General features: G+C 34.2%; 2 protein-coding genes across 2 annotated transcripts; one reads left to right on the top strand and one right to left on the bottom strand.

Moving 5' to 3' along the window:
• Positions 1 to 28,841: 28,841 nt before the first annotated feature.
• LOC106708591 (ankyrin repeat, SAM and basic leucine zipper domain-containing protein 1) lies at positions 28,842 to 34,362 on the top strand. The gene is made up of 8 exons (XM_045678193.1): positions 28,842 to 29,060; positions 29,385 to 29,493; positions 31,439 to 31,567; positions 31,864 to 32,090; positions 32,573 to 32,826; positions 32,940 to 33,191; positions 33,726 to 33,954; positions 34,177 to 34,362. The coding sequence occupies exons 1-8, from the start codon at positions 28,986 to 28,988 to the stop codon at positions 34,330 to 34,332; spliced, it is 1,431 nt and encodes a 476-aa protein (XP_045534149.1). The 5' UTR covers positions 28,842 to 28,985; the 3' UTR covers positions 34,333 to 34,362.
• A 2,961-nt stretch (positions 34,363 to 37,323) lies between these two features.
• Positions 37,324 to 42,131, bottom strand: LOC106708872 (heat shock protein beta-1). Its single transcript, XM_014500457.2, has 3 exons — positions 41,791 to 42,131; positions 38,360 to 38,540; positions 37,324 to 37,776 (listed from the first exon to the last, which is right to left on the bottom strand). The coding sequence occupies exons 1-3, from the start codon at positions 41,976 to 41,978 to the stop codon at positions 37,582 to 37,584; spliced, it is 564 nt and encodes a 187-aa protein (XP_014355943.1). The 5' UTR covers positions 41,979 to 42,131; the 3' UTR covers positions 37,324 to 37,581.
• Positions 42,132 to 55,784: the final 13,653 nt, after the last annotated feature.

The following is a 55,784-nucleotide window of genomic DNA, read 5'->3' as shown; positions in this document are numbered from 1 at the left end:
GTTATGAGTCAAGCTGTTTTGTAGGCTTCCTGCAAACGGCAGGCTAAGCCACGTTGCTGCAAACTGCCGCTTGCAAAGTTTATAAGGAAGCTACAATAGCGCTGGAACTTTGTCAGTTACACATTTCGCATTGCGACAAGTTAAATTAACATTGCTCTGAAAACCATCGCGATGTAATAGTTTTATACTTTGTAAGCGAAATGATGAAAACTTTTTACGAAATATAGTTATGGATAGATTGCTTGCGATGTTTTCCTCATCGAATAGTTATTATTATACATATGTATTTAGTACCTAAAATGCATATAAGGATCATTTTTTAGCGTTGTGTATATTTGTATGCGTTTTAATGGATCTCTATCGCTAGATATCTGTTAAAAAAGTATAACCGTAACTCATTAGAAGAAATGTATCCCAGCCAAATGATATTCCCGAAAATTAGTTTCCTAACAATTTCTCGTCCATAAATATAATTGCGTTCCACTTATAGGCCGTAAAAGGCCAGGAACGTGCGAACGGCGTTGTAACAAAATTGTACAAAAGGAAAGCATTATTAGGTAGAAGTGTGTAGGCAGAGTTACCCCGGCGTTGGGTGACTGGAACGGTCTTGCAGATAAATTATTTATCAACTGTATCGCAATTTTCTTTACGACTCCTCCGACGGTGCGGAGCAATTTGTTCGCGAAAGAGATGCGTAAAGTTGCAAGGATGTTTAAAGAATGTAACAATCACTTAAAGGATGATTCCTAAAAGACAATTATTCTACACTTAAATATGTGAAAAAAACGATTTTTGATGAAATGTTACACTTAAGGATTTGTTAAATGTCTCTATAATTCATTTACAATTCATCAAAACTCATCAGAAGTATTTCAAATTATTATCAAACAGACAACAAATATCCACCGTTTGTTGAAGAAATATTGGTACCCCTTTAAAAATCGACACGTCGAATTACTCCAGCACATGACAGTCCATTTGAAAATTAAAAAGATTACCGCGAGTGATACAGTGGCGGTGCGATGCACATGCGTCTCATTAGTGCCACTTTTGAAATGGAAACCTAGTCGTATGGAGTTAATTGACTACCACTCGCTCGAGCGTCACTAACCTTAATTAAATTTGGTTTAAATGTTATTAGCTCATAACCTATTTTGTTATGAATAAATTTATTATAAAACGCGACGTTTTAATGGATTTTTCGGAGTATTATGGTAATGAGAAATAACTTCTGTTAATTAGTAGCAGCTAATTAACTAAGCTGAATTTTATTTAAGTTATGAAATATTTAATAACCTTTTTTTAAAAGATTATGCGTGGAAATAGTAAATAAATAATTGTAATTTATTTTGTCGTTAAATATTACTGAATTTTGACATGTGCAAGTTTGGATGGATGGATGGATGGAGTACAAGCTAAGACTTTCGCTTCCGTTGGGGAACATATGGCATTCGCGTTCCTCGCAAACCGGCGATACATATTTTTATCAAGTCTCATTATAATTATGTAGATAAAGCAATATTTTAATAACAAATCGTCAAGACAAAGCTTCACATAACTTTGTTAATACATCTTAAGTTGATATAATGTTTTCATGCTTTATTATCCACACCTTAGTCATAAGTAATGATCGAAGTTAACTAATTTTTAAGACAATTAGTATACCCACAAATAAATAACTGTGAAAGTAAAATCCTTCAAAAATCACGTACACTAATAACGTAAGCTAGGGTATTGGAAAGTCGACGTTTGCAGGTTCTGCTTCCAATTTCCGTAATTGTAGTTCATCAGGGAAATTGACTGGCAGACAAGGTAAAGTAATCCACTCTTTACTTATATGCATCACACACGATACTGGCAACTGCTTTTATTTTTTTTGTAAACCAAGTGCTGTTTTGAATCTTTTTTTTTTTTTATAAGAGAAGGGGGCAAACGAGCAGCGGGAACACCAAGGTGTTCATCGACGCCCATGGACATCTGCAATACCAGAGGAATCGCAAATGCGTTGCCGGCCTTTAAGATGGTGATACGCTCGCTTCTTGAAGGACCCTAAGTCGTACTGGTTTGGAAATACCGCCGAGGACAGACCATTCCACAAACGCGGCCGTGCGCGGCAAGAAATTTCGCGAGAACCGCACTGTTGTGGAATGCCAGCCGTCCAGATGGTATGGATGGTATCTGGCGGTCTGTCGGGTCGTCCGATGACGAAACTCGGCGGCAGGAATCGTTCCAAACAGTTCTTCGGAACACTCCCCGTGGTATAAACGATAAAAAATGCAGAGGGAACTGACGTCCCTCCGCAAGGCCAGAGTATCAAGCCGATCGGTAAGACCTCGGTCGTTGACGATTCGAGTCGCTCTCCGTTGTATGCGGTCAAATGGAAGAAGCTGGTATTGGGGTGCTCCAGCCCAGAGGTGCGAGCAGTATTCCATGTGGGGCCGAACTTGCGCCTTGTACAGTTGTAGGCGGTGGCCCGGCTGGAAATACTGCTTCGCCCTACTGAGCACACCCAGCTTTTTGGAGGCCAGCTTGGCCTTGTCTTCCAAGTGACCGCGAAACTGAACGTCACTCGATATGTCAACGCCGAGAATACCGATACTGGCTGAGGCAACCAGGGGAGTGCCCTCAAAACGAAGATTTACGACAAAGGGTTGTTTTTTATCTAAATTATAAATCTATTTTCGAATAAACTTTGTAACTTTGTTTTGATGTAGGTATGTGCTAGATTTTAATGCTGGTTACACTTTAGAGATTACCATTCTGTTAAATTTAACTTTTGTTAATTTTTAGTTTCTTTGCATATTTAATTTCATGTCATTACTGTTACCTATCATATTTTGTGTAGTAAGTGCAAAATATTTACATTTACCAAACGCAGGGTAAACATTTATATAAACAGAGAAAGTTAAATACTTCAATCCATTAAAAAATACCCTATAAACTCTAGGTCAAATCCATAAAACAGACATAACAAACTCAAACAGTTAAACAAACATCTATAAAGGAGAAAATGTTTTAGTTTTCAGCACTGGCTAACAAGACCACCTTTGCGTTTGAGAACTGTCGATATACCTATAGTAAACAAAAGGCAGGTGTTGCAAGTTTACAGTCTGTGGGTACATTTTGCCTGTGGATTACAATGTTTAATTGTCTCGTTAAATAAAATCCGTAAGTAAAGAATTTATTTTGAAATTAAAGCTTTCAAGAGTTTAGGTATAGACAAGTTATCGAGAAATATGTAAAAAGTGAAATTAGAAAATTAAATAAATGATATTTTAGCTGTTACTATACTTTCCCACACCTTCATTATTTAGTAACGTAGAGTATTGTAGAGTGAAACTGAACGGTGTTTGAAAATACAGTAAATAGGTGAATTCCAAATCCTAATTGGTTATAAATAATTACAGTTCAGCTTGACATAACTCTAGGTAGAGTATTGCGGGTGACTAATGGGCCGTTTGTTATAACAATCGCTTCTAATTGTTCGACAATGGATTGCCACGTCTTGAACAATGAGCAATCAAATGGAAACAAAGCTAAAGAGGTCACTGGGAACGTGTAAAAATAAATCGACATGCTTGACGTACGTGTAGACTATGAAGTGTATAACTTTATTATCATTACTAGAACTGAGCTATGATCGGTTCAAATGTACAAAAGTAAATAATGTTGTACGATATCCTTCTACGAACGTGACATTAATGCTTTGACTTATTTCTTTACATATATTCTTTAAAGTCACAGACTAGCTATCAAATCTTTTCAGCATAAGTCGCTTAATAAAAAAATCACTTGTGATTTTTCAAACACCGTGATTTTTTTATTTCTGCTTATTGCTCTAGGAGAGATTCTCTTGAAAAATGTTACTCATAAAGTACTTGCTATAATTTAATTATTAAATAGAATAAAACCTTTTTATTCAATAATCCCATGTTTTTATAAAACAGCTAGAAACGAACAAAATTAGCAAGATATCGCGCGTAAACTAAATAAAAAATCCACAGGGTGGAGGTAATTGATGGGCAACAGCAATCAAATTAGGTTCCGCGTCGCGAGTAATCGTCGGAAAGCTGCCCAACATAGCTTTTGCCGGCCTGCGAAGCTTTTACAGACCGACACGGCGGGAGCTTTTAGGGCGGTCGACGGGACACTGGCCCACCGCCCGGCTACAATTTCTACTATACGCTCGTGTCTTACTTAATAAATCCTTTGGCATTTATTGAAATAGTTTTAGCGCTCATTTTGTACGAACAATGTCGAGTTTTACTTGTAATCTAAACTGTAGGTATTGGATTTTACTAAATATATTTTTACCTTTTTTTTTTGCGATTTTAGTAGCTAAGCAACTAACGTAATACTATGTCATAGAGGTTTGTACACAAGCACGCGTCTCAAACAGTTTCTTCTTAAACCGCTAAAAAAAGTCTCTCGCAACTTGTTTGTTAAGATCGTCATGAAAAAAGTTGCTGCGATTTTCAAAATAGAAGAAGAAGAAGAAGCAAATAGACCAAATCGACGATTCAACGTTGTGGGGACGGATCGCGCGCAACTCAACACAGCGCAAGGATAGTATAGTAATTTCGAAGATTTACGTTTCCTTGTGTAAGAGTAAATAATAGCAATTGTCTTGTTTGTTTTTTTTAGTTTTAATTTCTTATTTTGTATAATTTTGCTACATACTAGCATAAAATGGCTAGGTTATTCTATAAATTTAAAGATATATGTCATATTTCTACAAGTTGAAGTCACTATAGACATAAATTGCTTATGCAAAAACCCTAATTAGTGACACCTAATGTTATAAAGATTTCGAGATTTAGTTCTTCATGAATAAAAAAACGTGTACAAACATAGAACAACGAAACAACAAAATATTAAGTAAAAAGTTTTGCTTAAATTTGAGTAAACAGAAACTATAAAACAATTATTTTATTTATTTAGAAATTTTAAAATCTTGTTTTTACTATCATGCGGAAGCCATTGTTGATGGGTAGTTTTTTATTTTAATTTTAAAATGAGAAACATTATACCACATCTAAAGCACTCCCCTAGGTCGTGCATTAAACATTCATTAGTCCAAGAAAGCTGTAGTGGACTTAAAATTACATTTCTGGAGCAAAGCCAATTTAATCCAAGTTGACAGAGAATGGAGTGGTCACCACGTAACTGCCGTCACTAATGGACACATGACGGCAGCGAAAAGATTATATCAATTTACAAAATTAACGGACCGTTTGAGTGGAAATGCTACAGATCCAAATTAGTCGCACTTTAATGTGCTGCTTATAGAAATACTACGAATGGGTTCTTCTTTAATAGAATTTATTATTTCTAATTTAAGTACCGAACTTTAAAAATATGAATTTCATAAAAAGCTAATTTAGGTGGATTTTGATCACCTACATGTTCGACTTTTTCGGAAAATGGTTCGCTCAGCGGTTAACATAACAGAGCTGCTTTATACCATGTCATTGTGTCTACAACTGATATTGAGATAATATCCTAATACCAAGTGACTACCAATTAAGGTAACATCGTCACAGCGGCAGTGAAGTAAAACAACCAATTAGATACATCCATTTGTAGTTTGGAGCATAGCACAGCCCGAGCGCTGCCGGGACGCGTCGAGCATCGGGCACGGAAGACAAGCTCGTCATTAGCGCAGCTCGAGCCGATATGGACACGCAGCGTCCGCCGTACGCCGTCCGCCGGCTTTTATCATAATTTAAGTTTTCCATTAGCCGTAATTGACGGGAACATCGTTCCTCGCTTACTGCCGCCCCGAATCTACAGCGACGATTGTTATTTTTGGATAGATAAATATTTCCTATTTTCAGAAGGTCTTCCCGACCTTATTCCGTCTTAATTGACACTCCTATTAATAATTAATAAGAGTTATCGTGTACAGCTTTTATCTTAATGCCCGCTTTTAACTTCGCATTCGTATTCGAGAGGCCTGTCCGATGTACTCGTAATATCGAGCGAAGCGACCATATCGCTAATGGAGAAATATCGAGTAATCAACGGCTAATGCATTATGCATAATTCAATGCGCGCTATTTAATATTTTACATGGATTACGAGGATTCAATTATAAAATTGTCCGGCATTACAATGAATGGTCGAGATGGGCGGGAAGCGATACGACGCAACACGATCGCCGACGTCCGGGCAAGTTTCAGCGGGACGGTCTGCACAATAACTACACAATACAAATTATTAAGAGTGCTCGGCATCACGGGAACGCTTTCAGAAGTAATGAATTAGAAAAGTTGCGCAGCACTCACTCGGATTGAGGCGCGCGGCGGCGGCAACGGCGTCGGCGCTCCGCTCTCGACATTACTTTAATTAAATCTATTTGAACAACAAACTTTAATTAAATTTCATCCAGCAGTTAGGCGTCGCGGAGGAATAATCGCGCAATTAGAGCGGCCGTGAGCGTCGCCTTACACGCTCCCAGTTAATTAACTCACTTGGGCCGAACCGGCGCGGCGGCGGGCGGCGGGAGTCGGGCGGCGGGCGCTATACATCCTCAAGTTGACACACATGTGGGAACAGGGCAAACGCTATTACGGAACGTGACATGTCATAAGCGATAAACAAGTTGTTGAAAATTTTAAACAGTAAGTACTTATTACGAGCAGATACATACCATAATTTAAAAAAGGCTATTAGAAAAAGTTATTTAATTAAAAAGGAATATTGATCTACGAAGCTACGAAAACAAACAGTTAGGTAGTTATTAAAGATGAACACCAGTCAAAATACTCAAAAAAGATTTCAAATTCGACTTAACATCTATTCGCCTCGGTTGTTGTGAATACGAATGCAATTTTCATTAATTAAATTAGTTTTGAAAGAAATAACTAGGTTTTAACGATACTCAATGCGGCACTAACCGCTCTGTGTTATTCAATTAAAATGTTCAAAGTTGCGAATTGAAACTTAGCAACTTGCTGGATATTCATTATACAACTTTAATTGTTTTTACAGACCCACATATTACTCGCAACACGATTTAATGAATACTCTTACATAGTGTATTGCTTTTATAGAGCGTTTTATTTATTGCGGTGCTTTTGTTATTGCTTGAAATGCTTATCTAATGACCAAATGTACTCTTCTCTCTATAGAATGTTCTAAGTGTTCCTCTGATCCATTATGCGCACATCGTAACGTATAAATAAAGGCAAAAATCCATTAAAAGTATTGCTTCGCGAGGTTGGGAACTGTAGAGATACGACTTGAGAGCTATTTACCAATTCGCTTTATGTTTTTACATTCTGATCTCTAGTGTAATGTTCAGTTACTCTTATTTAATGTAAATATAAATTTTTATGTTATTTAAATCAATTTAAGCGTAAAAATACATAGTTACGAATAAACACAATTTTTTCTATTACTTTAAAATAACAGATTTTGCAATAGTCACATGGATATTTGTAATTTGCTTTGTAAATGAAAAGTCAAACTTTATTGTTCTTAAAAAAAGTTGCAATAATTTGCCACACACAAAAAAGTAAGCTAAATCTTAATGCCTAACTTGTACAAGGAACTACATCTTTTGTCAGATATGATTTAAAAAAACAGAATTATCTATGGACATTCCAGTCTAATCTGTCGATATCAAAGACTTCCGCAAGAGTGAGCGGTGCGAAGGAAACTGAGTGCGCGGTCATCTTGCCCCGGACTTGCTTTGATATAACCAACATTAAACGTATACGTATTTATAGTAGTATAATGTACATTGTACATCACATATTTAAAACTACCCACAGGACCAACTGTCTTTATGTACATCGTTTCATTAATACTGAGGGTCCGAGCCTTCTTTAGCAGTATATTCTAGAAAACCACCAACTAGTTATTCCAAATCAGTAGATCGGCATTTATCAAAGTTTTTAAAAGAATTTTATGGTTTTGTGTTCCCACTTTCGCTCTTTCTATCAAATAGCCTTTCCTCTGTTTAACATAACCTTGAATTTCCAATGCAAAAACCATCTTACAAAAACGTCATGGTAAAGTCTATCATAAACATCTTCTTCTAGTAATTTTCTCTCTGTGACGCGTCGCTTGTGACCAGGTGTGATCGCTTACTATAATTTACCAGCAAAAGATAACAGAACACATTTCAAATATATCTTTAGTAATGTGTTATAAATGTTACATTTGGAGGCTGTAACATAATACCCTTAATGTGCTTTTATAGTTAATTAAATAACTCGTATAATGGCAACAGAAATGCACGCGGAATCGTAAAACCCGAAAAGAGACTTCTCAAAACCATACCATAACTTCTACTGTACTAAAATTTATTAGTCGTAAATATGTTCATTGCGTATGTTACTTTAATGGTTAAGATTGGACTCATTTCAAATTCAGCTCGACTAAATTAAGTAGCTTAAGTACATGCATTTCATAATACATTCGGTACATACCTATAAAATAAAGATTGAGATAATTTACAATCATTTACTTTAGTTGTTTGGGTATATTTTAACTTGAATGAAAGCTATTTGCTTTAGGCTTTGTTATTCAAATTCAAGTTTATCAATAGTATTGCGAATAAAATAAAATAAAAACTGTAACATTAATTTATTGAACGTAACATAATAATGTTAAAAATTCTAATAAAGCTCTGTCCGATGCAAATTACATACAAGAATCAGCTATTACAGGAAGGCTGAGCGTTTTTACTGTGTTTAACTGTTGAATCAGACGAGACGTTTCTAATTAATTCCTAATAAAAAGGAATTACGACATTCTGTGTTAAACGCAGCGCTATCGTGCAGCTGCGCGGATGTTCTGCACAAGGACTTGGCCGTGTAAAAACTTGCCGCGCGATATGTGACTATCTCAATAAAATAAACGGTTCCTAATCTCTTAGGGTTGTGACAATCAAGGTAAGATCAATTTCGTATTGTATAATTTTAGTAAACGAAAGTTTCACTTTTGCTCGATTGGTTGGAATATATTTTTAAAATTAAGTAAAACATTAAAAAAAAATATGCACTCTCCTTGACTTACTTAAATGATTTCTTTTTAGGTTAGGTGGTATTTTATGCCACGGTAAGATTCACTTACCTATTATTATTATTAGTAATTTTTAACGATAGTTACTAATTGAAACAGAATAAAGACCAAAGAAGCCTGTACCTTTACTACTTAAGCAATAAAAAAATTGCGGACACGAAAACATTTTTAAAATTTTTACGGCCACTTTTAAGCGAATCCAAAAAAGATTGCGGCGAAGTTAAACGTATTTTGTTGTAGAAGACGTGATTAAACAAATATTTTGTCGTTCCTCGAAGTAAATTGCGCTTTAAAAGTCGTGTTATTTCAATCTTGTTAGACGGTGTGACGCACAAAAAGCGCGGCATGCGCACTGCGGCCCCGAGCGCAAGCCACGGATGCGAAGCTAACAGCTTTTCCAATGAATTTAGATCAATTGCGTATAAAAAGCTTTGTACTAGCATTTTTTATTGATTATTATCAATATATTATGTAAACACAAAAAATGAGCTCAACTCAAAACAGAGAAGCATTTATCTTTCTGATAATACGTAGTGTTAAAACATTTCAAACAGCCGCATTTCTTCATAAGTTGTCGACATTTTTTTAATTACAGTAATGTCCAAGTGTTAGGAGTATTATTAATTCATTACATAAACAGATGAAATTTTTATTTTTATTAACGCCAAAGCATTCCAGATTGTTGTAGGAGTACCTAGTTATAATTTTTGCAATATTGTGGTCTTATGAGTTGTGGTACCTTCATGTTCTTTTCCTTCCTGTCTATTTTTTTACCTATTATTACAATAATTTTTAGTACATTCCTACTTATTTTATGTGTTGGATTTTAAACAACAACTTGTTTTAATGGTCACATAAATTCAGGTGACAATTAATTGCATTTCCTGTCATTGACAAGTCCTTCAGAATTACGTCATCGTAATATATAGGTTTTTATACATATGTACTTCTTTTTATTTCGATAAAAAGAATGTTTGGAATTGCGTATAAACTGAATGAGTCTAACAAATATGGTGTTTAATATATTAAAACTAATTCTTAATGCCCTTTGAAGTAATGTACAAACAACAAAAAACTTAGATAACAACGCAAATAGAGACGTAAAACAGGACCATTTAAGTACATTTGTATATTTCAAGAGGCTGACCTTTTTTGCTTTTAATACACTTATATGTTGAACCCAATTAAATTGAAGGAAATCAAACTCCATAAGAAACGGTTGAAACGGCCCATGGAATGCTTATGTCACCGTCCGATAATAAACTTAGGCAGTTTCAATCTTACTAGATTTACTATAAACCGTCAGTAAATAGTCACAAGTTGACGTTTCATTTATCGGCGGTTTTTTTTAGTTGTGTTTTGCGTTTAGTTTGATATATACCAATCAATAATTCAGTTAGTTCATAAATTGATAACAATTTATATAGTCGGATTACAAAGTGAGCAAAAGCATAATTTTTTGGTGACATAATATTGCAGGCCAATCAGGTACCACGAGCATGAATGTTGCTCTTTTTTTCACTGCTAGCAATGCTTTGTGTTAGCCGAAAATTTTGGACAATGATGATTTTTGTCAGCGCAAAACAAAAATTTTTCTTAAAATCAAAGATACATTCACACGTTAATTAAAAAGTTTTAATTAATAAAAAGCTTCAAATTTCATTAGAGACTTAGATTTAGTACAACTTTATTAATTTCAAAAATGTTTAGTAATTATGACAATCAAGTAATACTGATTTAAATTATTTCAAACAAGCAAAGCAAAGCAAAGTGTTATAACTTTAAAATTATTCTTTTCGTAGACAAACAGGTTGCTCATAGTATCGATATAAAACGGTGTGTGAGGGCGAGGGCAAGTAGCGGGCATGATTAGCGGTGGCCGGGGAGCGCGGGCGGCTGATTGCCAGCCCAATTGGGCCTTACCCGCCCGCACATGGGAAATATTTTTAATCAACACCTCCATTGAACTTACGAGCGGTCGTACGTGAGCTCGCTGGACAGAGACGTATTTACGAACAGCAAAAAAATGAAAACATATGATTTATTACTTTAATATTTGTTGATCACATGAAAAAATTTAGAAAACGATGAATAACAAATTGAAAAATGAGAACATATAAGAACATAAAAGCAATCGTAACCCAAATTAAGATTGTTTTAAATAAGTTACAGATAACGACTAGTAATATTACTGGTTTCATTGATGGCAAAACAAAATTCAAAATTTTCCAAAAATGTTTTGTTTGTAATAAGAAAACAAGCAGAAACATGGACTCGTTGGTTGCGGAATGATTTCTTCAAATCCGCCCCTGTCCAGGGTGGAGGTACGTTGTAGGGGCGGCGGTGGGTTGTTGCTTGATTGGCGCTATGAATGTGAGCAGATTGCACCGCCGCCCGCGCGCGCGCCCGCTCCCGCTTCCGCGCATGCCCTACCCGCCTTTATTCTTTAATGGTCAAACGCTACTAACTTTTAAATTTATTATTTTAATCAATTTTTTCCGCCGCACTATTCATACTAAAATAACTGAATTCAAAGTTTTTGCTTTCAATTTTCTTTTTATAAAACATCCAGGAATGAAAATGGCGTATTTTAATTCAATCTTATAAAGATACACATATTAGATATTTGCCTGAGAAATTTCATATATGACCCATATAAATGTAAGTCACGTTTTTAATAACCTTCAGTTTTAGCTTCATAATTTTAACCCGAGCTGATATGAGACTTCATTTTGTTATGAAATTCACTACCGTAAAACGTACTACGCTGCGTTGCGCGGGCAGGCGGCGGGCAACAGAAGTTAAACGAATATTACACACAATTCTTTACGGCGGGCGCTGTCTTGTGAGAAATAAAGGTTAGAGAGAACGCGAAATTGTGGGTTTAAAATATTTTTTAAAGATAGGAAATATAAGGAATTGTCGCGATACCAGGATATCATAATCGGCAAGGAGCTGACTCGCAGGCGCCGCACTCGGCCGGTATTATTAACGACGTGTATTGTAATCGCGCGACGGGCGATCGCCTCCGCCGAAGGTAGGGCGGTATTAAATTCCGACAGCTACGTGATAAATCGAAATTGGAAAAGTTTAATAATGTTCGGTTGCTCCGAAAGCAATAAAACCGTTTATAAACGGGCACAAGCGAACTAGACGGGCAGCGGGGACGCCCGCCTTGATGCCTTTTAGGGGCTGTTAAGTGACTTAAACTTTACAAGACTTTTTATTAATTTAAACAACACTATAACGTTATATGTACTACATGCGTTAAGATAAGCGGTGGTTACTTAAGAGTCCATTATACCTGTCATTGTCTTTGACAAGAGGAGTTAACAATTAAGTTTTAAACTGAAATCTTGGTCACAGAAACCCACGGTTAGTGGATTAATTCTCAGTTTTTACTCCTGTTTCACTTTCCTCATTCTTTGGTATAAAATAGTTTTAACAAAGCCGCTTATTTTCTTAAAATTAATAAAATTATAAAATACCTATATACAAAGAACAACAGTGTGTAAGGTTTAAAATCATTGCTCGTAAAAATATAAATTACGCATTAAACAAACGAGTATTCTCCAATCCAATAGTAAGCACTCAACAAACAGTATTAAAAGTATTTTATTTCCCACAATTAAGAAATGTATGCTTTGTTATTATTCTCATCTCGTTAATTAATATAATGTTGCTTAACTTTTATGAATTAATATCATGTAAATTAACGAATTAATTAAATTATAATACGCATCATGAGAAACGTATAGGTATAAATTTCCTTTTTAATTAATGTAGATTTAAAAGTTGAAGTTGTAAAAATAATTTATATATATTTCTATATCAACTTGCATATTAATAATAATACATACAAGTCCCCGTATACCAGTTTATAATAATAACCCACTAGTTCAAAAATATATGTATGTACTATTTTTTTTTTTATTTAATATCTTAATAATATAAAATACTAGCGTCGCCCGCGTTAATCCCATCCCCAGCCCCATATAAACATTCGCATTTATAATACTAGTAAGATTAAATAAATAATCCTCTTCGAACCTCGTTCTTCATTCTTTGTCCTAATCACTATCACTTGTTTTTTGTTAATTTAGTTCGTGACAGTTATATTTTTTTCAAAGTAAATTTTCCTTTAACGCTGTGTAAACTGTGTTTACCTTTTATCTCGTTATCGTTTAAATCTTGTTCATTAGTTGCAGCAACTCGCGTGCAACCGAGATAATTGCAATTTTCTTTAGCAAACGGTTTACAAGCGTTACATTAAAACAAAAATAAATTTCTTTTCTTTTGTTTTTTTTTTATTTAAGTTAAAAAATGACTAAACGTAACTTAGTGCTTAGTTCGTGTCGAAATTAATTTCAAGTTAGTTAAAAGTAGCAACTCCTTGTCTGACAGTCGTAACTTAGAGCTTAACTAATTTATTCTATTGTTCTCGTAAGTTTGTTAAAGTTAAGTACGAAACCAGTTATAGGCTAAATTTATTTAGAATTATTATTTGTCAAGAAACATACATGCTTATAGCAGCCAAGATATGAGAAAATCAGGATCTGAGATACGTTAAATAATTGCTTACGAAGTACTTAAAATTTTATTGAAAAATTTCACCATTAGAAAAATAAAAGATATATCGAATGAGGTTATGTTATTAATAGGATTGAAATATATTATTAAACATAACTGTATTTCAAAGAATAAAAAGATCAGGAGCCGTTTGGTGTTTTACTAGTAAAGCGCTTACATAGTAGCACACAGCAAATTAAAGCAAGAAATCCTTAGTGAACTACATTAATAATAACTTCTTGTACTCATTCTCTGCAATGCAGTTCAGGGAAGAAATAATTTGTCACGATCATATTGCCAGTTAATTTTCGTGATATGGTTAGGCATTCATGGTCATGGGAGAATTAGATGTATCGGTAATATTACGTTTTTTGATATTGTTTTTGTAGTTAAAAACTGTATAACCTAAAATGGCATACAACTGTACGTACTGAGGTAGTGATTTTTTTTTGTAAATCCCACTTGAAGTTTTTTTGCGATGCTTATATTTATGTGAGTCATAAGTTATATTAGTTTCTTGAACCTAGTAAAAATAATCGACTCTTTGTACTTAAATGCCGCTCATTAAAACACAGTGTAAAATATTTCGTATAATGTTACCCACAATTTAAAGTTTTACTTTATACTAAATTTAATTGGACAAAGTGGTAAGTCGATAGCTTTATCATTATTTACCCAGTTAATGGAATAATTACCATCGTCTTGGTTATATCCTTTGTTGTTGGGGGAAGGATAATTGCGGAGGGAACTTGTGCTCATACGCGTTACATAATGAAGCCCAAACAGTTTCCGCCCGAGCGTATTCCTCCGAGATTAAGTTAGTATTAACTCATAAAATAATAACGTCTCAACAAACAATACCAACTGCGTATTTCATTCGCTATAAAAAAATCTAATTTCCTTTCCGGCGAACGACTTTGCCGTGTCCTATCCTTTTCTTTGTCCAACTCTCGAAGACAGAAAAAAGATCATTTCTTATGTTAAGTTACACGTTGAAAATATTATTTACATATTCAAATTAAGTCTATACAAAACTCCTGTTTTTAATTATAAACTTAATTTGGTTATGATAAATCTATGGAAATTTTTACCTCGAGCGCCAACCCTCTGCAGCGGTAAGGGTAGAGTAATTACTTCTTTTCTTTGTAATAAAAACGGATTAAACTTTACTTAGGGTGGCCTATTCAGTTTGTTTACTATTCAAAAAGGTCTGGTAAGAAAAAAAAACTAATTTGCTCGTGCTTATTACAAGTATCCGATTTAACATTTTAATTAAAAATTAAATTAGGAAACATTAATTAAAAAGTTGAGATTACGTTTAAGGAAAGCATCGAAGTGTAAGACCAGACTAGTCGTTTACATTTAGAGGTAGCCATTAGAAGTAAAACTTGCTTACAGGATGGTTCAGCTTAACTTGTGTTGTGGATATAAAATGAAACACAGATAAATGCGGTATTAATCCGTCGCTATTGTACGTGGGACATTGATATCAATTATCAGGAAACCAGAGCTGACTTTCTATACGTGAATTGTTCCATAAAGCCGCTAATCCCGGCCCCGGGCCCGGCGAGCCACAATTTGTCCAAACGGTTATGTTATTGCGGTCTACAACTTGCGACCGCGACTCGCTGTGATTTTTCTAATAAAACTGCCTTTAACGTACAATTCGGGCGTGCTCTACAACATTTTATTATACGTTCTCATCAAATTGTATTGTATCGATATAACATCTTTTACATAATTTTGTTACGAAAATTATTTTTCATCTAGTGTCATCGTTGATAATAAGGCACTTTCCGACTGATATATTATAACTTTGTACATTGTTACATCGTTGTACATTGGCAACTTTCTGTAGTAACTTGTAGCTACAAAGTAAATATTATTTCTTGTGTACTTTATTTTTATGTCTCTATGTTATTCTACATTACGTACAGCTTACTCGAACACACAAGACAACCATGGCCTCCAGTTTTAAATGTGAATTCATAATTACTGTCCTTCGCTATACGTCATGAGCTTGAATGCTTAATTAGGAAAATAGTCCATTCAAAGTAGATGTTTTGGGAAAAATAGTGTTTCAACCCACATGGTGGTTTATATGCATTATGATATTGTTTAAGTATTTACGATTATGTTTTTAATGGTCTCACTTCTTCTAATAACATAGCCAAAATACGAAAAGAATCACACAGGGATTTAGCAATGTTATAATTAATTAGGGCAAAAAAGGTTCTATCACTGCGCCAGTAAATTCGACGGAGTCAATTTATCCAAAGTGTTATTGTGTGGGTCAGGCCACCTTACCAGCAGCCCGCGCAGGATCGGCCATAACTGACGGCTCCGTCGCCTCTAACTCTCCGGAATGGATACTTGATTAAGATACCGGCTCGTGTCACTCTATTTTGAGATTACATCTGACGCGGGCAGCAGTCGCAATTTCTTTTATTGTTAATTTGGTATAAATCCTCTTGATTGTATCACTGACATAGTCTGCCAACGGAGCTCGTTTCGTAACAAATAAAATGGGCGTAAAACTATTTCGCTCACAGATCGTTCTATTTTGACGTAAAATAGCATTTCATTTAGGCTTTAACATGTATAGATGTACCGTTTGTGGCCACTTTAAGCGATTCCATATTTTTTATTTAGAATTTAATTAACTTAAGTAAAGTATATAATAACGTAATATGGATAAATGATATCTTTAATACATTAGTTATCGAATAATTAAAAGCAAATACCTTATAAACTTACTTTAGTTTAAAAAAATATAAATAATTAATCATACCTGCTGTTTCACCAGTAGTGGCCATAGAAGTACTACTTTTGGCCATCGGTTGCACCACTTGTGGCCATAATAAATAAAAGTTTTTGGTGGATGGAATATTATTAATATTTACTCAATTAATTAGCAAAATATCAATTTATTTTTAACGTATTTGAACATAAAATAATAAAACTGTTACAAGTAAAGAACTAAGTTAATTTTTAGACATTTTTCGCGGTTAGACATCTTTAGACGCGAGAGTGAGGCACGATGAAGATTGCAGTTCAATATCAACATTCTTATCATCTTCTACAGCCTTGACCCAAAGATCATACAAAAGCTCATATTTATCATCAGCTTCCCAACCAATGCCTGCGGCTCTTGCGTTCTTGAATCGTTGCAAAACTTCTGCATCAATTTTACTTTCAACGAATTGTCGATGAGATGAAACTTGTGATGATTTTTGTGAATCAGATTTGTTAAAAATATTGTGATTATTTTGAGATTCTTTCATCTCAACGCATTTAGTGTAATCAACCGCGTCAGCATCGAATGGACATATGCCACAAGCTTTAAATCCACTCTTAATAACATTAACAAAATTTTCTTCATTGATGAGCTTTGACAAAAAAGCTGGGACATTGTTTTTGCACATCAGCACCATTATTTTCGATTCGCCAATTACGGACCAAATTCTTCCACCGTTGTTTTAACGGGAAAAAAAAAGATACATCGAGTGGCTGGAGAATATGTGTTGCGTGTGGCGGAAAACAGCATAGGATTATTTGTTTTTCTTTACAGAACTTACTTAGATGGATCGACATGTGAGAGACATGACCATCTAAGAATACAATCACTGGAAGTTCAATTTCGCTCTCTTGAAGAAATGGATAAAAAACATTTGTAAAGTATTCATAAAAAGCTTCACTAGTCATCCATCCGTTTTCCGACTTCCCTATCCCCCAATTCTTTGGAGCAGAATCAACACAAATCTTCGGTAATCGTTCGTATTTAAATATTGTTAATGGGGGTGCAAACTCTCCAGCAGCATTAACATTAAACAACGTCGTTACGTTTTCTTTCTCATTACCAGCTACGTCGTAGACAGCCTTTCCTCTTTCGGCCAAAACAAGACCACCCTTTGGCGCAAGATGTATTGCTGTTTCATCCATATCAAAAACCCGTCTAGGATCTTCAAGAATTTTAATATCTTCACCAAGCTCTTCGGCCACATGCGAAAACCAAGAACGTATACCACTCTCAGTGACAACTGCCCGAACCTTGCAAAGATGTTCAGCTCTTTTTTGTCCAACGCGTGGATGACGTTTAAGGAAACCTTCAAACCACTTTCTTCCAGGGATATTGTTTTTAAACGGATTTTTCATCCCTTCTGCTTCCACTAATTGTTTCACAGAGTGTATCAAAAAATCCTTATTTATCGGAAAACCCATCTTACTAGTCCCTAACAACCATTCTTCCAATTTTTCTTCGATATGATGACCAAGTACAGATTCCGGACCCACGCGACCTGAAGATTCTGGAGCTCTTCCTTTCATCTTATTACGCAATGTCGTTCTAGGAATATTATATTGTTTAGATGCCGATGCAATAGCAGTTCCACTTTTGATTAACTCTAAAGCCTTTTTTAAATCAGCTTCAGAATACTTAAAAAACGTCCTTTTAGGTTTGCTGATTGTCGCTTGAGAAGACTTTGGAATTTTCTCCACGGTCTTCTTTTTTATTTTCGATGGCATTTTAATATCTAAAATAGAAAAAATTAAAGAATTAATTATTAGTTTAATGATTAACATCTTTTATTAATTATTTTAAAATTAATAACCACATAATATACACGCGAGTAACTCAAGTTGTCAAGCAAATAAATATGATGGCCAAAACTGGAAAATACATGCACCACTTGTGGTCATGGCATGACTAAAAGTAGCGCTTGTATGTTTTTGTTGTACCAGTTGTGGCCATGGGTTATTTTATTAATATTTTAGGTTATTTTTAGTAAATTAATGTTTTTTTATCTAATTTTAAGCTATTTCAATAGTATAAATAAAAAATATTCAAAGAATATTAAGATTTTCGACAAATATCACTAATTTACTTACCAGGGTCGTTATGCAGATTCTTATTAGAAATCGATGAAATTTCTCAGATACACCACACGTCCAGAAATGTTTTGAATTATTTTTTACACAATACGCGTAACGGCTAAAGAGAAGAGTTCACAGCGTTGCCAACATATCAAAAAATCCTAAAGTAAACTACGTGATACAATAAAAATAACTAAACAGTTAATATTTAGTTATAAATGTCAAAATGGCCACAAACGGAACAGTGGCCACAAACGGTACATCTACCCTATGTAATTATTTTCAGGGATGTATTCCATTTGTTTTCATAAGACATTGTTGGCATTATTGTTTGTCGAAATATTCGGGTCATGGCAATCATTTTTAAATTCAATTTCAACTGACAGATTTGACGGGTTGGTTTTATATTCTGTGCATACATTTTGGTGCCCTGAAAAACACATTGGTTCTGATTAAAGCCATAAAATATTACCGATTACCACATCCACATACCAACCATCGTCTTTTTAATATTGGTGTAAATACTTAAGCTATAACAAAATAGAAATTACCTTGTGAAGAGAATTTGTTAGCAGCAATAATTTTCAAGGATGCGATTAAATGAACTGATGTTAACTTGTAAACCTTATTAGATAGCATTACAATAATAACAACATTAAGTTAATATATTCTTAAAGCTTTACTCGTTGTCATTATTCAAAAAACTTCGTAAGAAATAACATATTATTTACTGATTGGGAACGTTGTGAAGATAATTATCCTTGGTCTCGTAACCCGTCCGTCATCGGATACGATACATCTCAAGCAACAACAGACGTATGGGTATTCGAAATTGGATCGAAGATTGTAAGAGGGATTGAAGGACAAAGGCGGCCGGGTGGAGAGGGCAGGGTGGTCCTGTGGGGGGGCTGCCCACGCACCACGTCCGAACCGTAATGAGTTGAAAGCGGATACTTGTAGCGCACTCAGAGCGCGCGTGTCCGGTTACCCGCCTAATGTTAGCCGGATAAACAATGACGTCCAGCTTTTAGCGACATTTGTGAAGCCACTCAACACTAGACGTAAGCCTAAAAAGATGTCGCATTTTTACCATTCGGGATTCTTTCGGATTCCCGTGTCAAGGAAATGCGAACATAATAATGTTGTTAGCAAATAGTGTTTTGATAGTGAAGATAAAGATGTATTTTGAACATTGACATACATTTTTTACCTCCGTAGATTACGGTAACATAAACGTTCCTATATGTTTATTTCATTTATAATTTTTGTTTGTGTCTTGTTCTAAACTAAATACTACTTATTACTCCATTAGTACCTACACACAGTAACGTCCTGAAAATCACATTTATCAGTTACTAGCAGTATAGCCTGCGACCTCATCTAGTACTAAATATAGTAATATCTAGTAATAAATATAGCCTATGATAAAGCAGTTTCCCAGCAGTAAAATAATTTCAAATCGGTTTAGTGTTTTCGAAGCCTATTCAATGCAAACAAACAATAAAATCTTTATAATATTAGTATAGTAGTAAGTACAGGAGCACTCAGCCGCCGATGTCTTCAGTAATTGAACGCGATATGATCGGGGATGCGAAGTGTCCGCCCGACACAGCAGCTGATCCGCCCGCATCGCAATCTTAAATCCCGAAATCAAATTCCCTATCGGCTATTTCAATGCAAGGTTCACGGAAGCCTGAAGAAGTAGAATTTTACATTTGTCAAAATATTTTAAATCCGTGTACCTCAGACAGTCTGTGTTTGCCAATTTTATGAATGTCGGTGGAGTCGGCGTTATGTAAAAAATTTTGTTATTACGGTGTAAAATGTTAAATTTGACTAGACAATTAAAAGTGAATAAAAAATCCATCGTTGTAGCTAATGGTTTTTCAATTAAAAAAGAGCATCACCAACCCGTACATTTGCAAGCGCATCTGTCAGTTTAGGCGATAAAAGCTACGAAGCGTGCGTTTTTATTTGGGCAGATATAGTGCGAGAGTGTATTACGTAAGTGGCGATGTAAAAGCCGCCTAGTCAAATGTGAAGTGACGGAACATCAACGTTAGTCCATTAGGCGAGAGAGGAGTCCGGGGCGGGGCGCAGTGGAGCGGGCGGTTTGATACGCCATTAGTTCATTAGCAGCCTTATGTGCCTGTCATAAGCCGATTACCAACCGGTAACTTACGCCGATCGACCTCACAAAAGATAATACATTAATAAAACTTGAAGTTGTTCTCGTTTGAATGCTTTCAATTCAAAACAATGTGACATTAGATTAAAAATAAACATAATTAGCATATTTATAGGCAAGATAAGAAAACAATGTAAAATAGAAATCGACAGTTTGTAGTTGATTTGACCATATTATTGTTTAAATTAGTTGAACGTTTGTATGTTATAAAAAACTATGCATTTAGTTAAAGGAATGATCTACGAACCTCTTATCGCTTTATTCCTACGTCTCATGTTGTAAATTCAATAACATTGGACTGTAAGAACAAATAAAAGAAAGGAATAATTCAATATTCCATAATCGAGTTCAAAAGTAAAGCATTAAGATGTGAGTGAAGTTTTTTATTACTTTGAAAGGGTTCTTAGTGGCGCAAAAGGCTTACTTTTAAAATCCATTCTCAAACACAACATTGCATTTAGACTGGTGTCAGCGTCGGTATACATTTTGCAAATTGTCTTTGTTGCAAGGCGGGCAGAGGTACCGGGGTTGAGTGCGGGGTGGGGGTACAGTCCATTATCCCGGGGCTGGGGTAGCCGAAGACGTTAGTCCGGCGCTCTGCATCGGCGACTTTATGACGTTATCTCTAACAGGTTCCGTCTCGGGATGGGCCAGCTACACTGGCGAAAGCACGGGATCCTCTGTTGTGACTGATAATTGCCACTAATGGAAAAGTCTAGTCACTCCAAAGTGCATTCCGAGTTTCCGTCGCTACAAGATATAAGTTATTAAATCTTGGAGATTTAATGCGAGGAGTACATTTGGAAGGCTTGGTTTTTAAGAGATAAACATACTTACTGTAATCCATAAAATGAAGATAGTTAATTAATTGTCGTTAAACTTGATCGTTGGAATCACTAGTGATGTACTTTTATATTTTACAAAATAAAGTATTTTTGAATTAGAAAATGGTTTATTTATCTGAAATGCTGTCTACATCTATGTAATTTGTCCCACATAATAACTTCCAGTAACTAAAAAAATAAGAAAGAATTTGGTTCAACCATTTGGGTAAGCCAAATGCATCGAATTCAATGGATAACAAAAGCCCGAAGTAACTTGGCTTAGTAATACACTAGTTTTGATTCTAGATCACATTACATTCATTCCAAGATCACGCGAGATAAATCTTGATACGCAAATACTTCATATTTATCCTTCGTCATCTGATCAATTCAATATAAATGCAATTTAAATAGTTAATCTCGATAAAGGTGTTCACACACTCTCGTAGATTAGTTGGTTACTTGACAGAATGAAATAGCAAGCGAAATCTAATACACTTACAAGGTTCTTACGGCGCATACATATTTAACACGCATATTTACCGATTGGCGTGGATCAGCAAGGGGTGGAGGGGGTTACTATCTGATGGGGTGCGGGTGGAAGGGAGACGGTCATTCAATGAGATTGCTTCTTGCCGCCACTTTGAAGTAATGGATCTCGCCGAAATAGACTGTACGGAGGAAGCGCGGCTATTGCGTTAGGACACGCCTCGATTTTGCGCTTAAAAAATTACATACAATATATAATAATATTCTTTAAACTTATTTAAAACGCTTTAAGTGGTAATATATACGGCTTATTTCATCTCGAACAACTTCTATCATTTTCAATTCTATGCGCAACTGCAACTCACGATGTTTGCTCAATTCAGATTCTTTGGTAGGAAACATCAAAATCAAAAATGTACCCTAAAATATAGTAGCATTGTAATTGAATAACCCACATTACATTTTAAAAATCATTTTATCCTAATTATGTATATCTTCATCGATCATTTTTGGGTCATTGTTTAGAAAAAATCGGTTTCAGTGATTGACACGGTGCGGATTACGACGACTGCAAAATGTTAACATTGGTCCACGGAAAATAGATAGAGACTGACACAAGTCTCCAGAGTACATCTACTATAACAATGCACTGTACAATATTTCATACGAAGTGATCCCTTTGTACTCGGATTTAGACATTAAAGTTACGTAACAAGTATCGAAGTATAGTTTGAAACATAGAACAAACAGTATCGTGATATATCGTACCAAGACGTGTAGTTGCCGCGAGAGAATATCGTTCACAATAGATTCGGTATGTATTTAATTATTTGTAGAGGCGACCTGAGCCTGCGCAAGAATAAGGGGAGAAATGGAAGATGTGCGTCACCAAGTTTAAAACCGGATCAAACATCTATAGTAAACCCATTCATTAATAAATAAATATGATGATTAATTAAACAATAATTATGTGTGTCAACTATGTTATTTAAATATATTCAATTCAAATATATAGTCCATATAATAAAATGAATTAAATCAGTGAGTGAAGCTCCGGTCGCGAGTTCATTATCCAAATGGACTGAAGCTATTTGATCCACTTATGTGATTGCCTGCGAGCATTATCTCTCTTCCACTGAATGGAAGCCATAAGTCTACCTCGTAACTCTCTCGCTCCTTACAATATTGGTACATGCATTAAAATACGAATGCAAACGGATATTAAATTTATAAGTGTTGCTATTTGCGATATTCTTGAACAGTTTTATACGAGGAAACTTTACGATTTATCATAAATATGAATATTAATATAATAAATGGAATCCTAAGAAACGTATCATAGATTAGAATTTAAATTTAAATCCGTCTTTATATCTACAGAAGCTTTAAAAACAATTGAAGTCTTAAACTATTTATGTTACTAATTGAATAACATGTTATTTTTTAATATTGTAAAATACATCACGACGCATTTAAATTGTAAATTTTTTAAATATTTTATCAAGCATTAGTTAGTGTTTTCCACTTTATCTTTAAAATACAAACATATGGTACACAAATTTCTGCAAATACAAGATTTAACATAATTTAATTTATATTTGGGATGTTATGGAACACTTTTGATTTCATTTAAGATTTTTAACCGAATTACCTGTTAGTGGAATTATTACAGAGTTTTATTTCATAAAACATTTTTAAATTACACCTCTTTACATATTTGTAAATTGTTCGTGATTGATTAAAAAATATATTCAAGCACTAAATTTTAACTTAAAAGATATAAAATATAACTAGTCCTCTGGACGATAAACAGATTAATTTATTATTCCATTTATTCAATAAATGAAATTTATTATCCTATTTAAATAATAAAACAAATATACAGAGAAATGACTAACGTTAAATATACTGTATAGATACTGTAAACATGGCGGTCAAATATTTTTTAAGACTGTATTTATATTCATTGTCTTGAATGATTCAAAGGAGTTGGATATCAGCAGATACAAAATAATGGTCCGATCCAATCACTTAGCGTTGTTACTCCAGCTCGATAACTTATATAAAGACATTTGTAAAGCTACTCACTTATTTGTATATGCTACTATACTTTGCTATGTGAATTCGACCGGGAACATAAACCTTCGTGAATGTTATTCGGCCAAAAGCATAAAAAAATAAATGATCGGCAAAAATTGCACTTGTCATGTCAGACAACATTTTTTAAACACTCACTAGAAAACTTACGATGCTCTCTCTCATTCTATGTAGAGTAGATAACTGTGATAACAATATTTGTATGCAGGTTTCGGCAAAATCCTCAGTCATAAAAAATCATATCTATACAATTAATAATATTGGATGGCATGTCCGCGTTTTTCCGGATAATTAACGAATGGACTAGGCCGAGCTATTGTCTGCGGGAATATTTTAGGCTATTATTTTTTTAATCTATAAAATTTTTATAACGTAAATTTTAAATTATCTCAATCTACAAAAAGTAGTTCCCTCATTTATAATGGTCTTAAATAAAAAAAACAATAGATCATATTATCAGCGATTAAAGTATTTTAAATTATTGTACATGTTAATTATGCAAAAAAATATTTAGAATTGAATATTTAAGTGAATTCTTAAACATTTAATACGGTAATTAATGTTGGTTTACTACTCGCTATTTTCTTTAATTAAAAGTTAACAAAGCCGACATCTAATTGGATGGTTTATCTACACGTTCCTACAGAGGGTTCACAAAAAAAACCGTACAATTATTAAAACAGTACCCTTAAAGTGTAATTAATTGGCTGTCAGATGTTGTCTACACGATCTGTAATAACAAAAACTTTCATTTACTTATTATTTTTCAACAAATAGTACTATTATATGTCAAATAAATTACTCTACTGAAACTTTTATTGAATGAATTTTTAATAAAAATATCGTGCATAAAGATTCCAGGAACAAAATACTTTACATACCAATTATACATATTTCAAAAGAATACGTATCCTCGTAATTATTCTCACTACAACGATATTTGTATTAAACAAGTAAATGAAGTGAATTTCATATTATTCTTCAAAATGAGCAATAATCACAAGAACATGTCATCAGAATTTATGTATCAAAAAGGAGAAAGTAATTTTCATATCAGTAGGCCTGTGGAGCCGACTGTATGCATTCTACACCACCCATTATATTTAACCTCATAATTTTATAAAAGCTCACGACTTACAATGTTAAATTACGAACTAATTGCACAGTTTTCTTTCACAACATATTGCATACAATAACGTCGACAGGGCTGCGGGCTTGTGATGGCTATTACTTACAACGCAATATCAAATTGCTTTCAATTTATTTCGCAATTGCCGTCTTTGAGTTTCGCTTTGTAGGGGCCTCTGACGTCGGTCCGAGCCAACAATAAAATGTATTCGTCTCCGGAATGTTTAATATGGGGAAAAGTTTAATAACGCGCCCAGGCCGGCCGGGCGGCGGTCAGCGCCTTGTCGGCCCACTGCTATAAATCAAATCTCTTACCTTCAGCGCTATGAGAAAAATCCTTATTACATTCGTATACATTTTATTTGATCATTAGTGGAAATGAGCAAATCCCTACTTATACAATCAGCAACATACAATAAGACTTGTAATTAGGACTATTTGTTAATTTAATTACAGTTTGATATTGAATGTATTCTACTGCTACTTTTCGAACGCAATTCTTTTGTGAATTCAAAAAAATGAAACACAGATAAGAGCAGCTTTAAGAAAAAAAAATTAAAGGTGTCTGTAAAACATGAAACTGTAAGGACAGTTGAAGAAGTACGAATAAGGGTTCCCGTGCCAACGGCGTAGAAGCCCTACGGCATCACATCATTAGCAAACGGCACCTGCTAGGACTGCAGGGTTGGCTTCTACTCTCATATTCTTGCAGAGCCTTACCTCAAATGTCTTCATAATACATTGATGCCTATGTTCCATTTTAAAATATGCGAACTTAAAATAACCAGCAATGTATACGGAACAAAGCAATTACTTTAGATTGTCACACCAAGAGTTCTGTTGTAATAGGAAACGGTATGAGTTGTGGGCTCATCAAGACGCAACAGACGAAGCTCGCCGGCCCTGGAGCCCGACGCCGACACAATAGCTCCCTGACGTTAATTAAATGTTAACAAACGCCCTCGTCGTCGCTTAATTGGAACTGTTGCCTATTATCCTTACCTTCCGACGCGGAGAATGACTTCTAAGCTTTAGAACAGTACTACACAGTTTTTTACTTGGAAATCTTCAAACTAAGTGGGAGTGCTTCTTTGTTTCAAGTGATGTTCCCTGATTAATTTGTAAGCATTTCTTGGCTTAAAATATATATATATATATATATATATATATATATATATATATATATATATATATATAAAAACAATAACAACTTAACTTATGCCCGTCACCCAGAGGGGTGGGCAGAGACCACGGACCTCCATTTGACACGGTCATTACAAACCTCTCTAACTAATTCTATATCTGCAAGTACGAGTCTGGATTTGTTTGTCTATATACTAGCTGTCACCCGCGACTCCGTTCGCGCGGAGTAATAAAAAAACTTAATAAGTAGCCTATGTGTTCTTCCAGATCACGTTCTACATCTGTACCAAATTTCATCAAGATTCGTTGAGCCGTTCTAGAGATCCCTTCAAACAAACATCCATCCATCCATCCATCCATCCATCCATCCATCCATCCATCCATCCATCCATCCATCCATCCATCCATCCATCCATCCATCCATCTATCCATCCATCCATCCATTTAAACATTCGCATTTATAATATTAGTATGATTAGTATGTTAAGTAAGAAGTAACATGTCAATTCCACTATGCACTCCTGTAATCTAATAGTCCAGTCATTTAAGCTTAAATTAGGTAAGAATCTCGGAATTCGAGATACCCAGCTGTAAGTCTGTAAATACTTGTATATTGACACCCTAAAAGTTGTCTCAAAACCTACATATGGTAGGGTGTAAGCAACTATTAAATTTCAAGGTCAAAGGTTACAAAAATCGTTTTTTTGCGCTTTTTTTGGAAATATCTCATTTCCTATGGGTTTTTTGCTATTTGTATTTCATACCAATATTGTAGAATACAAAATTCTCTACAAATTTTGTTTAAAAATTTTTTTTATACGGTGAACCGTTTTCGAGAGAGGGCGGAGAGCGCGCGGTCACAGCATCACTTCAGCCTCCGGTCGAAAACGCGCCATATATAGTTGATGAACTATCGATAAATCAATGATTATAAATATTTGTCAAATTAATTAATTACTGACAAATTTGTATGAACTAGCTGCAGCATTTGAGGAAGAAAATTGTTCGGCCCAGAGATTATTAGAGAGTGGAACTCAAACCTTATTGGCAGTCTATAATGCTCCGAAATCTGTGAAAAGTCTCGATCATCTTCGTTATATGCATTACGTCAAGTCTACAAAACTTAATAAACCTGTGCAGCTTTCAAATATTCCACCAACAAGTGCAGCTGCTCATCAACATTTCAACCGTGTATATTATCAAATTCAAACTTGGTTAGGACATGATTTGGAACCCCAGGTATGGGGTTGGGCAATGCGAAACGATTTTCTGGAGCCTATCATGACAATTTTACCACCTGCTCCAGAAGATTTGCTAAATACAATTTTCTGCAACTGCAAGAGTGGTTGTGGTTCGCGATGCGGATGCAGGAAAGCGGGCTTGCAATGCTCTTTAGCTTGTGGCCAATGTAATGGGCAAGCTTGTCTCAATGCTCTACCATATCAGAAGACATTAACGAGGAACCTTTGACCCCGAAATCATGGAAGAACTTGAGAAAAATGTCGTTGAAGACGATAATGAAGACCAGTTTGAAATTTACCAGCAGCCAGAAGACGACGATGAAGAGGAAAAAGATTATTAAAATTATAAATTGTAGTTTTTGTACCCTTTTTTCCATTTTTTTACTTTCAATAAAAATTATTGTATTCAATTATATTTTATAATAACAAGATTAATTCGTAACTTATTTGTTTTTTTTCATCATGTAAGAAGTTATTAATATTAATTAGGTTAAAATTCAAATATAATTCCTATATTTTCATTAACAATTCTGTAATTACATGGGCAGGTAAGTGTTGTTAAATAAATTAATACTGAATAAAAAGTGGATAAGTTAGGATAAAAATCATAAAATATAATATAAAAGTTAATAAAAATTGATAAATATTTATAATCATTGATTTAGCGATAGTTCATCAACTATATATGGCGCGTTTTCGGCCGGAGGGAAGTGATGCTGTGACCGCGCGCTCTCCGCCCTCTATCTCGAAAACGGTTCACCGTATAAAATTTTTTTTTGAACAAAATTTGTAGAGAATTTTGTATTCTACAATATTGATCAGAAATACAAATAGCAAAAAACCCATAGGAAATGAGATATTTCCAAAAAAAGCGCAAAAAACCGATTTTAGTGACCTTTGACCTTGTAATTTAATAGTTGCTTACACCCTACCATATGTAGGTTTTGAGACAACTTTTAGGGTATCAATATACAAGTATTTACAGACTTACAGCTGGGTATCTCGAATTCCGAGGTGAACTTACTAAAATGACTGGACTATAAGCGGATGAACCGATAATGACGAGTGAGTCTTCATTCGATTCGTGCTCTTTCTCAACTGGAAGTAGATAGTTTGTTTTTAGTTTAACTTTATTACACTTTTTAACTTTTTAATTGTTGTGAGATTTATTTTTCTATTTAATCTGTAAATTTCTTTGAAACTCTGTGCTCAAAAAATTTGAACCATAGACACAAACTTCATTTGACATTTGCTTGTGTCAATGTCAAATATCAATTTTATTCTTTTATTGTTTTATTACTTGACAAGAAACAAATAGAGAACGCTTAAAAAATTTGAAAATAGAGAAAACGGGAGGAACTTAGTAAAATCGTTTTTTAAATGAAAATACTGAAATGAAAAATGGCACAATTTAGGCCAGCTGGATTTTCTGATGAGGACACAGACAGTGACGATTATGGGTTTTTTGAAAAGCCGGTAAGTTAAAACTAAAATTATACAACCACTTCATATTTTTTAAGATAACTAAATGATTTCCATTATATGATAATGAGCAGCTTATATATATGATGATGTTGGAATATATTATAGTACATATCATTGTGATATTACCAAAACAACAAATTCAAATGAACAATATAAAAGTTTGATCTAAGAAGGAATTGAGATCCATATTCCCATACCATATTCAAATTTAAGTGATATTAAGTGATATTAGTCATTTTATATCAGTGTCCAAGTACGTATTTAGATTTTTGATATAACATATTTCTGTTTTTCAAACTAAAATGTATTTTATAGATAAGAACCTATATTCCTGTACAAAATGAAAAGAAAAAAATAGAAAACAGACTTCAAGATGCCATATTGAATGGTAATTTGAAAGAAGTAGAGGACATAATTACATATGGTATGTTATTTTTATATATTACCCATGTTTATTAGTGAAAGCAATGTCATTTATATCAACTGCTGCTGATTAGACATTTTTCATTGTGCTACAGAGTAATTATATAAATATAAACAAAACCTATCTCTTGGGAACAGTACATTTTTGCAATATTAATTGTAGTCTATATGTTAGTTCTGAGTGTAATTTACTGTAAAATTTTATCAAGATTCCGGAAGATCTTTAGCCGGTTTTGAGATATGCTGTAACAAATATCTATGCGTGCATCCAAACTTTCACTTTCATGGTTATGATTAAATTATTGTGGAAGAAGGTGATGTGAAAAAAAAACTCTCTATTAATGTGAAGTTAGTACCTGAACCATAAACATCAACAATAAATAAAAAAACAAATACAAAGTTTAGATTATTAGGCAGCGGCAGTTTGGATAGGATAAGGAAGTAGCCTTTTTACTATACACATGGGCAATTTATCTGCAACACATTACTTCGGGCAGTTTTTAAATATTCCCCACTATCTTACTAATATTATAAATGCGAAAGATTAGATGGTTGGATGGATAGATGTTTGTTTGAAGGTATCTCCGGTACGTCTCAACGGATCTTGGTGAAATTTGGCACAGATGTGCAACATAGTCTAGAAAAACACATTACCTAGTTGTTACTTTTCTTTAACTGGGGTAAAAGCGAGTATGTCTATAAATAAATAGCTCTTCAGATACTCAATAAATTGATGTAATTACGCTTTAATTTATTAATAACAATTATAATAGTGTGATATGTTAAATAATTATTATCATCATTCGGAAATTTTCTGTTGAATATCTTAAATTATCAAAGTACCATTATTTGTAGGATACCTTAAATATTACATTTGCTTATTACAATTTTCAAAATGGAATATGGTCTAATAATAAAAGGATATATTTCTCATCAATAAAAATAAAAAAAACTCATTCTTTATCCAATGAGGATGGAATGACTTTAATGAAATTATTTGCGTGGAGACAAAAAGTTAACGATGCCAACCGGTACAAGGTGGTACGTTTGTTGGCACAGCGGCGTGCATTCACACGAATATTTTCACGCTCACACGACTAACGTGCGTCCTCAACCAATCACACGTAATTAAATCAATTACCATAACACAAAACCAAATAGCTTGGCAATTGTATCAAGTATTTCACTGAACACTTCTTTACATTAAAAAAGATTCTGATCTTGATTAATACGGACGTTTAAATTACTTGTACAATAAAATAAAAATAAATGTTGCAGATTTAAATGTTGTACAGCTTAAAAATTAGGATGCTATACATGTTTTCATCAAATTAAAATTCTCAAAACTCATTTGCCACCTTTTCATATAAAAAAAAGTTGAGTTGCAGTTAAAAGGATTTGTTTCTAGGCAACTGCAAAGCTTCTGTATCAAATGCACGAAAAAAATGATATTAATAAAAATCAATTCAATAAAAGTAATTTATAATGGCACGGAAGAAGCACAAGAAGTACTTCCGAAATGTCTATTGGCTTTGGTGACAGAGAATAAATTTCTGTATCGTGCATTATCACTACATTGTTGGCGGCATGAAATACTTATCCTATTAACACGGAAAAGCACTTAATGTGTTGCTAGAACTTTCCATTATGCTTGCAACGCAATTAACAATAGGAACCAATATTAGCTGTTCAAATATAATTCTGACCATTAGTTGGGATGACGAATGACTAAACGTGGGTTTTCGATACCCCAGTTTTAAACATATTGCTACAACTGTTTTGTTAAATATAATGATAAGGATATCAATTTTATACAGAGATTTTGGTCTCAGAAATCAACGGTCAGCCCATTCTTTATCTTTACTATCTACAATTATTAAAGGCAAATCCATTGATTTTACTTTTATGAATACATTAATCGTAATATGAATCAATATTCTTTTCAGATTTGCATAATGGAGTAAATGTGAAATTGGATAGCGGTTGGACACCTTTAATGCACGCTTCCTTCCACGCTCAAGAAGATATTGTAAAATTTTTACTAAATAAAGGCGCTGATCCCAATTTACATGCGGGTTCGTATAAATGATGACACACATTCTTTCATAAACATTTTAAATAACTACGGACAATTCGTTAAAAACTCACGAAACACGGCGAATAGTTCGCCAAACAGATTAATTAGAACTCCGCTACAAGAGATCCTCTCCAAGATAACAATTAGTGTAAAGATATTTCATTATCAGCTCACTATACATCCCCACTGAGAGGCTTGGAGCCTACCCCAAGTTAGGGATGACTAGGACATACTCAACCACGCTAGCCCAGTGTAGTTTGGTAAAGATATTTATCATTATGAATATCTTTACAGATTCAATGACATCAGCAATGGCTGCGTGTTCAAACAGTAGTGCTGACGATAGTACTATTTATAACATCATATCATTACTGATTGAAAAAGGCTGCCTATTAAATATCGGGGATAAATTTGGACAGACGCCGCTCATGCGAGCTATAAGTAATGGACGCACCGCTGTCGTCCAGCTATTGTTGGACAAGAATGTTAATGTTGAAATGAGGGATCAACAAGGATGGACGGTAAGACAACAAATTTTACATCGTCTAATATAATGTTAAATCAGAGATTCCAAAACTTCCTCTTCGTAATTATTTTTTCATTTATATTTCGATGGACCAGCAGTTATATTTCTTCCACTAAACTTTAATTCTCTTCATTGTATACCGCGGATTTTTGGTTTTCGCTTTGTAAGATTATTACTTACGTATAACGTGCTTGAATTTCATGTTTGTTTTTTAAACGTCATGCGTCATTACCCTTAATGCAATATGTAACTTGCTTATCAGGTAGAAGTTATGTATTCATTTCATTATTTGTACTGGACTATATATATACAGTGTATTAGCAAGCTAATAAATGTTATATATTGTCTAGGTTATATAAATAGCTCATAAAACCTTTGTAACTTTGTAAACAATGTAAGATATTCTGAGCGTACTGTAGTAGACTGAAGTCTATCCCTTTATCAGGGCAGTATAATGCTTGATACAAAAATTTCCAGGCGATGTTTTGGGCCGTACATCACAATAAGCCCGATATAGTTGAAATACTAATCCAGCACGGGGCCAGATTGAAAGAAGTAGATAAATCTGGTCGCACACCTCTAGAAATAGCTAACCTACAAGACTACCAAGATATAACGAATATTATTAAAAAACATCTCAATATAAATGATGATTTAGACAAGAACAATTATATTTTCAATCATGTGGCGTCATGGCATGATTTTTATCCTGGTTTAAAGAATGGTCAAAGGTAAGAAATAACATACTAAATTACCTCTGTCGCCTTCTTTAACTGCATGTCTTTAATGTGAATTAATAATTTCAATTTTTTATTCAGAATATAGGTTTAATATTATATTTCAGGCCAAACTATGTTAGTGAAATACCTAATTTATTATACGGAATGAATTCTGAACGTCTAACGCAACTGTTTATGGACAGTGGCATGGATTTGAGAACATTTTTACTATTAGAGGAGAAGGATATGATAGATCTAGGTGTGGAAATGCCGTACGAGCGGCAGAGGCTGCGACAGGGCTTGAGGAACTTCCACATGCGCGGCTGGAAGCTTAATGCAGTCGCTGGACTTTATACGAAAAAAACTAACGAATATAGGTAAATATTTTAATTCTACATTGAAAAGACTCCTAGGACAACTACTACACCGGATTCTAATCAAAAACTTAATTTATTGATTCAATTGTCAAAATACCGTGTACAAAAAAATGTTAACCCTTACTGTGATTTAATAGTCAAACTCACAGAGAAATAGATCTGTGAATTAGCTTACATATACTAATTTACAGTTTCTGTAAAGTCATTCGTAGACAAGGCAACGTAAATCTTCGAAACCCGACGATTTTAGTCGCAAAGCGAATTATGCAGACTTTTTGGACTTACGTCGTCAAAACTAGTCGCTTGCTACCTATTTTTCAAGATCTTCGTGACTAAAGTTGCTGCGATTTTTAGTTTTCATTTTGTAGTCGCTATGTATGTACTGACCCGATATACGACTTGTGTCGACGATTCAATATTGTATGTACGGAGTACACGCAACGCGATTCTCGCGACGAAAGGATACGATATTGGTTTCGAAGATTTACACTGTCTTGTATAAGAATGAGCTAACTATAGTGTTGTTTGTCACAGCGTCATTGATTGTCTGACAACGCTCGGGACGCACTTGTATCAGATGTACATCTTAGAAGCAACTTTACAGTACACTCTGCGTGAATACAACAGAATTCAAAACCAAATTAAATACGAACCACCGGATTCGCCTCTGTTAAATAGATTTAAAGCTGCTGCCAAAAAGTTCCAATGTAATATAAATAGTATTAGAAAAGAGATTACAATTTTAAGAAATTTACTTGCTAAGGTATGTATTATCATATAACCACCCTTATCTCAACGGAGGGTAGGCACAGTATATACTACTCTTCCATACATCTCTCTCAGCATTACATCTGCAGTAACCTCTTTTTTTACAAAATCGACCATACTTACTTTCTTCGAGTTTCCTCTACCTTTGTAGCCATTCACATATATTGTTTATCTTAAATATTTTTTTTTGTCAATAACAAAGTTGTTAAACTTTTAGGTTAGTAAATCAAATCCCCAACCCGCTGATCTGATCAAAGAAAAGACTGCAAAAGACATAGCTGTAAGTTACGTGAAGGAGATAATCGTCGTATGTACAGCCGCTCTCTTCGTATATAATGCCAAAAACTTTGTTGTTAATTTGTTAAGGAAATAAATGTTATTTAATTGGGATTTTATGTTTTTGTACACGACATAAATTACAAGAATATGACAAGGTAAGTATGTATGTATGCTTTTCTCTCATTTATTTTATATCCTTGCTACACTTTTTCAATAAAAAATGGATGGAAAAAGGATGTTTTTGCGAATAGTAAAGAAGTAACAAATAATAGTATACAATATAGAAAAAGGAAAATATCCTGCTTTGTATATACCTCTTCTGTTTCTGTCAATTAAAGGCAGGTTTCTGCACTTCTCGATGTACATTCATATCGCCAACAGTAAATCACGATCCATCGTAAAAAAATTATTTTATGTTTTTTTAACATTTCATATAGCACTTTATGAGAAAACTATAACCCATTTGATAACAACAGTAATGAAGTCTAGCCTTGGCTCTATATGTCTTATTTATTACTAACTAGCTTTTACCCGCGACTCCGTCCGCGCGGAGTAAAAAATAGAAAACGGGGTAAAAATTATCCAATGTCCGTTTCCTGGTTCTAAGCTATCTGCCCACCAATTTTCAGTCAAATCGATTCAGCCGTTCTTGAGTTATAAATAGTGTAACTAACACGACTTTCTTTTATATATTACCTTATGTGATACATATTTATTACATTTTACCTCTCAGAAGACTTGGTTACTCCTCCAGTGGAAACAGATTCGAAATTGTAAGACATGCAAAAGGCAATATAGGCTGTTAGTTTTATTTTATCAAGCATATTACATAAAGATACTCGGATAAAATGCATAGAAAAATACTAGCTGTCGCCCGCGACTCCGTCCGCGCGCAGTTAAAAAAAAATGAAAAATAGATGTTGGCCGATTCTCAGACCTACTGAATATGCTCACAAAATTTCATGAGAATCGGTCAAGCCGTTTCGGAGGAGAACGGTGACGAAAACTGTGACACGAGAATTTTATATATTAGAAGATATGATAAAGTTTGGATAGATAGATCGAAATTTGATAGAAGGTATCTCGAGAATGGCTCAACGCATCTCGCTGAACATAGCCTGGAAGAACACACAGGCTACTATTTTTTTTAAATCCGCTCAGACAGTCGCTAAATAACAGTATTTCTAAAAAAAGTCATTATCTTATCGACATAGCAACAGCTCGATGCAAGCCGCCCACGCGACATTGTAAATCATAATACACTAACACAACTCACACCGGCCTTGTCGACTATTTACGTTGACTGACATTTGGCAGTGAAGCGAAATTCACTCGAAATTATGCGCGTCCCAAACTAACTCACTGATATGTGTACTTTGAATTTGTCAACTTGATTTAGACTTGTTTATAGTCGATCTTTAGTAATAGTAATAAATACCAATGCAATAATAGAATTGTTCGATCATACGAGATAGCAGTACTCTCTTAAATTGTGGTTTAAAACAGTCTAATAAATATATAAAAACATTTTGAAATTATAATGTATACTGAGATAATAATCTCATTACTTAAATTTGATTAAAATAAAGTTAGTATTATTATATACAAAAGGCACGGTTAATGTCAAATAAAATATGAATAATTTTAGAAGTACAGCAAAGTTCTCTTTTCTTGACTCGAGCTGAGAATGTAAAATGTTTCATTTTTTTATTTCAAAGCTAACAAAGGTTTAAAGAATATCATCGCAAGCATATTTACTAAAATTGCCACTACAAAATGTACTATAAATTGCCGCTGTCGAGTTAATAGTGCTATTTCCTTTTTAAAGTTAATTGACATGTTTGCACACACACACACGCATCAAATACCCTGTTTTCGCTAATGAAAGTTGTCCTTTTCAATTGAATTACGAATAATATAAAAAAAATTCGTCTATTGTATTTTATGTGTTACATATTTTATGTAATTAAAATTGGCGAAAAGCTTCAATAGAAAAAAATCATTCGATAAATCGATGGCTCCTACGAGTAAGGGCCAATGTGCAAATTGACAACTTTTCAGGAGAGGCTCTCAAAGTTTCAACCTGTATGAAAATAGGTCACATAGGCCCTTTTACTTAAGCAGAAATTATATTTACACCTGTAAATGTGTATTTTATTTAGTGCATGTTGTTAACTAAACTAAGAGGTAGCTTTTAACACAAAAAAGTAAAAATCATCAATTTGTTACTTTGGTCCTCATATATAGGATCCATCGAAATAGCAAAATAAAATTGAAAAACACTTATGACGAAGGATAAATCCTTTTTTGGAAATCCGGGGTTCAACGGAAACATATAACTCTATAAAATTGTTATCTTCTGTGAATTCGTAAAATTAATAAAGTTATTGATCTGTCATAAATTCGTTACAAAACGAGACAAAACAACTTTCTTATGTAACTAATCTTTTACTATTGGTGACAAAATATAATCGAGATTAGTTCGAAGCACCGCCGAATTAAGAGTATTTAGGTACTTGTAAAATATTCAAAAACTAATCACTTAACGATATATGGTACAAGGGCCACAACTTTAAGCCTTTTGACACTGCATTACATTTGAAGTAGATGCAAAAAGCCTTTTGCTAAACTTAAGAGTTCATAGCCCAATGATAGAAGTAATAATAAATGATGAAGTAAATTAAAACAACTTTGTGATTTTCTTTTTTTTATTGACATCTAAACTTTCATAACAACTGTTTGTACTAAAATATAAATGTGTATCAAGTTAAAAGCTGTTAACAATGTATATTGTAATAACATGCCGTTTGTTATTGCATTCTAAATTATGTTAAGGTGAATGGACTTTAAATATTACAAGAGGCTAGACTATTGTTGTCTAAGCAAATTTACTTAAACTAAGTTCATTGTGAACACGAATTCATAAGCTCCATATAGTAGGTCTTAAGCCGTGACTGTTTTAACCCTAAATTTCGTATTTTTGTAATTCCGCCTAATTTTAGCGTCGCGTGCTACCAATCTCGTTTCTTTCATACCACTGCAGTATCAGAAAATAAATTAAATGCACGAACCATGCCAAAATCCACTCGATCACAGTACAAGCATCGACACTAAAGCAACATAATATGTTCGGTGCGATACGCTGCGATGCGCAAAAGGAAGCGGAATTAAAAATCCGCGATTGATACAAAAAAACATTGAGATTCTTTCATCTAAATCGAAATAAATATCAAATAATATCCAAATATTTCTTATAGTAATTTATAAAACGTAAATTATAATAAATTATTAACAGTAGTATGGAATAGCTGGTGTCGAAGTGGACCACTAGGGAGCGCAGTGCTCAGTGCTTCTGGATAGGGATGTTCCTGTCGGTGATTGCGAGCTGCGGCAGAGGCGCCTCCACAGTGAGCACGCCGTCGCGCGACAGGGACGATTTGATGGCCTCGGGGTTGGTGCCCTTAGGCAGAAGGAACTCTCTGTTGTACTCTCTGTACACGGACTTTGTGTCGGACTTCTCCTCGTGCTTAGCGTGTACCTGGAACAGTTAGCGAGTTGCATTAGATGTTATCAGTGCAGGAATAAATGCACGCCACTCATTCGTTCATCAACCTCTGTAAAAGCCCACGTTAATGGGCGCGTTGGCACGTTGCCGGTGCGAAACGCTTCGAGGTGACTTTCGATGTTTATCAACGACCTACATCACGTCATCAACGGAATGGTGACAACGTATAAAGATTAATTAAAGTCTCAATAACGTACTTAGGTCGGTACGTTCTCACTGACCTATATACAAATTGATTTTATTACAAGGAATTTGAGATCATTTCGTATTTCTTGGCAGTGTCCTATTCTCACGTTTATTTATATACTAAAAGAAGAATTCCATCTTCCCAAATAATAGGTTTCGTCGTTCATTATAAGTCTAGAAGTCATGAACATGAACATTTTTCAATTGACTGGGAGTTTTAACTCTCTTTGTCTTTATCGCTACGTATTTTCATCACTTAAGATTGACTAAGTCACACTGTTGGATTAATACCTTCAGAGGTGTCAATCAAACAAATCCACTGTACATTTGCGTACATAATTGTGTAGTAGTAGTTGCTTGTTATACTTACTAGCAATTTGTTGTCAACTGTCTTTACGACGATCTCCTCGGGAGTGTATTGGCTGACGTCGAAGCGCAGCTTAAGAGATTTGCCGTCACCTTCGTCTTGGATGAGTGGCGAGTTGAGACTGTCCCAGTGGCTGGGCTCGGCCAACTGTCTGCTATCACTGTGCTGTGTCGTCGTGGACGAGCTGCGAATATCATAAACCGAAATTTAAATTTATTGTCGCACAATACAATTTTATCCATCTCCCTTGTCCATGTGACAATTTAATTTGCATGTTTAGTTTTTGCCTAGATTTTATGTCGTGCTTTGTTAATGTCAATTATACTGTAATGGCTAAACGCGTTTCAGACATGCGAAATGTATTATATAAATTACTGTGGCGTCTTTTCAAAAAAACGAATGAGTCATGCGCATTCAATACAGCGAATGAATTTGTCGGTAGTCGACTACAGACGAATATTCTTGGTAATATTTTACGAAACATTTTCATAACGAGCGCGGTTTCAGCGGTACTCGTATCTTGCATTAGCATTTTAAATTGTGAGCTGAAATTCCAGACATGTTACTGCATGTTCTAAAATACCTTTTTTCTTTTCATACAATTCCTCTAATAATGCGTGTCTTTTGGACTTTTACATACTTTTATTACGCTAAGAGTGATAAATATCAACGAAACCTCCGTTTATCTATATTTGTAGAATTCATTTAATAAAGCCTCGATTTAGGTTTACTTTACAAAGAACTATGTTCTGCCAATGACATCTTGCTTTCGTTAGTTTGATTCAGCAGTGATAGATTTGGTCGAAGTCGCATAAAATCGGTAACATTTCTAAAAGCCCCTATTCAAGATGATAAAATGTGATGTTATTTTATGTACACGGTGTAGTTAGTGTTTTTACGAGGATGTATAGTGATAAATTTAGACATTTGTGTTCATGTTATATTAATTATCACCGGTCATCACATGCTGGATGATGTCATACCAGTGTGCAGCAAGGTTATGTTAACAAATGACTTCATCGATCACTCGTATTTATGTAATCTTACTGATCGATAGGTACAAACGTATTTTATATACCATTGTACATAAGTTACTTATATAAAATTGCACTTTATCCGCATGGAACATTAATTTAAATAAAATATGCAGGTAGTTTTATAATTTATGGATTTGAAGATTAATAACGTTTTATTGTCACGCAAGTTGATAGTGACTGGAAATTCCTTATATTACAATCGGGTTATTTTATCAGGTAAATATTAGTAATCAAATTGTAACGATAAAATGCTTTGTCAGTTCGGATTTAGTTTTAAATTTATAAATTTAAACGCTTCTATAATTGATATATAAACTTTATTGTTTTTATTTAATAAAAAAATGCAGTCGAATTGATAACCTCCTTCTTTTTGAAGTCGGCTAAAAATAAGATAACATCGATATATAAAGCGTGTGAACATATTAGTATAAATTAGATATTAGTTTTGCATATAAATAATAATAAATTTAATGAGTTAAATTGTGCAGTGTGCATACATATGTGTACCTTATTTGATACAAATTTATTACATTTTACCTCTCAGAAGACTTGGTTACTCCTCCAGTGGAAACAGATTCGAAATTGTAAGACATGCAAAAGGCAATATAGGCTGTTAGTTTTATTATATCAAGCATATTGCATAAGATACTCGGATAAAAGGCATATAAAAATATAAATTCGAACTGATTAATGTAGTAAAATATGATTTATAAAAAGGCATAGTGAAACTGTGTAAAGCAATAAAATAGTTATATTCATTATATAAGTATAAATAATATACTTAAATTGTATATAAACAAAACATATATATTTCTGAGAAGTAAACACCTCAATTCCATTATGACGTCAACTAAAGTTGACATAAGCTAATAACGATACATCATAGTGTAAAAAACAACTGTTTTAATTAAACTCAACAAGGTTGTTTTTTATCGACATTTGGCTGCCCACTTGTGGTGTTTGTTCATTTCTTGTTGCACTAAAAAAACAAGCGCAACCCACATAGTTTGGAAAACATTGTGCCGCAACATGGGCGGACGAGTTTATTCAACAACGCCTTAAGAAGTTGAGCAATTGCGACCAAATAGTTGAGCGTGCAGTACTTTGATTTAATAAAAATGTTGTGCTTCAATATGTGTCAAATTATTATTTTAGTGTATTGTTTATATTTAATATGTTAATTTAAAAAGGAGTATCTTAGCTAGAGCTTGTTTTTTATACGATTGTTACTACTGTTTGCAAACAGTGGTTAGAATTGAGCAAAACTAACAAAATTGAACAGTTTAAAAACTAATTAATTAAGAAACGGCTTAACTCACGTTTGATCGTCCGGTGACGGCACCGACTAGTTTCGAACCCATCGGGGGTCCATCTTCAGGGCGAGTGTTTAATCCGAAGACTAGTTTAAAAACTACATTAGTTTTGTGTTTAAATATATTGTAGCAGTTAATGGCGAAAGCTGACAAACTCAATCCTACGCATCGATTTTGATGCCCACTGCATTTGCCAAGACCCTAAATTTCGGGCGGCGATTACGTCACAAGTTGCCCGCGCCTGAAACATACTTCGCTCCAAGTAGGTCATGTATCGGAACTACAGAGTATAAACATTATACTTCAGACTGTGCGAACTGCATCCAAAGTCTGCCCACATGTTGATAAAATTATCGTAAACTGGTTTTCGCCAAGGTTTCGAAATCGTTCACGTAGCATATTGCATTTACATTGTTGTATTTATCGATGTCAACCCACGTATCAAATAAATTGCTATTCTGAACGATGTTCTAGCTCAAAATTAGGAACGTGATTCAAAGTACATTTATATATATGTAAATAAATTAGTAGAGCTTTCAAATGGTCTAACGAACATCCGTTAGGTTTTAGCGAAAGGTTTTCGTGAAATGGTGTTTTTTTGCTTAGCAATTGTTCTCGCGGCGCGCCGGCCGGCGCTATTTCCATCTATGACATCACCGCGTCGGGCTACGTATCGCTCGCTTTAAATGGAGCCGAGTGATGTCTGCAGCCGATGCCGTTCCGCGGAATGATCCCGAATAATGAACGTCTCAAATAAAGCTACTTTCGTAGAGTCACCTCTGAGGCCGCCCGAGGGGGCCAGCGATTGCAAAACTCCCGATTCATACAAGATTCCCTTTTAGGTAAACAGGGCCGGCAGTCGTATCTCTTGCGATCGGAATTATAATGCGAATTGCACAATTAAGCACTACTGATTATCGATAAATGATAATTCGAAGTTGTGGTATTAATTTTCATATTGATACGCGATAAATGTACCCTCTTTAATTTTATCAATTATTGTTTCTAACAAGAATATTTTCTATAAATTCCTATAGAATTATTTTTATTACTTTTATGTTCATATTAAAAATAATATAAATACCTTGTTGTGCTCTTGAAGAAATTGTTGCTTTCTCTGTTCATAAGCTCCGAACGGAATTTGCTCATTTCTTCTTCCATCTTTCTCATTTCGGCGTCGAATCTCTCCCTGATGCTCGAGAATTCAGTGTCGATGACTGAGAAATCGCCGAGCTTGATGGGGATATTTCTCTTCAGACCACTGTCAGCCATTTTTCACGTATAATATAGGAACGTTTGAAACTAAACAAACACACGGGTTATGTTAGGTAAACACAATTCGCGGCGTGGGTGCACGATACGACCGTCGAGAGGGGACTGATCAGTTGCGGCTTGCGACTCGGCGCCGGGGGCTTGCGCAGTGTTTTAAATAGCATCGAGTCTGAGCGTCGGTCGGCGTCACTCGGCTCCGCGTGCGGCCCACACCGCGCTAGGTTTCTCGCTCATTCCACGTCCGTACTCGCTCCGCCACCGCCACCGCTGCCACGACACGCTACGCCAACGACACCGACGTCACACCGACACCCAAACGTAATTTAATTGATGAATCATTACATCTGGATCTATCTTGGCTGTTTAAGGCAATCGTCGGATATTAATCGACCGAGTTAATCACCAGGATATTTTCGCTGGATGCTATACCGATATGACTCGGTACTAACACGTATCGTATCAGTCATGCGCCAAAATATTTTCACGATTCACTACAACGCCCACCTTCAATTAGTTATTATTTTGCTAGATTTTTCTAGGTATCATTAAATACGTGATTATTTTTAGAATCCAGTAATGCATAAAAAATTCACTTTATAACCCTTAGATCTTTTGAACTAAATCAAGGTAAAGATCAATCTAAGACTGTTAGATTCGAAATTGTAACTTATAGATGCTATGATAATCGATTGAAAATGGGTAAGTATGAGATTAAGAGTGAACTGTGAACGCTCTTTAGGTGCTCATGAAAACATCTTAACAATTAATGTTTTTATCTTTCAGAATAATTCAAAAAACACAAATATAACAGCAAACAAAAGTTTCACTCCTTTTTACTCTACTGAAGTATAGCTATCGTTATACATCAGGAATAATAACGAAACATAAACTCTTTGAAATTCTTTTCCTAGTATCTATAGGTACATCACAATCAATAAAAATGTATACTACCTGAATTAAAAATTTGTTAATTAACCATAATGCAGTACTTAGAACATTATAAAATCAAATTATCGTGTAAAGCAAACATTACTGGACATGTTAAAAAAACTTGATAAGAGGCATCAAGACAAGATATGCACGTAGAGATACGCGAATTCCATTTATACGGTGCGCGAATATTCCACTATCCTTACCCGAAATAAAAAAATTACACTCAATAAATTATTTGAGATAACTTTAAAAACTACATACAGTTATAATGAGCCTGACATTTGCAAGTAAATAAGACGATGTTTGCATAAATAATGTAGCTGTCATTGTATTTAACACTGATGTCTTACTGTCACACTCAGAATCTTAATGCTTAGTAAACAGTTCCGCAGTGTTTTGTTACAATAAAACTAAACTAAGAAGCTCTCTATGTTAAATTAGTCTGTGATAGTTTCGACGGAACAATATCATCTGCTACTTTCTTCGGCATACTAATTGTTGGGGGCATGCAGATAAATTCATGCATATGTTTATTAGTTGATGAGACGAAGCCAGAGCAATGTGATATCTATGGACGTTATTATGTTGTTATCCGTAATCTCAGCTTACGACGTAGTCACAGGGTTAAGTACTTTCAGGAGTCGTACTAGCCTACAATAATGTCCTTTTGTCGCATTTTGCTAACTCCCAGAGTGACCACACTAACCCCTTGTGCAAGGCTTTATTCATCAGACTAGCAACATTTTTACATATTGTTTTATAATTCTTATACGATGTAATTCTTCAACATTAAGGCCACATCAACAAAATAATCGTAAAAATACATAAATCATGCGACACCAACGTAGAATACGAAATTAGTTTAATCAATATCACAACCTCAGCTTGGTCACGCACTTGAGTAAGGAAAAAGATCTATTTTAATACTCTTGTTTATGATACATGTTATGTTATAGTCTCTATAACATAGAAGAAAAAGCATTGGTTATGCCTGATGACAACTAGGACTTACGACCTTGTTTCAAGCTACAAGGACTTAAATGTTATCGTATAATTTAATCGATATACTTTAACAAGAAATATATTTGTATTAAAGTCGTATTTACTATTGTACCTAATAGCATTTTTTGTAACAAGGTATACAAAATTACATTAAGAATACTCATGCAAAAGTAAGTGAAATTCAAGTTCAGTAGGTCTAGCAAGAATATTTGTAGTAATCGTCATCGAAAAAAAATTGTATTAAAATTAATGCAGCAGCAATATCAGGCGAGAGTACACCAAAAATCTCATATTAATTTTGACATAATTGACGATGACGATACGAAGGCGATTGTCACAAATATTCGTGTTAGGCCCACTGATAAGAGAAGACGTGATAATGTAAGTTGTCTTAATCCATTTATCGCCATATAGGTAGTTTCCTTGAAATAACACAGCCGTTTTAAAGGATGTTTTCTGCTAAATGTTTGGCACATTTGCTAAGTATAGGTTTGACATGCCTTGTTCCACCGCTTAAATAAGTCAGTTTGCTCATAAATTAACTGTTATAATCAATGTTATTACAATTAAGAACCTCATAAATTATTAATGTGATCTCCAGTTTACATTTTTCCTTATTACGCCATCTTAGAGACGAATAAACGGATAAACAAATTAACAGTAATTCGGTGACCTTGTGCTATTCTGTGGAAAGCCAGTGTATACTAGATGCTGTCACCTTGTGAACAAATGACGTATTATGTCGCAGTAGATACATAGTATGAGACAGATGGAAGTTATCTAACGACCGAACAATGCGAGCCGACCTTCGCCTACCCACACATAACTTCAATAACTTCATTCAACATACAACACACTTCCTGCGGATTCATCTGTGTTTTTATGTCACGCTACAGATGTACTTATTGTACAAATGGATCTACTCTGTCATAACACATTACTCTTTTCTGTTAGAAGACGTTTCTGCGTTATACTTATAGGGAGTTAAAATAATGAAGTCATAGTTTACTCATAAAAATATTTCATTTTCAAGGTGACCAATCTTATACTTGTTCATTTATCGTGTTTTTATTCGTTGGTTTTTTTTCTTTTAGCTTCATCAGCTTGCAAGATTGATAAAGTAAATTCTCGCCACAACCATAAATTAATTGTCTTAAACCACAAGCTATGCGCATGACCACTTTAAATCCACTAAAATATTTAATGAAGAATTACAATTTGAACATAAATAATAATCAAGAATTATGCCTAAGAAATAAAATTTAAATTATGATATAATCTACTAACTGTTGCACGCGACTCCGTCCGCGCGGAATTAAATAAAACGTAATAAATAGTCTATATGTTATTCCAGGCTATGTTCTACATCTGTGGCAAATTTCATCGAGATCTGTTGAGCTGTTCTGGAGATACCTTCAAACAAACATCCATGCATCTAAACTTTCGAATTTAAAATATTATTAAGATTATAATCTAATAATAATATTTTGTGTACGCTACATTTCAACCGAACTTTTTATTAGTATAACTGATCATTTCGATATACTTTGGCCAGAAATAAAACGAAACATTCGAGAATAATTTGTCCACTTCCAAGTGTGAACAAATTTTAAAGATATTGATTCCGTTGCAACGCAATTGCACTGAAATATATTTCAAACTAGCTTTTCCCCGCGACGCCGTCCGCGCGAAATAAAAATAAATGCACACAAGATAAAAAAGTTCCTATGTCCGTCTCCTAGGTTTAAGCAAAGGGAAGGCATCCCCATCAATTTTCAGCTAAATCAGTTCGACCGATCTTGAGTTATAAATAGTGTAACTAACACGACTTTCTTTTATATACTCGTATATAGATGAATTACCAACGAGATTACTTCATACACATTTATAAACAATACGAGTATATATAACATAAAATTCTTGTACAAAAATATGAACAAAAATTAATGTAGAATAAAATTAAGTTATCGCTTTTGACTCTCCGATTTAAGGTCAGACAAAGTGGCAAGGCTGGTATTACGTATTTTATAAATATTAAATCGATATGATCCATACAAGTACTTATTCTTTTATTATTTGTGCAATACATTACTGAATGTCGTAACTGTTTTTAGCAAGTCATACGATAAAAATAACTCCCGACTTCTGAGAGCTTCTTACGCAAAGTACTCGATAACTCTTTCAAATCGCATATGAATAATGTAATGTTTTATTAAACTTGTTGACAGAGAAGGTTTGGAATTTGGAACGTTTTCGGGAAAACAAGACGTGACGTAATTTGTCGATATATATAACTCAGGATACGATTACTACTATATCAGTGCTACAACACTCATGTCTCAATCTACACGTGCTTACACCAGATTCATGTTCTTTTAAAATAAAAAAAAGTAATATGTACTGTTTATGTAGTGTGGAAATCTTTATTATATTTACTTTTAACTTTTTACTATAGTTGATACAAACTACTTATGTTCAAGATGTAAATGTATCAAAGTGCAGGGACAATCGCAATTGCAATCATCAATAACACTTGGTGCGATCAACACCTTAAATCACTTGACACAAATAACTGCGTTCTAGTTTTAGTGACACAATGGGAACGACTTTCTTCTATTATTTTAGAAATAACACTTGATAACGGTCTTGAGTTATGAAAATAAACTGATAGTAACCTACCGACAGGCATATACATGACATAATACGATGATATTGTGTAAGATCTTTAAAGTATTATTATAGGTACATACTTGAAGGAAAAATGATTACTATTAAGCTACTTATTATTAACGATGAGCGTTTAATTTGCTACGGATTTTTCGTTCTATTTTCTTTATCGATCAAGTAGGTGCAGTATCATGTTTCAACTATATCGAGAGCTTGTTAGTCCTATTTCGAAAATAACCGTAGACATCTACGCAACAAAGTGCACATTGTTTCCTGTGACTGTACAAATGCACCGTTTCTGAGACCACTAGAACTTGGCAGGTTGCCGAATGACAAATTTATTTAACGTCTGATATTGGAGCAATGTCCAACTTCTTTGATAGCCTTAGTAATTGAGGAAAATAATTTCGTGGCCAAGAAGATTTATAATAAAAATAACTGTAATTATTAGTCTTATTTCTTGGCTCAGATCACTTCGGTTCTTCCGAGAAGACGGTGACGTAGCGTGTCCCACGTTCCCGAATTTTAGTGAGTAGAAATCTCACATAACTCTCTCTTTATACCACTCTACACTTCTAACTTTCCTTGGCCTAACGTCATTCTCCTTAAACATTTGACATTCCTTGTAAAAATTCTTAGGTCTTAATCCAAGAATTTGGACGCAAGATAAAAATAATGATTCCGCGTTGTTTTTTGGTAAAATTTTTATCTAATTAACTAAAATAACTGTAGTAACCTAATGAAATTCTCATGATTCGAAATCCACTAAATCATTGGTTAACATTAACAATAACACTTAAGAGAGAAAATGTATTGAGTCGAGAGATAACATTTTATTTCTTAAGTTTTAAAAACTGTTGCTTAGTAATTCTAACTATCGTTAGTCAAGAAAACCGTCGTCTATTACTATCAAAACACAACTAAATAATAAATCACAGCAAGACATAAAACAGGCGCAACATTACAAGCAAAGTTAAAATGGTGTTTTCAAATTTAACCCTAGTCGTGACTTGAACAAAGTAAACATTGGGCAATGTTCCCCAAAGCTTTTACCCTAACCTGACATGCATAAACGTCAGTTACCGGAAACATAAGACGATCTATTTTGGGGTGTTCAACACGTCTCAAATATACACTTGGCTAGTCCCTATTCAAAATTATACGATTTCTTATATCGTTAAATGAGATCAAATTATTAAATTAGGAAGTTTTAGCGTAATTCTTATTCAATATCTCATAATATAAAGAAGGAATATATGTAAATCCAGAGGAATAACTGAAAATCTATCTCATGTTAGACTATCTCATGTTTCAAGGTGAAGATGACGAATGTTCTGCGCAAAACACTATTATCATATTTAACTGCATTCATATCTAAAAATACATTTGAATGTCACAGTGGGTAAAATCAAATACGTATGGTAAACATCAACATAAGTTACCAAAGGTCACTGACCTTTTTATTGCATATTTAACACATTTCTTATCGAAAAGTTCAATATGAAAACAATTTTTCATTTAATGCATGTACGTAAATTGTACATCCAAAATATGAAGACAGTGAAATAATTTAAAAGTAAGCCAATATATATATTTTTTCGTATTTAAATTTTTTTTGCTTTGGTTGGATTTAAAAAGAAAAACGATGTTTTCTTGATGGAACTAAGTAATTTGGATTTGGAAACAGCTCCGTGGAAAATCAAACAGCTACGGAATACCACCAACAAAATGTTGTAGACAGAACTTGGAGCTTAGTCCTGATAGGAGAGTTCCGAGAAATTCTTCAGAGGAAGCTGTCTTCATAGCGCAAATCATTAAAAAAATGCAATCTGTTATAGCGGGAGAGGAATAAGAAGGATTATAGTTAAATGGACATGCAAATAACAAAATAATAAATAGTTACCGTTATGTTTTCACAATAAGAATACCGCTTTGTGCTAAAGCGTTACAGCGAGGCTATCGATGTTAGGACGATCGCCGCGCCGAGCCATGGCGGCGGAATGTCGATGAAAGCGATAAACAAGAGGTCGTTCACATCACATCGTGATCGGATGCAACATAAGATCTCTGAAGATCCCCCTTGCAATTTCTATGCAGATTCGCAACATTATCACATTAGCATTGTTAGCCCGTCGCAATATTCGCACGTAGGGTACGTTATACTCACAGTTTTAAGCCTTCACACGTTTTGTGCATTTGGAATATATTTTTTTTGGATTTCTATTCAATTTTTAATGTCGATTGAATTATAAATGGTTAATAGAAACTAATAATTTTTGCACTATTACATAATCGTTTTAGAAAATTTATTTGAGCCCATACACATAAAGCTGGTGGAAAGCGAATAGTCGGACCTGGAAAATCGGGAGTCCAAGGGACTGCGATAGTTTTCTCGCTTATAGAGGTTTCTTTCTATCCCGTGTTTCTAGCTTATGGAGGTATTGGAACGGTCGGTTGTTAATAAATTATACAGCAAATTTGGAGATAACAAACTAGAAGTAGTAGTACTAGTAGTAGTAGAACTTTATGATTGTTAGGCATAGAAATGTTTTATAATTTATTCTTAATTTTTTTCATTATTTATAAGTTTTCACATTTTTAAGTTACTCTAGTTACGAATTATTTTTTTCTATAGATGTAACGGCAATTTTTTATTGTCGTAACACCTATATTACGACAATGTGACGGTTACGGTTATTCACTTTGAAAAAAAAAGATAACAATTAAGATCATTTTCAAATCACGGCCTATGAAATTCTCTGTAATAATAATATCGATTTGACTAATTATAAAAGTAAGCGCCAAATATTCACAAAGACATTCTTAGTACCAAAATTCCCCGAAACTTAAAAAATAACACCTAAAAAGCATAGTTGTTATGCACAATTCATTGTAAAATTTACAGAAATTTAATTTAACAATGTTTCATAAAATGGTGTCTAATTCGCGCTAGTTTTAGGGGCTAAAACACAATGACAATGACTCTCGCTAGTAGAAGTTTCTCGCTTATCCAGGTTCGACTGTCTTAATATAAACTAACTTCAAAAGATATTTTAAAGTTAATTTAAAAAGGATTATGATTTATCATTTAAATGTATAAAAAAATAACCCGTTAATATGTTTAATGTTGAATTTCGAACGAGTCCGTAAAAAATAAAAGTTGAACAGCAAAATAATAAAATAAGTTTTGTTTAACATTGACCCATTATTTTAGAACCCAATGAAACGAAAGCAATAAAACGTGGTTAAAAAAACTATTGCACATAAATGTGGAAATATGTGGTTCCATTTACGGTAAAACTGCGAACGGAAAGCGTTTATTGATCTCCCATTATCGACTAACGAATTGTTTCTAAGGCTATCATATTTTTTATTTGCGTTGTGCATTATAATGAGGATAGGTGAATGACTCTTGCGAATTAGGAATAGAACGTGGCCGGCACTCTATCCAAACGAAGACGCCATTTTAGGAACGCTGATTTGTTAAGCTGGCGTCCGTATTGACACATAATTATTCTCGGATTAAACCTCTTTGCATTTTAAATCGATCAACGTAATTATACCGTCATTAGCGCATATGTCTGGTATTTAGTCTTCTATCTTGGCACCATTCGATTAAAATTATACCTACTTGAATTTATTTCCCTTTTCCTGATTGGTCGATGACGTGGGACAACAGCAGAAAAGCAGAAGATACCTGAAGAACCAATAAAAGAAACAGAAAATAAATTTATATTTTGTGGTTAACTTATAACACCTGTCACTGTTTAGTGTCATCCCACGCACGTACCTTGTTTTAATTAACGATTACCATGCCTCTTGAAAGATTTAACGGTTTAACGAAAAGAAATAACCGTGGTAATCAACTCTCAAAACCGAAGCTTTGTACATCATGACTTTAATACTTCAAAACAATGTAACAACCTTTTAATTAAGTTAACATAAAGATCACTGTGAAGAAATGTGTAAACATTCTATTGGTAAAACCATAGGTGGGCACAGTTAATCAAAAAGTTAACTTCGTTAATCGTTAATTCGTTAAGTAAAAATTTAACTTCGTTAATCGTTAAAGCGTTTAATTTACGAAAATTTAACGCAAGTTAAAGTTAACAGTTAAAGTTAATTTTTGTTTATATTACGAGTATAAGGCGCAAGCGGGAAATGGCCATATGAATAATCTCCGAAATCGTATGGACCGATTTTGTCGAGACTTTCAATAGAACTTAGGGTAATTTTTTACTGCGCTTACGAAATCTCGGGCGATCGCTAATCCTATCTATAGTTTAGTTATATAATATACTAAAATATAATTTAGACAATAGTAGCGATGTACTAATTAATGCCTGTACCATAATAATGACATAGCATGCACTAGTTACACACACTTATAGAGGTATATTACACTGACAATGATGGACAATTGACTTTTTCAGTCAATTTTTTATCGACAATCCGATGTCACGGAATTAGAGAGCTAACTAAATTTAGACAACATAAATTTTCTATTAAACAGTAAGACATGTGATAATATTCAAAAGAAAACAATCAAAACTTTTGTGCAGTGCAGTATTTAAATTTATCTGTTACTATTTGCACCCGGATATTCATTTGCTCATACTCCAACGACTGAACATTTAATTTTATGTATAATTTGGTAATATTTTTTTATTTTAGCTAAGGGCCTACGAACAGACATCATTTTTTACGTACTTTTTATTTATTAATATAGATTTATTAATAAAACTTCTAACATCAGAGGAAACTTATTATAACATCGATAAAAAACTATATAACCAATCCAGTGATACATCTCAACGCATCAAACTGTACAACTGAGATGCCTTCGATAACTTTTATCTTCTAATGATTTATCGTCCGATCTATTGTTATATGTTAAATCAAGTTAAATTACTCTCAGTGTATAGAGCATAAGTTACACGACATAACGAAAACAACCGATCGCGGGTGATGTCTTCTCTCTTTCTTATCACCTATAAAATCGTTATAGTTAATTAGTAAGAATATTTTTGAATTATTTTCAACGACATTCGATTAATTTTAAAATAAACTTTCGATATACGTAAAAAATCGATGTCTTTTTGTAAAAGTCACTTGTGGCGACATTTCATATATTAAATTTAGTATAACACAGTTTAACATTATTTCACTAACATAATTATTTTATCTTTTTCCTCATTCTTTCTCGTTCTGTCGTATACTTTTTTTTTGTAAACAAACAAATTATCTTCGCTATTGTCTTTGCGCAGCGCACGTGCATCCCCGACCATTAGAAGGGTTGGGGCCATAAATCCATCGAGTTCGTTATCGCATTCTCTGTGCGGCTGTCCATTTGATCCTTTGTTCATATTTTTGTTGTTAAAATTATTTTTCGTAGAATATGAAGAAGCCCCAAAAAAACAAACGACGGTAATAAACACCTAAATCCCTTTTGTTTTTGAGGAACGTTTATTGCGTGCACATTTCGTCTTTCGAATTTTTAAATTTATTTTTCATTGTTTGTTTCTTATCTACGCAATGACAAAAAAATCCTATTTGTACGCTTTTTCAAATGAACCATAAACTATTTTTTTTTTTATATTTTTCGCTGTCTTTAAACTCCAACATTAAAATAAACATTTTTGTCTGCAACAAAGTTTAGTTGTATTTTAGGTACGACGTTGAAGAGTAATGCACACTCGATTATTTTGATTGCTATTCAACGCAGAGTTTATCTTTTTTAATAGATTTTGCGTCTCACGTATAACAATTATTGTATTAAGAGTAAAGTGTTTTCGCACTTTATGTTGATTTTATAACAAAGTCTTGTTCTAAAAAAAGTGATGTTAAATAAATGAAAACCAGTTTTAATGTGAATAAAATGTAATAAAGACTTTTCGAGATATTTGTGTAATTGTGAGATAATTTAAAAATGAAATAATGTGATATAACTTTGAAGGTGTCTAGCGCCTAAACTTCGCAATATTTGATAGAGGTAAGTTTGTTTAAATCGTCACTATTTTCTAACAAGGATTCTGTGGTACTCTTTTGATCCCGTGTATCCCGGCCGCTCGGTGTATTGTATTTGTATAACATGCATCACACTCGCTCGTTCTCGTTCTCGTTCACCATTCGACTCGCCGACAGTCGCCGAACATAGCCGAACTTGCGAATGTAGCCTGATGCATAATTTAAATAAAATGACAACACGTCAATAAGTGTCTATTGTAACAATTAACGGACTAAATTAACGGAAGTAGAATTTAACGGAAGTTAACAAGAGCGTTAACACTTTTTGAATTTAACTTAAAAGTTAATCCGTTAAGGAAAATGTTAACTTCGTTAATTAACGATTAACGGATTAACGAGTTAATGCCCACCTTTGGGTAAAACATCTTCAAGGTCATTCTAACACAAACAGTGGGATAAAATGACCTTAATAGAGAATTAAATGTGACGAAATCCCGAGATCAAGGTGAGTGTCGTAGGCATCAGTGGACAGCAAACAGAGCGGAGCGCGCCACGGCTGTCTTTCCGCATTTTTCACCAGAAACCTCTTGGGTTTCGTTTCGACGTAATTTGATGCGATCCCACGTCGTCGCGACCGTGACAATAATGACGCACCATTGTATAATACGGACGGCAACCGGCAACGAATCATGAATGATCATGTCAGATTTGGTTTAAATTTAGTAGAACATAGCATAGAAAATATAAATTATATTCAGATGGCACAAAGACATAAAGGACTTTAATTCATCTTCGCCACTGCATGACAGTTCGTGAGTCATATCTGAGTGACTGTCTCGACAATGTAATCTATTTATAGACATTAACGATGTTTAACGCTGGACGCTAACAGACTCCCGGAATCCGAGGCCTGAAATTTTAACGCATAGCAACTGTGTTACATTCAACGTGAATATTCAGTTTGTTAGCAACGCTCCGGCTTTTGACCCAATTGGATGTAATGAAAGCAAATTGTTTGCGCATTTCAATTAACTAATTAAGCTTCAAATATATCTGCTATCCGTCATACTTGCATGCTAAGAACATATGCTTCAGCTTCAGTATGGAACACGCAATGGATTAAGTGCAAGTGTACTAAACCACTGAGTTGTAGCAGCTGTTATGTATTTAAAATGTGTATTTTGAAATGAGTATGTGTATTTTTGTAATGTAACTTTGACCCAATATATTTCCTAAATACCCAACACTTTGTATATACTCGTCTTTATATATCTTTGAATTAACTTATTACGAAGAAAACCGAAAATAGTGTTTTTTTACAATTTCGTTTTTTTATTAACTGGACTGTGGTATGGCTTCTTAGATAGTAGTTCAATGCCTATAAATCAGGTTACATCATAAATACCCAGTAATAGGTAGTGCGTAATACCGCTGCCTCGGCGCGGCGCCGGGCCGGCATGATTCCAGCCCGGCCGTGATGCAATGGCAATTTGCAACCGATCATAAAACATTGGTTAGTTATAAGTTAAAAACAACGAGAAAGTCAACGTACATTGTAGTATCCATAAAAGTACATTATTTGTCACTAGTTATCCTCGTGTCTTTAATTCGTGGGACTTTTATTATTTCAAAATAATGATGAAGCAAGGTTACGTTCTTCGTTTAGTGAATTATTTAATTTACAATAAATAATTAATATTCTTGGGTGTTAATTACGTAACCATAGTGTTACGCATTTTGTTGACAAGCAGTAAACACTACCTTATAGAGTAAAATTCCACTAGAGTTGAGACAAGTATTTTCTAACTATACAATCCCTAATAAGGTTGCATCGGGTGGGTACAGGTAAACTAGTGGGTGTAGAAACCGCCTTCCGTGATTGTTCGATTAATGTACGGAATGGCAAACAAACGATCATACACTGTTAAAAATACAACGGACATAAGAAATTAATCGACGAGCATTGTGATTCACATAAATAAGATTCAAGGTTAAACTTCTGATGCAGGTACTCTATTGTAGTGTGATTAATTTGACAATAGAACCAAAATTGTTCTATAGTGTATAACTAAATACGGGACTATTTGAAAACTTCGTGTTTTTATACATGTAGTTTGTGTATAGAGTTCTATCGAGTTGGACTAAAAGACTCGTGCATTCCACCATCACTACTCATACACCATCTAATCTCAAAAATGTATTAGCTATTGAGGTTTGCTCTTTTGCGCTAAAAATATTACTTTGGTTACTACCCACTAATGACCCAACTACTCATCGATTTCGAAATAAACGTAGGCTGACTCAGCCAAACCGATGCCTTTATAATGACACCCGAATCGATCATAATATATGCCACTGGGCAATATAACGTATTACATTTTTTTACGTATTACAAGGTGGCAAACGTGCAAGGAGCCACCTGAATTCGCCGCAATGGCGAAGCGACCGCTGCCCATAGACATCCGCAATTGCAGATGAATTGCCTACCTTTAATCGACGGAGAGGAGACGCACAAATACAGAATATTTCCCCTTCTTATGCATCTCCTCCTCCAAATCCAATTCCCATTCCAATCCTTTCCTTATAATAAAAGGAAAAGAAAACTAAATTTAGGGATCCGGCACAAAACTCATCAGACGAAACGCGTAATTACTTCCACTTCACGCCTGCCTTCTGTGTGGTCGTGGTATTACACCGGGCTAGGCCTATGCGTGCAACAGATGTTGTTGCTGGCGTAACCACATTTGGGGAGCCTAGTTGTAGTTTTCTAACAAGCTGGTATATTTTATTCTCAAATAGTAATATGTATTATAGCACGGACGAACATGTTTTCGATACTTCAAAGTAAATTGAATCCGATCAAGACACCATCTATTTTATTAAGCAAAGACTACGTAAATACCGCAATACACTTGTAAAGTGATTACCAATAATGAACAATAATTGACCGTTCAAGTTACCAATAAACTAACATAAATTACCAACTAAATCAATTGCCAATGAAAAAACTAAACGGATACTTAAGAAACCATGTGTGTGGCAGTAAAATTTGAAACAAATTTTAAATCAAATATCTATTTCGCAAAAAGCAGACATAACTAATAACATAAAACATTGTTGATATACTTTTGATTTTATTTAGTTTTTGTGACTTCATAAGTTGTAGTCATAGTATATGGAATACATATGAAAAATACGCAAACCTGTAGTATGTTGTGAACTAGTTTCCCTCCTTGC

The sequence above is a fragment of the Papilio machaon genome, chromosome 5 (assembly GCF_912999745.1).
Source record: "Papilio machaon chromosome 5, ilPapMach1.1, whole genome shotgun sequence".
NCBI lineage: Eukaryota > Metazoa > Arthropoda > Insecta > Lepidoptera > Papilionidae > Papilio > Papilio machaon.
The sequence above is the reverse complement of the archived record's forward strand: the minus strand, read 5'-3'. Positions and strand labels throughout refer to the sequence as shown.

Excerpts from the sequence above, each read along its gene's own strand:
- LOC106708591 (XM_045678193.1), top strand. The coding sequence starts at position 28,986 with ATGGCACAATTTAGGCCAGCTGGATTTTCTGATGAGGACACAGACAGT. Across the intron at positions 29,061-29,384 it reads ATGGGTTTTTTGAAAAGCCG|ATAAGAACCTATATTCCTGT; the intron begins GTAAGTTAAAAC and ends TGTATTTTATAG. Across the intron at positions 32,827-32,939 it reads GGTTTAAAGAATGGTCAAAG|GCCAAACTATGTTAGTGAAA; the intron begins GTAAGAAATAAC and ends ATTATATTTCAG.
- LOC106708872 (XM_014500457.2), bottom strand. The coding sequence starts at position 41,978 with ATGGCTGACAGTGGTCTGAAGAGAAATATCCCCATCAAGCTCGGCGAT. Across the intron at positions 38,541-41,790 it reads TTCTTCAAGAGCACAACAAG|CTCGTCCACGACGACACAGC; the intron begins GTATTTATATTA and ends TGATATTCGCAG. Across the intron at positions 37,777-38,359 it reads CAGTTGACAACAAATTGCTA|GTACACGCTAAGCACGAGGA; the intron begins GTAAGTATAACA and ends TAACTGTTCCAG.